The 72,089-nt window shown below is 40.7% G+C and overlaps 2 protein-coding genes across 3 annotated transcripts in view; one reads left to right on the forward strand and one right to left on the reverse strand.

The window, feature by feature from the left end:
* Nucleotides 1-6,784: 6,784 nt before the first annotated feature.
* Nucleotides 6,785-53,873, reverse strand: CYLD (CYLD lysine 63 deubiquitinase). 2 transcript variants are annotated; one of them, XM_044987580.1, is made up of 17 exons: nt 53,741-53,873; nt 43,759-44,421; nt 43,134-43,301; nt 41,235-41,340; nt 38,044-38,142; nt 36,782-36,898; nt 33,751-34,130; nt 31,439-31,604; nt 29,496-29,637; nt 28,962-29,084; nt 27,256-27,347; nt 26,213-26,279; nt 22,669-22,801; nt 21,868-21,976; nt 14,937-15,055; nt 13,529-13,745; nt 6,785-12,179 (listed from the first exon to the last, which is right to left on the reverse strand). In XM_044987580.1, exons 2-17 carry the CDS (start codon nt 44,263-44,265, stop codon nt 11,995-11,997), a joined length of 2,730 nt encoding a protein of 909 aa, XP_044843515.1. In that variant the 5' UTR covers nt 44,266-44,421; nt 53,741-53,873; the 3' UTR covers nt 6,785-11,994. The 2 variants fall into 2 exon arrangements, with proteins under 2 accessions (XP_044843515.1, XP_044843514.1); XM_044987579.1 differs by having other exon boundaries at nt 42,999-43,301.
* Nucleotides 53,874-62,186: 8,313 nt separating this feature from the next.
* SNX20 (sorting nexin 20) overlaps nt 62,187-72,089 on the forward strand; it is a 12,164-nt gene continuing 2,261 nt past the window's right edge. The window contains exons 1-3 of the mRNA XM_044987547.1: nt 62,187-62,293; nt 67,143-67,315; nt 69,011-69,162. Coding sequence (XP_044843482.1) covers nt 67,150-67,315; nt 69,011-69,162 — 318 coding nt within the window. The 5' untranslated portion in view covers nt 62,187-62,293; nt 67,143-67,149. The remainder of the gene's footprint in view (nt 62,294-67,142; nt 67,316-69,010; nt 69,163-72,089) is intronic.

Genomic DNA, 72,089 nt, shown 5'->3' on the forward strand with positions numbered 1-72,089 from the left:
AATATATTTGAAAATGTGGAAAACATCCAAAAATATTTAAATGAATGGTATTGCATTAGTGTTTAACAGTGCGATTAATTGCATGATTAATCACGATTAATTTTTTTAATGTGATTAATTGCAATACATTTTTTGAATCGCTTGACAACCCTAATGAAAACTAAAGCAGCAGCTGCAACTAGCTTCCCCTGCTTAGAATTAGCTATTTTTAAATTCTCAGAAAAAAAATTCATTTCCACATGAATTTCAAAATTAAAACAATCCAATGACTTATTTATATTCCTGAGGTTAAGGCCCTGCTATTGAGTGTAAAGTATATAACTGCTTATTCTACATCAATATGTTGTGCTAAGATGCAGATATCAAAATCTATTTGAAGAGGGGGAAAAAAGTTAGCGAGGCTCTGGTGAATGCAGCAATGCCCTTTTGCCACAAGATGGCACTTTATGCCTTCAGTCACAGGAAGGCTAACATCCTCAAACTAATGATGAGCAATGGTTTGTTTTAATACAGCAAGAGGCGTAATTAAAATACATTTGTGTTTAGACTTTCAGTGAGAAGTGTGGAAGAGAGCAGTTGGGGGTTGCTGGCTGCATCACGGAAATATTTAATCAAATTTTGCAGCGGTTTCCTTTCAAATTTTATGAGTAAGACAGAAAAAAAAAGAGACAGGGCCAGAAAGTTTTACCTGATTTTTATGTAACCCATACATCTCCTGGGTGTGTTGCTCTGTCCCATCTACTGGCACCGAGACCACTTAGAGAGAGATTAATGACTCTGCTTTACAGCCTTAGCTAACAGCCATAAAAGGCTATGGCTAAAAGGCAGTAAAGGAATATTAGCAACCGTACAGCAGCCAGCTGAGGGAGGGCTCCCTGAAGGAGTGCTGGTTCCCAGTGGAGTCATGATGCTACCTGCTGAAGCCCAGGAAACAGTGATTATACTGATTGCTAATGAAACAAGCTATGAAGTGGTTGTGAGACAAGGGCAGAAGATAGCAGACCTCTTTGAGCCTGTAACCATCATGAGACCCCAATGTGAAGCTGAAGTTCCGGTGATAGATCCTGCAAAGTTTGACTTTGGAGACTCACCTCTGTCTGTGGAGTGGAAGGATCACCTGAGGAAGCAGTTTGCAAAAGATTCAAGGTATTCTCAGTGCATGAGTGGGACATGGGATGTGCAAAAGGAGTGGACCACCACATCTGGGTACAAGAATCCCGACCTTTCAGGGAGAGATCTAGGAAGATTGCTGTCTCGGAGATGGAAGACGTGTGGCATCATCTTCAACAGCTGATCGTGAATGGTATCATTACAGAGTCCCACAGCCCATATGCCTCTCCCATTGTGGTGGTCCATAAGAAGAGCAGGAAAATCTGGATGTGTATTGACTACCACACCCTAAACAGGTGCACTGTAATTGACCAATACACCATGCCTTGGGTACAAGATGCCTTGGACTGTTTGTCGTGGAGCCAGTGGTTCTCTGTGGTGGTTCTTTGAAGTGGATACTACCAGATCCTTCTGGGAGAAAAAGGATAAGGAGACGATGGCCTTGATCTGTCCATTAGGGTTTTATCAATTTGAGTGCATGCCCCCAAAGCATTTCTGCAGCACCTGCTATGTTTCAGGGTCTTATGGAGAAAGTTGTGGGAGACATGAATTTACTGTGTTTATTTGGATGACCTGGCTGTTTTTGGAAGAACCTTGGAGGAGCATGAAGAAAGACAAAGTTCTAGATCAGTTGGAAGCCTATGGGTTGAAGTTTTCAGTTGACAAATGCCAGTTCTGAAGAACCTCGGTGAAGTATGTGAGTCACATTGTGTCTCAAGAGAATGTGAGTACTGATCCTGACAAAAATAGATGCCCTCACTACATGGCCACGTCTGAGTAATTACAGAGCACTCAAGACCTTTCTTGGATTTAGTGGCTACTACCACAGATTTGTAAAGAGCTATGCTACCATTGTAAAACCCCTGAAAGATCTTACCCGGGGGTACCAGTCCAGCAAGAACAAATCTAAGACCAAGAATAAGGGGAGGTCCCCAAAGCCTCCCGAGCAGAAACACAATGGCCCCTTAGAACCATTTGGACCACGGTGGGATGAGAGTTGTGAAAGGGCTTTTTTGGGAAATCATTAATTGCCTAACTCATGCTCCAGTCCTAGTCTTTGCTGACCCAAGCAAGCCGTTTATCCTGCATACTGATACCAGTTGGGAGGATTTGGGAGCAGTCCTGTACCAGGAAGTAGAAGACAACTGTAAACCTGTAGCCTTTGCCAACCACGGGCTATCTGATAGTGAACCTCACTATCCTATCCACAAGCTGGAGTTCTTGACCTTGAAATGGGCCATCACTGAGAAATTTCGAGACTATTGTATAGTGCTCAGTTTCAAGTGTGGACAGACAACAATCCACTGACTTATGGGTTATCAAGTGCTAGGCTGGATGCTACAGGGCAGAGATGAGTGGCTGCCTTGGCGAGCTAGGAGTTCAATATTCAGTACCAATCAGGGAGAAGCAATGTAGGTGCAGATGCATTATCCTGGCATCTGCAGGCATTGGAAGTTGCTGTGATACCTATGGACAGAGTGAGAGCTATTTGCCGTGTGAGTCGTCGAGAGCTAGAGGCCCATGAGAGCTTTTGTGAGTGTGTTGCAGACACTCTGGTCTGCTCCCTGGAAGCGTGCTATCAGCCTTGGTGAATTATATTGTGTTGGACTAATCTCTCCATTGCCCATGCTCAATGCATCTGCCTGGCAAGAAGCCCAGCTGTAAGATATTGAAATTTGTGATACACTACTTTTCAAAAGGGATGGGCAAAGCCCCCTGTCATTATCCCACCTAACCCTGAGAGTAAACTACTATTGAGAGAATGGAACAAACTAAAACTGATTCAAGGGGTGCTTCACTGAATTATCACTGACCCTTTACAAAAGCAACAACTGCAACTAGTGCTACCAAAAGAGTACAGAGCCCTGGCCCCGAGGGCCCTGCATGATGACTTTGGACATTTAGGAACGGAGAGGACCCTGGAACTTATTCATAGTAGGTTCTATTGGCTCCATCTGGCAGAAGGGTTACATTTACTATCAATCTAGTTCCCTTAGGGGCAGTAGCGTGTCATCATTTTACACCAATGAGAATCATGGCTATTACAAAGCAACTGTTTAGAGACCTAGACATATATTCAGATGGTCATGCAAATAAGCTGTAGCTGGCCTTTTCCAGAATTGGTGAAACAGGCACACTGAACAGCTCCTAGTGTAAACACTGGACATTACTGAAGTGGAACAGTACCTTAGAAAGCAAAGGTTATACTAGGTGAGCCACTCCAAACAGTGCAATCTAAGCGCGCGCGCGTGTGTGTGTGTGTGTGTGTGTGTGTGTGTGAGTGAGAGAGAGAGAGAGAGAGAGAGAACGAGCCAAATTCATTTGACAACAGTTCTATTTACTTTCTTTTCAGAGGAGAAGGGGGATGCCGGAGGATGGTGGTGTTCATGCTAGGATCCCTTGCACATATCAGCTCAGGGAGAGAAGTTTACAAACGCAGCCACGGAAAGAGCAAAAGCCTGGGCCTGAGGAGTATTAAGGAGTTATTCAGGGTGAATTAACAATTTTAGCTACATTTGAAAGACCGTGCATCCAAATACCCCTGATTTTGGGAGAGGAGAAGAGGAAGAGGTGGATGGGCAGAATCCAAATCTACTTCTGAATGTCACAGGGGGTCTACCTACCATTTAGACCCATACACCTCTGAAGACTGAGGGAATTCAAAACCCAGATATTAAGGTGGAGACTCAAATATTAGCCTAGTTTTGGCTTGTAGATAAGAGGATGGTCAGGTGCAGTTAACACTGGACTGAGATGTGAATTCAATTTCTGCTAGGGCTGTCTATTAATCAGTTAACTGACGTGATTAACTCAAAAATTAAATCACAATCACAGGTTTAATTGCATTGTTAAATAGAATACCAACTGAAATTTATTAAATATTGTGGATGCTTTTTCTATATTTTCAAGTATATTGATTTCAATTACAACACAGAATACAAAGTGTACAGTACTCACTTTATATTAGTTTGGATTACAAATATTTGCACAGTAAAAAACAAAAGAAATAGTGACAGGTTTCAGAGTAGCAGCCGTGTTAGTCTGTATCCGCAAAAAGAACAGAAGTACTTGTGGCACCTTAAAGACTAACAAATTTATTTTAGCATGAGCTTTCGTGAGCTGCAGCTCACTTCTTCGGTTGCATCCGAAGAAGTGAGCTGCAGCTCACGAAAGCTCATGCTAAAATAAATTTGTTAGTCTTTAAGGTGCCACAAGTACTCCTGTTCTTTTTAAAAGAAATAGTATATTTCAATTCAAATCTGGTATTGGAAACTTGTGTGTTTTGTCAGCTCTGAAGTGAATATGTTCTTAAATCAAACATACTGCGTCATCATCCTAGACTAGTATAACACAAAATATATGGCAGAATGTAGGTAAAATCATGGAGCAGGAGATACACAATTCTCCTCTAAGGAGTTCAGTCACAAATTTAATTAACAATTTTTTACAACAAGCATCATCAGCATGGACGCATGTCCTCTGGAATGGTGGTTGAAGCAGAAAGGGGCATATGAATCTTTAGCACATCTGGCACGTACATACCTTGCAACGCCAGCTACAATAGTGTCATGTGAACGCCTGTTCTCATTTTCAGGTGACATTGTAAACAAGAGGCAGGCAGCATTATCTCCTGCAAATGTAAACAAACTTGTTTGGCTGAGTGATTGGCTGAACAAGAAGTAGGACTGGGTGGCCTTGTAGGCTCTAAAGTTTAACATTGTTTTAGTTTTGAATGAAAATTTTTTTTTTTACATAATTCTACATTTTTAAATTCAACTTTCATGATAAAGAGATTACACTACAGTACTTGTATTAGGTGAATTGGAATATACTTTTTTTTTTAAACAGCGCATTTGTAATAAAAAATAAATATAAAGTGGTTTTGCTATGCCAGCACAATGTCTTCTGTCAGCAGCTCTGTTGGGTAGACAAGCCGTTAGAAAACCATTGTACCAAATGCCATAGAGTTAGCTATAGCCAAGTATAGAACAGGGAATTCCCCCTTCTTTTTCTTGTCTACAGGTAGCTTAGCATATTGTAATTTTTACCCAGTAAGTTCTACCACTAATCTTTAGACAGTAGCTTGCAATTAGTTTGAGTTATAATTCAAATTATATTTATTGGTTGTGATTGGACCAGATTCTCTTCAGCAATCCAGCCCTTTGTGCTTCTGGCACGGATGACTAGGGCATAGCTGATGGAGAGGGCGACAGGTTTCGCAGATTACTAGCAGACAATTGGGGTTGTCTGTGGCAACAGTCTTATTTCAAGTCTACAGCTAGGATTAAACCGATACTATGACCAAGTACTTAAATCAGGACACTACTGTGAAGGTCGGAGTCATTGGAGAGATTTAAATCTTTTTCCTCATCCCTGGCACCTGTGATTTTGCTACTGCAAATTAAGCAAATTCAGTGTTTTCCTCCAGCAAATACTTGCAGACAGAACTCCCTAGATTACAAATTTTCAAGACTAAGAAAAATAAAGAAAGGCTTCTTAAATACAAGTTTTGTAAATGAGCTAAACCTAGTAATCTTAAAGAATGTGTCAGTTTCAGATACTTACAAATTACAAATCCAAGTCCAGTTTTAAACACCCAAAAGCACGTCAGAGTTAAACTCCTGTTGCCAAACACCACAGAGGACAATAGTTCAGGATCAGGTTTTTCAGCTGTTACAAGTCAGTGTCTTCTTGTGAGACAAGATATCGGAAATATGCAGCCCAGTTTCCAGTAGTCTGTCATTTTTTATAAAAGCAGCAAAAAGTCCTGTGGCACCTTATAGACTAACAGACATTTTGGAGCATGCATCCGACGAAGTGGGTATTTACACACGAAAGCTCATGCTCCAAAACATCTGTTAGTCTATAAGGTGCCACAGGACTCTTTGCTGCTTTTACAGATCCAGACTAACACGGCTACCCCTCTGATACTAGTCATTTTTATATGTCTCAACTTTTGGCAAAACTACTTGGTTCAATGTAGGCAGAGGTACTCTGGTACTATGTGTGGGGGCTGTTCTGAATACATTTGTAGTGGTGATTGTGAAGTCCTAGACTATAATTATTTTTTAGAAAAGTCATGTTCTTACACAAATGAGAGTGGCTCTCAGCTAACAGGAATTAAACAAAATTCACATTGTAGCAATATTATACTTATATGGAGAGGTTACTCACCTTGTATTAACTATTGTTTTTTGAGATGTGTTATTCCTAATGTGTCCCAATGTCAGGTTTCACATGCACTCATCCACCTCCTGTCAGCTAATTTCTTCCTAGCAGCATCCTTGTGCTTTTCCTTCCAGGCACAAGAGGCAGTTTTGGAAGTGATATTAAACCTCATGCTTAAGGACAAGCCAATCTGTAACTAATAGAAGTTAGGAAGAAGTTTTCCCTAGGGGAAGCTAAGTCCACATTCATCTACTGTAGGATTTCTTGCACTTTCTATTGTCACATTGGGTACTAGGGACTGCCCAAGACAGAATATAGTACTAGATGGGACCCCTGATGTGATCAGATATAGCAATTCCTGTTTCCTGTGCGAAATTCAGTTAGGAGCCCCCTCAGAGAGATTATAGAAAGTCCATAAAAAATAAACTAGTTCACACCATGAATTCAACATTTCTATTTCCAACATACCCAGATGACCTATAAGCCTCTGAAGAAAGGAGAGCCATAAGAATGTTAAGTTTAATAATAAATATTAATACAGAAATAGCATATAGTACAGTCCTTTCCGGTAGCGATTCATTCTTCTCTAAAGTTATTGAAAAGTATTAAGGCTAAATCAGGGCAACCTGATATGACTATTGTTTTCCCTGACTAACCTCCCTTGGAGACAATCTTTGTAAATTTAAAGAACTATGTGTGCACAAAAACTTGAGATGTTTATTTAACAAAATACCAAAAATAGAGCAAATGCAAAAACATGCTTCATTACAATGGCAGAACAATTGACTCAAACCTTAAAACTTAAAACAGGCAGCCTTAATAAAGGTAAAGCTTAATTCAACCTTCTTGCCAACTCAATCTTCCATTGTGGTTTACTACTATGAAGCAGACTATCATCAAGGACTGAGGTGACAAGCTCATCCATTCCAAAGGAGTGTAAGTGCATAATAAAAAGAAATGCATTGAACGGAAGTAACTGACTGCTTATGACCATGAATAATAATTGTTACAGCTACAGTTCCTTAAAAGGAAAATTCTCACCCCATATAATAAAAAACACAGAATTACATTTTTAAGGGCACAGTATCAGAACAAACATCAAATACATTAGAAATTCATTGCACAGAAAACGACAAGTCACTGAAAAGACTTCAACTGAACATAGGTCTTCTTACATTTTTCTTCCATCACCTCCAAACTGAAAAACCAGAAGTAGCTGTGTGTATGCACAAATCTATACTGCTTGTGCATTGATTTATGTGCAAGACAATTGTTTTAGTGACCTCTCTCTGACCTCACAACCCCAGCCTAAGTGTATGACAATTGGTGTGACTTGCTCATGTTTCCATTGACTCCGATACTTAATTTCCAAGTTTGTTCATTGAACTAAAATGAATATATAGGTGTGTTATGTGCTGTATTTAGAAGTTAAGATTCATGATGGTGAACCACATTATTTTCACATCAATTTTAGTTGTTTAAAGCCTTCCTTAACCACACTTGCAGAAGCAAAACCTTAGTTTAAATAATAAAATCCTATCCTCCAAAGTAAACAATTATTTTAGGAGAAGATACACCATTGTAATAAAGTGCCTGAGACCTGAAAGGGAGATTTTCAAAATAATAAAAAGGATGATAAACATCCAATTCCCACTGAATGTCAGGGAGTTGGGCAACTAATTGCCCTCTGGTGACTTAAAAAAAAAGGAGCCCCCAAATGCTTGTTGGCATTGTATAAAACAGTGGCAACTGCTTAAAAATGCCATCTTTCTGTGAGCTCCCTCTCCAGGAAATAATGGAGTATAAAAAAAAAGTGTCATTTATTCCCTACAGAATCCCAATTTCCTTCATTTTTTAGTTTCCTCATAAATAAGATGAGGTAACTGCCTAGGATTTACATCACTCTGGTAAATATCATGTACATTGTTTAAAAGTTATTCTTTGTAGCTTAAACTTCTCCTCTCATTGAAGTCAGTTTTATATATTTGCATAATGCTTTCAGTAAAGAGAACCAGAATGGTCAACTTCCATACGCTTTAAAACACACTGTACTATGTCAGAATATGTATGTGTTTCTCAAATCTGATGCAAAACTATGTCATAGAATAATACAGAGATTGAGATTAGAAAAATAGCTTTTTTCCTCAAAAGTGTTTCCAAACTACAACAAGCATCTCTCCCACCTATTAACTCAAGACTGGACTATGAACTATAGTGAACCACCACAGTAACATACAATCCCCAAAGTGGTGAGTAGTTCATAATTAACCAACAAATGTATACTGCATAACCTGTATATTAAAACAATATTAGACAATCACCAAAAAAGCAACATACTGACATTACATCAATTCTTTATACAAATTCTCCAAGTATAACAGTGAAAAAAGTATTTATATTTGAAATCACTCTCTTTGGAAAGAAGTTCAGCGATTTGAGAGGGAGAAGCCAAGAGGCCTTTTATACTTGCCCTTATAATTCACATTGGTCAGTAGGCATTTCTGTTATCTGAAACATTAGGGTCAGTGGAAATACTCAGCTCTGATTGAGAGAGAGCTTAGAAAATCAATCAGTTTATTAAAATACTTTCAGCTAAAATGACCACACAAGCCTGCCACTGTTTTTGTTTGGAAATATTAAGTAATTTTCTTAAAGAGTCAATTTGAATAGAAAAAAAAAATCAAGAAGTTGTTTTGAAACTCTTGAAACACTGATTTTTTTTCTGACTGACAATTCCACACATTCAATACATATTTGCAAAATATTTTGGTCAACCCCAATCTGCATTTTTCCAACTGAAAATTTCCCCCCAGCTCTTCCCACCACTGTGATGGTCATTTGAAAAACTAGAGATAGCCTTTCCAGTATCTTGCCTGTTGACATGGTAGGAACAGATAAGTTTTTCCTACAATTTTTCAAAGCAGAACATGGTACTCTATCAGTATATTAAAAAAGCCCCACAAATAGATATTGGGATTGGGGGGTGGGGGGAATGTCAGGTGACAAGGAGATGCTGAAGGTTTCATTCTTCTCACACCAAAATTTTTTGTGGAAACTACAGAAAATAACTCCAGCTGGAAAGGATATGTGCCATGTCAGCAGTTTAAAAAAAACAAAACAACCCAAAACATACCCAACTGCCTCTTCCTTACAGAAGTAAAGTAACCTCAAAGCAGGATCATCATCCACCTCTTCACCTAGAAAAAGCTACCCAAAATCCCTAAGGCTATTTCTTGTTGGAAAGGAAAAACAAATGTGTGCATCACCATAATCGTAAAATTTGAGAGATGCACTCAGATATCAGGCTGATGAGGGCCATAGAAATCAAGGACAATATTAAAAAAAACAACTAACTTTACAGTTAGTGGACTTGGCTATTTCTAAGCAGAAGTTTCTTCCCGTTTTGTTCTTCAAACGTTCCTGCCTTTCCCCTATATGCACTTCAAATAAGTCTGAGATTCTCAGGTGTTAGGAGGCTGCTCATGTTTTCCCTGGAGCTGGCTGAATATCAGACTTATTAACAGAACAAATGAAAGAAATGCATACGAGTCTAGCACATGGCTTGAAAAATCCACTCATCACTGCTGAGCTGAAAGCCATTGCTAGTGTGAGGGCCTAAACAATTTCTGTTAAATTTAACCTTTTGTTTAAAGTAAATTATCACTAGCCTTTGTGCTTAAGATACATTCAGTTCCATTACTAGGTTAAGTCAATGCAGTGTTGACTTTCTTAGTCTGTAGAAAGATAACGTGTGTATGCGCGCGCATGCGTGTACACTCTTTCTCCAGTAGTTTTGCGGCCACCACAAATGAACAGTTTCATGGTGGTTAGTTTCACGGCCACCCAGAGTTCTAATCAGGAGGCAGGCCCTGGAGTTGCACAAAGAACTAACCACCTACCTGAGGCAGCAAAGACTATGAAAAAAAGACCTGTTTCCTCCTCAGATCTCTCAAGCCAGGAGGCTCTTGGACTGACAGTCTCTTCCCCTCCTCAACAATCAGGCAGCTCTAGAGAATGAGGAGATTAAGTTCTCTCCCTATGTTCCCATTAGCTATGATCTGGAATTAATACCAATTTTTCCCCTGCATCTCACTAACTCCAACCATTTCCTTATCCAACCCCTAACTTTGGTACCTACCTGTAGCTGGCAGCTTTTAGTCTGCCAGCTACTCCAATGCAATTCTCAAATCTTGCCCTAGCATGCATCTAACAATCAGACAAAACAGCCAGAGAAATATTCTACATTTTCTGGCACAGAAGTGCAAAACTAAGTTTTTACAATATTCTGAAGGCAAAGTCTTTTGGAATTAGGTTTTTTTATTTGTTTTGTTTTAAATGATAGTGTGTTTATCTGTTCTTCATCCTTTCTACACAGAGTAGATCCCAGAGAGGCAGTTACTCATGTAAAACAGCTCCTAAAAATCTGAAAATATGTGCTACAACCCACAATAATGCAGTTTATGACCTATAATTTCTACATCCAAATTTTGCTGTACACATGACATTTCTAAACATTTTTAAAAATAGTTTAGACAGAAGTAGCTGAAAGGCCATTAATACAGTAGAAGTCCATTGCAAATAAGAATCAACTTCCAAGTCACAAAATATCAATAATACTTTAGTGATTTTTTTTAAACGAGTGTAATTTATTGTTTGTTCTTACGTACCAGGTATCAAGTAGAATGTTTAAAATGCTAGTTTTTAAATTTATAATTTTATCTTTCCTGATGTTTATATTTTTAACATTAACGATCCCAAACAATGAAAAATTTAGACCTATTACATATAGCAGCTCAGTATGTTGTAGGATAGTCAAAGTGTCAACTTCGTTTTACTAAGGACTACGGAGTCTACTTTATTAACACTCCCTGAGGCAATAAGCCACATCGTTTAGCTTGCCATCCAAACATTTGTATATATTTAATTTTATGTTCCACAAAAAATATATATAGTAATAAAGACTCTTCCATCTGTTAGTTTATGTATCTACGGTTATGCTTGGACAGTATTGCCCCAGTTTCTGAAGAAAAGTATCACATACGAAAAGAAGGTATGTTTGACTTTCCCAAATAAAACAGGAATAAAAAACTCAAGGAATAGAGCAGTTTTGAGATTATGGGTGTTGTGAAGACCTGAAATTCTATAGAAGTAGACATGCATGATATCAGTAGACCGCTAAGGGTTAACAAGACCACAGAAGTAAATTGTAATGATCAGTTTAAAATCAGCCAATCTTATTAAAACCAAAATTATTCCTTCCTGAAGGCAACTGTTGCTACAGAAGAAAAGAAAAAAAAAAAAGAAAGAAAATCATCCTTGGTCCACAGAAATACACTGAGCAAGTACACAGCGTGTGTTTACATTTTCAATGGACTAAGGAGGATTTTCCTGTTACAATTCAGCTTCTCATTTCAAAAATCAACATATTATCAATGCACTTAACTTAAAGCTTTAGTTTTTAGCAACTTCATTTAGACTTTGTTTATAAAACAAACACACACGCACACTTCCTAGAGTGCAAAATGCTTATTAAATATTTCAACAGAACTCTACATGTAGTTTTTAAAACATTCATCTTTTTGCTCTAGCAGTCAGCTTTCCCCCTATAATAGCATCCATTGCCGGCAACGGTTGCATCAAAACTGACTAAGGTGTATAGTGAATGCAACAGTAGAAATCTGCATACAGTTTTTTCTCCTTTCCAGAGTATAAAGTTCATTTGTACAAGCTCATGGTTGGGCTCTGATACATGCACATGTAAGCATCACAAAGTAGTCTTCGTGCGCATCCTTGAATTTTTCTGCAGTCCAGTGAATGTAGTTCTTCTAGAGACATTTTTAGGTACTCTCCAACTTCTGGGCATGGTGTAACTTGTGGAATGTTAAAACCATTCTGGCCTCCTTTTGTGGGGGAAGCAAGGAGAGCAACAGGATTAGGCTACTACCTTAAACATCCCTACTTCCTCTTTAATGCGTACATCTTTGAAACACATCTTGGAATCACAGAATATCAGGTTTGAAGGGGGTCATCTAGTCCAACTCCCACTCAAATCAGGGCCAATCCCCAGACAGATTTTTCCCCAGATCCCTAAATGGCTCCCTCAAGGATTGAACTCACAACCCTGGGTTTAGCAGGCCAATACTCAAACCACTGAGCTATCCCTCCCCCACAAAATGGAGATGTCTCAAATCCAAAGCTGTCACTGTGGGCTACTACATGGTGAACTTCTGTAGTAAGTAAGTATTAACACCCCCAATGATTGCAACTGCCACAACAGGCTTTTGTAACCCTATGGGAACCATTTGTAAGCTTATGGGAACCTCATGAACAAATATAAATTATTTTGGTCTTAACTGTTTAAATGAAACATGATTAGTGAATATTAGTACCCCATAGCTAGCATGAGGACTTGACAATGTGTCAGTCAAATAGCATTGCTGTACTACACAAAGCCATTATCACCCCAATCTTAACTACTTGCCTAACTAATGGGGTGCTATCAGGTGTGCTGAAGCATTCAATAGGAAAGTGCAGTTATAGTCAGAAAAATTACATCTTAATCAACAGATCTGCAGTGAGCACCAGTCAGATTTGTGTATTTTATTGGACTTTTACTTTTGCAACTTTTTATTCCTGCTAGCACCGCAGAACCAATACAGCTATAGGAGAGAGAGCTGGAGTCTACTGTGGCTTGCATATCATCATCGGAGCTGCTTATAAACATTCTGCAGTTGGCATTGTATTAACTATCATAATGTGCAAGCCGCAAAAAATACAACTGTTCCCCTTAGTCAAATGCCTGTGGTATCTATTACTATAAGCTTTTCTAAGGCACTAGCCACAAGTACTGTATGTACTGTCCACCTCAATTCACCAGTGTTAATTCAGAGACTGTCAATTATAATGACCTACTGCTACCAAACCAGAGGGCACTGATTTTGCAATATAGAGATTTTAATTTCTATAATGCCAAAGACAGCTACTGTTTGAATTGTTCAAGCCTGAGATTTTGGAGTAGTGAGAATGACAGTTGCACACTGCGTAATTAAATAGCTACATTCCAGTGGACTTAAACTAAACAAAAAACAGATTTCTGTGTCTTGGCATTTAAAAATAAATTACTTTTCAAACCTCATGACATATAAAAAGGTATGTGTTCTGGTACTCGAAAACGTTTATAGTCACAGTATTTAAGAGCTAACATTATTTAATGTGACAGTCGAACAGAAAAAATTAAGTAAAAATATACCATCCCGATCTGCCATGCTGTCAAAGAAGAGCCAGGCGGAGTCATCCTTCCCATATTTAACAAAAGCTACATAATGGCTTGTTTCTATGCAGAGAACAGCAAATAACTCCATCTTCTGGCAAGGGATACATCCATGTCTCCAATCCCAGTCTGGTAGATCTTTAGGAAGTGACACTGGATTGAATTTATGACTCTGTCTCTTGGGATGTAGGTGAACCTAAAATTAGATCAATATTTCAGAAAGAGAAAAACAAACACACACACACACACACCAACACACTTGGGGGGCAGACCCGCGAAAACAACGCAGAAATTGGGCTTATTTTTGGCGTAATTGTCTTATGAGTTGCTTATTGGCTAATTTCTGGCTTGTAACTTCTTGCTTGTTTGGCTTGTAGCTTTTTTTTTTAAATCGTCTCCCAGCAAGCAGGAGCTGGGGGGAGGGGAGAGAGTCAGGGGCGCAGCACAGTCCCAGACTGCACACTGCAGGGATCTAGTCACATAGAGAGTGTTGGGGTTCTTAGGGATTGGCCTGTTTTGGCCTTGTTCTGAAATGGGATTAGCTTGATTTTTGTCCTATTGTGAGTGTCGGGGTGCTTATTTACCACGTGAAAGTCGGCAACTGTGTTGGGGGGGAGGGACTCTTTTTAAAAGGCTGTGTGGATTTTAGTATTTTTAAAAGGGCAGACTGACAGCACTAGAGAATGAAATATTACTTAACCAAAGAACAGGTCTGACATGGACAACAGCAGTGCAAGTTCCCCTATACCAAATGTAGCTCCAACCTGCCATGGAGAAGCCCACTCTAGAGATGAGAGGAGTTCAGTCTCCAAACCTATTCAAGTCTTTGTGCCCCTCCTCGCCCAGACTTACAAAAATAATCATCACTATTGACACCTTTATTGGAAATGGACATCTGCCCACTGGGAACCAAATCAACACCATAATAATTTAACTTGTCAAACAGTAACTAGACAGTCAAACAGTAACAGTAACCAGACTCAGTCACTACTAACCGGAACTGAATTTGAACCAGCAACACAGGAAATGAGAAGCATTATTTTTCTGCTTTTACTATTAGGTGCTCTCCTGTTGACCAAAGTTAAAGGATTCCAAACCCCTGTAAACTGGAATTACTGCATTCTTCTCACTGGTTCACAACGTTGGACTATGTAGTTGCCAAAGGCTACTAAAAATGCTGCTCAGTAGATTAGTCAAGGGTGTGTTAATGAATTAAATCAAGAGTCTTATCTTGTTAATGAGGACTGCACCTTCATGTCGTGCCCAATTGCCAATATCCCTGCTTCCATATGTCAGTCTGTGCCTTCTGATACTATTATACTACACCAAGTTGCGAGTACATACTGGTTAAAGGACCATAGAATTAAAAAAAAAAAAGTACACTTACTTGTGTGTTGCAGGTTTTACAAAACTGCTTGATTTTTCCAGCAGAAATGTCAGTATCTTCATAACATTCTCTGCATTCATACATTGCAAGTCCTCCACATATACGGCACTGCCTAGGAGCTACATTATGGTAAAAAAAAAAAATGCTTTGTCTCAGATTTTTGTACAAAAGATCCAAAAATATAACCTACATTAAGCCAGTTAACATCACTGCCGCCAATTAAAAAAGACAAAAATAAAAATAAAGTCCATCATTATTTTCTGTGGTCTTAACTTTTGCTCTTTTACTAGTCTACAGCTGGGGAGGGAGGGCAAGAGAGACACACATACACTTAAGTGCTAAGCCTTAACCTCAGAAATACAGCTGATGTAGAAAGTGTTTCAGTACTGGTTTACTGGATGTAACAGCACACATGCTTTTTTTTTTTTTTTAAAGCATACTCCACACGTTATTCCTGCTCTCTATCAAAAAAGTATTTTCTTAATCTAGTGAGTGTTACACTTGTTAAAATGGCTTAGCATTTAAGCAGAACCTAAGTAAAGAACCACAAACAAACCCTTAACTCAACTAATTGAAAAGCCATGGTGGGTCATCTAAAGCCACATTCCGGAAGAATAGAACTTAATAAAAAGTAGCTAGTGTTAGATATTTGAAGTAATTTCAAGCAATTTTAAACTAGAGATTTACCTACAGGTATTGTATTGAAACAGATAAGTAGGTATTATATAGGTTTTTGTTCAAGAGGTGACTAGCAGTCCCAGAAATTAAGGTCATCCCAGCCTTTCCAATATAAAACACTACATCACAAATTACAGCTAAAAATACTAACATTTCCTGGTTTTTTTTCCTTTTCCTCTTTTCAATTACATAAAAAATTGAAAATATTTTTTACTTTTGTCTAATAAAAAATTGAACTGATTTTTGGCCCAGTTTGGTGAACAGACGCCAGCAAGGCAAGCTACAGAAAGAGAAGACTGAGGGCTAGTCTACGCTAGAAGCACTACATCAGTGCAGTTGCACTGATGCAGCTGGGCTGCTATACTGCGTTTGGTGAAGATGCTCCATGCTGATGGGAGAGAGCTCTCTGATTGGCATAATTACTCCACCTCCACGAGAGGAGGAAGAGCACCTGCCGCCGACATAGCACCGGTGTGGACAGCGCTTAGATCACTATTAACTTGCATTGCTTGGCGGGGGGACGGGGTCTTTTTCATACCCCTGAGTGATGTAAGTTAAACAGACTTGAGTGTTAGCGTAGACCTGCCCTAGGTGTTTTAGGCACTACTCTGGTGGAGCTGGAGCACCGGCAGGTGAAACTCGACTGTCACTGGCTGTTCAAAGTCTTTCATTTAGCTGATCTCAGAGCTACTTGCCTCTAGATGACCACTATTCGCCCACAATTCTGATACGCATCATACTTGTGCTGTAACACCTCTTACAGCTGCTAACATCTAATTATTCCTTAGAACTAGACAAATTCTAATGAAACACTATTCACACATGACCTGACAATGACTAGAATTAAGATTTAATTCTATCCCTGAAGTATTTTTAAAAAAAAGAGAGAAAGAGAGGGGAAAGGAGTAATCCAGACACAAATCTACATTCTACAATGTCTTCAAGATGGAGCTTTGAATTATTGTGAAGAGGAGCGATTACTCACTGGAGCTCTTTGAGATGTGCCCCCCTGTGGGTGCTCCATTCCAGGTACGCCAGCATCCTGCATCTTTGAGCTGACATTTTGGTAGTAATGCCCCTTTTCCCGTGCTTGTGACCCACACATCCTTGTGCCCCACACCAAGGTTATATAGAGCTGCGCAAACTGCCCTCAGTTCCTTCTCCACTGCAAAGTCCCACTAGGGCAGGGGTGGACAAACTTTTTAGCCCGAGAGCCACATCTGGGTATGGAAATTGTATGGCGGATCATGAATGTTTACGAAATTGGGGGTTGGAATGCAGAAGGGGTGAGAGCTCCAACTGGGGGTGTGGGCTCTGGGGTGGGGCCAGAGATGAGAGGTTCAGGGTACAGGAGGTGGAGCAGAGGGGTTCGGAGTATGTGAGGGGCTCTAGGCAGAGGCAGGGGGTTGGGGTGTGGGAGGGGGTATGGGCTCTGGGATAGAGGTGCAGGTTCCAGGGTGGGGCCAGAAATCAGGGTTTTGGTGCGGGAAGGGGCTCTGGGCTGGGGCATTTGAAATGCAGGAGGGTGCTCTGGGCTGGGGGGGGGTGGGCTCTGGGGTGGGGCTGGGGATGAGGGGTTTGGGGTGCAGGAGGGTGGCTCCAGGCTGGGAGCGAGAGGTTCGGAGGATGGGAGGGGGAAATCAGGGCTGGGGAAGGGGGTTGGGATGCAAGAGAAGGTCAGGAGTGCAGGCTCCAGGTGGCGCTTACCTCAAGCAGCTCCCGGAAGCAGCAGTATGCTCCCCCTCCGTCTCCTTATGTGGAGGTGCAGTGGAGGACCAGTCAGCAATGTGTGCTGTCCCGTCTGCAGGCGCCGCCCCCTGCACCTCCCACTGGCCGTGGTTCCCAGCCAATGGGAGCTGCAGAGCCAGTGCTTGGGGCGGGGACAGCATGTAGAGTAGGAGCTTTGGGGGGGGGGGGGGAAGCAGGGAACAGTCATGCTGCAGCTTCCGGGAGCCGCACAGAGCAGGGCAAGCCCCCGGCCCTGCTCCCCGGTGGGAGCTTGAGGGCCAGATTAAAAGGTCTGATGGGCCGGATGCAGCCCATAGTTTGCCCAACCCTGCACTATACTAAATCTCCTCTTATTAACAGAAGCATAAATTTCTAAAGGACTCAAGAACCATTCTGCAACCCTTGAACTGTGGAAAAATATAACTGTCGGGTCTGCAAAGAATGTGCGACCATCAAAGGGAAAGTCTTCAATGTCATCTGGACCTCTCTCTTGGGAAGCCGCACAGCTGTAGCCAACATGCTCTTCCATAACCAATGCAGTGGATATAAACCATGCTGATGTATCAGCACTATCAAAAGGAGGCCTGGAGTGATGTCTTTGCCAGCAGTTGACCCTCATGAACAATTTAAGACCCCTGTACAAGATGTTCCTCTGGCAAGTGCTCAATAAACTAATTAAATCTGTTATAATTCAAATAGTCGTATTTGACCAGGCGTGCCTGATGGTTTGCTATTCTGAAATTTCGCTGAAGAATAAAATTTGTGACAAAAGATCTAGTTTCTTGTAGTTCTTACTGTACAGGGTGTACTTTGAGCTATGCTGTCTGCCTTGTTCATGAACATCCTTCACTACTAGGGAATTCAGAGCTGGGTAAGAAAATAGAAACTCTGATTCCTTTGCAGGGATCTAATATTTTATCTGCCCTCTTACAGGTAGATGGTGTGGAAGCTAGGATTTGCCAAACAGCGTTAGTGGGCTCCATAACAGTTTCATTGACCAGAATGGCAATCCTTATAGATGTCAAAGTATTCAAAATATCTAGGAGTTTATGATGGAGTTCCTGCATCTTTAAGTGAATCCGAAATGTGTCTGTGATTCAATTCAGCAATTCTTGGAACTGCCTGAAGTCATACGCCATAGGAGGTGGTGGAAACATTACGGCTGCATCAGGTAATGAGGCAGAAATTTTAGTGAGAGGAGTCATCTCCTTATCTGCCCTAGCTTCCTGCTCCTTGAAGGTCTCTTCCTGACATAGGTGGTTTTGGAAAATGGGCTCTTTTCTTCCCCTTCCTATGGTGTGACAATTTCATTGTAAATTGTTGACAATAGAATGCACACAAGTCCCAGAAAGGCGAATGAGGAGGGAGAAATGGCATAGGTAGAGGTATTCATCTGTGTTCCAGTCATGTGGGTGTCACTTGAGGTCTATCCTCTTGTATTATGTCAATGTAGGAGAGAGAGCAATATGTCCCACAATAAACAGGGGATCCCTGCATGGATATTTGGGAATCTGAAGAATCCTCTTCCATACACTTCGCGGGGGGAATAGTTGTTCAGCCTGTTCAAGTATAGGAAGGTGACTATGGAACTGTAGATAACAGAGGAGTCAGTGACCAAGTCTTGATGCTGACACCCCCCCAACCCCCAACTTGTTAACAGAGGAGACTCTGGCTCCAAAGATATTAGCAAGTCCTTAGGATACCTAAATTCGTGTGATATCAATGTTATCAAAGAAGGGATCAAGAAGAACTTGTGGAAGATGGCTTCAGTATCAATGCATCTGGTACCAAACATTTGGCATAGGAGTGAGTTGACTTCAATTCCATTGGTACCATAGGTGGACAACAATATTTGGTACTATTGATTTTCATGCTACCAGTAGCCAGGGACTTAGAACTTTCACCAGTGTCTCTGCCATTCTGGGTATGCGAACCCAAACCCAGTATTGAGTCTGCCTTAGAAGACTGACGCCTCTTCACCTTTTCAGTACCGGCATCACTCAGAGCCTGCATTGAACTCCGCTTGGGACTTGAGGTCTCTGTCAATTTCTGTGTCAGTGACTAAGGGCAGGTCTATCCTACAGCAGGGATCAACGCTCTGAGATTGATCCACTGGCAGTCGACTTAGCGGGTCTAGTAAAGACCTGCAAAATTGACTGGAGAGTGATTTGCAGTCAATCCCCGTACTCTACTCCCAACGAGAAGAGTAAGGTAAATCAACAGGAAATTTTCTCCCGTCAACCCCTGGCAGCATAGCCCCTGTAGTAACTTGAGCTAAGGTACATTGACTCCAGCCACGTTATTCACGTAGCTGGAGTTGCGTAGCATAGGTTGACTTACCGCGATAGTGTAGACATAGCCTGAGATTTTCTTGGGGATTTACTCCCATCTCCTTTTGCTTATAAGCAAATGTTGAGCCTACCGCTATAGAGGACTTTGGTACCAAGGTACAGTCTACCTCTCTACGGGTCTCCTGTGACCAATATCTTGATGTGCACAGGGCACTAGTGGTACTGGAAGGTCTATGTACAGGGGACTCCTCAGCCCCTTTATCTGAAGCTGGTCATAAAGCTTTATCCATCATCAGAAGTTTGAACTTGATTTCCCTATTTTTTCAGAATCTGCTCTTGAAGGATCTGTATCTCCCAAACAGCAGAGGCTCTGGGAATATCAACCCCAGAAGGGATATTGCATCACAAAGGAGGCACCTTTTGAATCCTGGAGAGTCTGGCACTCTTAACTGCCATCTAACTATATATAGTGATACATTTTAAAAAAATGTATTTTTACAAAGAGAAAAAAGGGAACTGTTCCAACAACTATGCACATTATAAGGTAACAAACTACAGTCAAACCTTGCAATAACACGCCCTGCCATAATGCAAAAATCACATATAACGCGATCATAAGTTGGCTCCCCTTTAAGGCCTAATACCAGCGGTCCCCAACGCCATGGCGCCCGCCGGGACATTGATGTGCCCCCGCCTAGTGCCCAGCAGGGGAGAGAAGCTGCGGCCCCGCGCCTGCCGGGGACAGAGAGCACCGGTGCCCGCAGCCTCGGAGTTCTCTGTCCCCGGCAGGCATGGGGCCATGGCTTCTCTCCTCTACTGGGCACTAGGCGGCGCACATCAATGGACCGCGTTGGGGACCACTGACAAACTGACCAGCTTGAAACCCCGCTATACCGTGACCCTGCATTTATTGCAATGGAATTTTTTGGATCCCAAACATCGCGTTATAGCAGGGTTTCACTGTATATGCTAACTAAAGAATACTATAGCAAACAGGCACACAGACTCCATCTCTGGCCAAAGGTGGTTGAGAAGAAACTGAGGATATTTCACCCACGCTGCTCCCTATAACTCCAGCGCAGGGCACAATAATTCATAGGGCACATGTATGGGCCAAATGGGCACTGCTACCAAAAATCTCTACTCAAAAGGCACAGACACACCTGAAGTGGAGCACCCACAGGGTGCGACTATACCAAAAGGAGGACAGGAAACACCTGATATGGTTTTAATCGAGCCACAACTTTATCATCAGATGTCTGGGAGTACCCGGCAGATAAAAGCATACAGTGCAGGTAACTATGTTCATTCAATAACTACTCCGGGGGCTTCTGCCAACCCTCTCCCTTCTTTTCCTAGCCCCAGCCAACCCATTACTGGGTCTTTTCCATCCACCTCCCTCCTCCTTCGTAAGGTGGGCTATAAAAAGTGGGGGTTGGCTCCCTGCTGAGCCATTCATAGGAGCCCCAAACCCATCCCCCCTATTCTGTTCCATTAACTAAAAAACACTTCCTTTTTAAGTCCTTTTACTAGGCCATTTATCCAATCACTCTACACCTTCCCTATGGACTACCTGAACTGGACATCTGAGCCACACTTACATAAGTTGCAACATGTAGGTTAACTCCTTTCAGTCCACACCATAACCAAAGCCTTCCTTGAAACTGCTGTGGGGAAAGCAAACCCCTTCTCACCCCCACCCCCAGGCCAATTTGGTAGTGAGGGATCCCCCCCCACCACCACCCAAGCCCCCTAAAGGAGAGGCTAGCATGGCACCCACAGCAGGTCCTGACCAAACTTGATATTTTGCTACCTCAAGGGGAGGGAGGGAGGATGGGTGGGTGTGGCCTTGCCTTCTCGGCAGAAAAAGAGCTTGCCCTCTTTCACCCCTCTCCACCCTTCTGGTCCCAGGGGTGGAGTCATCGCCACAACACTGATCCACACCTCCTTTTGCAGCAGCTTCTGACCTCTCGTCCCACACCCTACCCGTAAAGCACTGTTCCCTTTCCCTTGGCAAGCCAGACAATAGTTGCCCCACTTAAAGGTAGGGTGTCGGGACACTGCTCAAAGAAAAAAAAAAGTTTATTGGTTATGATAGTTTCCCTAAGTATGAGTTGATCAAAAGTTCATTCCAAGCTCAGTCTATTTTGCAGACTTCTAAATTTTTAATATAGTCTTGCATATGGCTACCAGGCTACTTACTTTTACTATACCTAGCAACAGTTTATACTTACTGTCTTCAAGTAAGTCTGTTATATTTAATTCCAGAGATGGAAATATTTTGTTGAACATTTTGAAGTCTTTTCCAAATCGAGGCATTTGAATAATCAGACATGAGGGTGCCTACCAAAAATCCCAAAATAGAATGCAATTTAGATCTTCAAAATATACATCTATTTTATAATTTTCACCTAATATTATATTTGTTTATAGTTGCTAAATCATATTAATGTTTTAAAGCTAATAGGCCACATGCCTATATATCATTAACCAAAATAACAAATGAAACAAAAATAATTTAATGTTTACAAATATATCTCTAATCTCATAAAAATTCTAAAAACATAAGACGAAAGGATGCTAACCTAATTCTTTATGTGCAGTAGGTACTGGCCGTGTTTAAATGGTATATTAAAACATATACTAATGCCCTTTCCCTGAACAGCCAGTCTCTGCACAATTTTAACATATGCAGAGATCAAAGCTTATTCCTCTGTAAAATTAAATGATTAACAAAGGAAAATTAACTTTTTAAAAATGTCAAAAACTTTGTTTTTAAATATACCAAAAACATTAGCCTTATTTCCAACCACTTTGGTCAAATGACAGAGACACACTAAACCATCTCAAAGAGATTTTATAAAAAGGTAATATCAAGCATTTTTTCTACCAGTATTAGTAGACCACTCTTCTCATAAATATTGAATGTTTACCCAGTGATTAAGATACCACAAAATATACATTTCTCCTTTTTTATAAACAGAATATTTTCCACTGTGTAAAAGGTCAAATCTGTATAAACAACTGTCACCAACCTCTGCAAACTTCAGGCTGCTGTTGATAAAAGACCATTCCAATAATTGCTGAATTGTCGGGACTCCAACTTTCTCATTTTTCTCCATAAAAATTTGATAGAAGTAACAGTCTTGTACCTTTTGACCTGCTGATCTAAGAATACAGATAAAATAGATCTTCAAAATAAGTGGAATTTTTTAAACAATGGTTAACATACTTACATATAGCCAGTAGGCTAAAGGAAACACAAATAAACTATAAAAAAAGCTACAGTAAACACAAAGTAAAAAACTATTAAGATTAAGCAAGGAATATGGAAGTTTTTCTGACTGCTCTTTGGCAGAGAGTCAGAAGGAACTGCGTGGAGGTTGAAGTTACAGGGTCTTTTATGCCCTTGAGAGAGGTAGTGCGTGAGGCATGCAAGACTCACAAATGACCCATAATAGATACTGCTGGAAAAAACATTCTGAACTCCTACACATACAATGCATGTGGACCATGAGTGGGATCCACACATACAAATACTTGAAGAAAACCATTTCACACCATTCCCTTTACTTTTAAGTGTATTTTCATTTTTATAACAACTTTATAATGCTAGGCACTTTTCAGGTTGCCACAAATAAAAGCTTGAAGGGACATGGTCAAGTAGTAGATAAGCACAGGTAGAGTTGAGGAAAAGGGTATTTTTTTTTTTTATAAAAAACATTTAAAGGAATAGAAATATTTTGATTAATGTTTTAAAAATGCAGCCCTATGCATTGTTGGAAACACCAACAGAAACACTTCCAAATGCATGACTATCAGAAAACGAGATTCACCAAGACAATTTTCACTCTAAAAGCTGAGTGAAGGTTCAAGTAGTAAGATAGCAGAAAGACTGAAAAATTACATCATAAGTCATATCATACCCTCCTGCAGTAAGTCTGCAAAAGGACCTTAGTAAATTAAATCTTCACGTTGGAAAGACTGACTAACGCTCCCATCAGGGAAAAGAGGTATGTGAGAGTCCATCATTGGCCTCTAACCCCACAGATCACAGGGAAAGGACATTATAGAGGAGCTACTTCACCACACTGCTGGACTTTCTGCCTAGCCGGCATGTATTCCTGAGGACACACTGTCATTAAACTTCTTTGACTGTGCAATAACTGCCACCTTAGAGCACAGATCAATGCTGTAATAAGCAGCATTAATTTCTGCCTGGATATAAGGGAGGATCCTCAGAGCACAAAACTCAAAATTGCTGTTATCCAGCCTTGCCCTACCCCTTACACAAACAGCCTTAGTGTTCCATCTTTATGGAACAGGGAGAAAAGGCATCTGTGAGGTGCTCCAGAAAAGATAAGTAAGAGGCAGTCATAAAGCAGAGGCACTCTTCCTCACTTTCATTTAATGCTCCAGCCCACCCATCTACTTGTGTGTGTGTGTGGGGGGGGGGGGGAAAATACTGACCTCGAGATTATTAAAATGCAATACATGCTAAAGTCTGTCACTAAGAACTCTGATAAAGAGTATCTCCTCTGGAAGCATGATTTTTATCTCTTCAGTATCCCTTTAAGAAAGCACAGCATTGGGAATCCTTCAGCTTAAAGCATTCTTAACATTTTGTTCAACTATAAAACTATACTACATCTATTTTAATTTGAATATCCAAAATTCCCAAAAACTGTTACATCTGGAACATCCACAATTTCTAGAGATTGATTAGGCAAATTATCACAGTTTCACAGTGCTGAAATACTGCAATATAGTGGGCCAGGATATTGCAAGTTATATTCTGAAAATATTCTCCATATGAACTCAGTTTTTCCTTATTTTTTTTGAGAGAAGAGGAGAGACAAAAGCCCATGAATCTGGGCTAGGGTAGAAAGAGGAGGAAAGTAGAGAGTGTACCAGCCCCACAGCAGGCTTCCGCTATCTTTTCCCACAACTTGCTCCGAAGGAGAGGGCTAGGAGCTGACCACAATAGGTTTAGTAATCTCAACTCAAATCTGCAGGGCAATTCAGGGAAGTTTACTGCAGAGCCTGTGGGGAGCAAGGGATTCCCAGTGAAAGAAGCCCTTGGGAAATTCCTGGCAACAAGGCTGCTGCAAGAGATGTATTGTCAAGGGGCCACAGAAAGGCAAGGGCTAGGCAACAGCATGGAAGCAGTAGGCCTCCACGTAATAGACCTTACTTCCATTGCAAGCCCAAAGACATGCAGATTTAGGGGGCTAAATCTCTGCCAATCCTATGTGGGTATGGAGGTGAATAAACCCCAACATCCTATTCCCAAAGAATGAATATAAAACTCCATGAGTTAGGTTTGCAGAGTTCTTCCTCCTGCCTTAGAAAGAATAACTTGCATAGGGGAGAATGAAGCCTTACAATTTTATAAATAATTATTTTTAATAAGGACTGCATGTGTTTAATTTTAAAAGAACTAAGAAATCAAAATCTTTATGCCTCCTCCAAAGCAAATAATAATATTTTTCCTGAAAAGCCAAAATATTTTATGTCAGATTCTACTGCTTAAGATTGCTTCAAAAAGTTGTTCCAAAAGTAACTGGCTACACACCGAGGGCTAGATTCAGAATTGCTCTATGGGCCCTGTTGGTTAGCTATGCTGGTACAAAGGGGCCAGAAAAGTCAGCCACATAAGGCCAACGAACAGGGGGAGGAGACCTTTACACCATCCCCCAGGAAGCAAAAACCTTGACACAAAGGGCTTTTAGAAGCAAGCCAGAGGCAGCAGCAGGCACAGCCAAAGTAGTAATATGCTTTGCTGATACCCCCCTGTAGTGAGACGCAAGCTGGGCCCCTCTGGTTTCTGCCCCTGCTTCCCTTGCAAATCAGCCAGGAACACCTCAGGTTGATGCAAACACCAGTGCTCTTTATTTATAGCTGTTTCACACTGCCACCTTACTATACATCTATGTACAGGTTTTTCACAGCCAAACTTTGCCAGCAGCAGACCAGAGGGCCCAGGCCCAGCCCCACCCCGTACATGGCCTTTCTCCTTCTATGGCTACCTTTTATAGCCCCTGGCTAATTAGGCTGGCAGCTGTTTCTCGTTGCCAGGCAGGCACAGGGCTCTTCAACCAGCCCCAAGCTATCCCCCTTGATTGGGGCTGGAGTGGCAAGGGGCTGATTAAGCCCTCCTTACGCAGCACCCTGTCACATCCCCAACGAGGCTTGAGGCAATGTTAGCAAGAGGCATAACTTAGACCATCCCTAGGGGTATATCCATACTACCTGCCAGATCGGTGGGTAGGGATCGATCTATCGCGTCTTGTCTAGATGCGATAAACCGATCCCTGAACACACTCCCGTCAACTCCGGAACTCCACCAGGTAGAGAGGCGGAAGCGGAGTCGATGGGGAAGCTGCGGCCGTCGATCCCGTGCTGTGAGGACGGGAGGTAAGTCGAAATAAGTTACGTCGACTTCAGCTATGCTTTCCCCCCCAGTATAGACAACCTTTCTTCAACTCCTGCACTGACCCTAGCATCATTGCCAGGATAAATCTGGCTGTAAGAGTTCAACACATACATTTTTATTGCTTAGTCAAAAGAGCATTTTACCTTATTTTTAACAGTGGCTCTACTCTTAAAATATGATGAAATAAAATATTCAAGAATTCTTCTGGATCTGGACAAAAATAAAAGTAATAGCAGCATGTTAAAGCACATACAATCTCCAAGACTGTTTTTAAAATAAAATTAAGCAACTTTATTCTAATTGGAACAAAAAACCATTCCAATTTTAGTAGCACAGTAGTTATGTCAACTTATCAACTGCCATATTTGGGAGCACACAATCCTAAACTTTATCTACTAAGCACCAAACAGAACTATAAACAGATGAAGGCTAAACTCTGGATAACAAGGCTTACAGATTAACAAAGCTATCCTACTCCAAAGGGAATTATTTGACCCTGTGAAATTTTATCCTGAGAAGAGGGAAAAAAGCAGAGGAAATAGAAAAGTACGTACAGTATCTGCTAATCGATGCAAGAAATATCTACAGTGGATATTTTTACCATTTTTACTTTGTTGGAGGGTCACAGCCTCCAATTTAATATTGATCAGACGGACAGACATCTGCTATCCAGATCTCAATATCAAAGAAAGAGCGGTGGTGTTTTCTTCTAACTCCTAATTGAAGGGATTATTAATTTGCTTCTAGCAGTACCTGCAAAGTACATGCTACTTTCCCAACAAAAAAGAAGGAAGTTAGCTGAGTAGTTGAGCAGTGACTGGTCACAGCTTGGTAATAAAAGATTGACTATAAAATATATTTAAAAACAAAACACAACAAACCCAATTATTCTCAAACCTGTAAGTAAAGGTCAGCTAGTTTCCCCATTAGCATCACAACATAGGTGAATCTTCAGGAAAGATCTGAATGGGGAAAGGGGAAGGGCCTTATGGATGAGCTCAAGGTCATTCCATGAGGAAGGTAAATTCTTCAATCCCCATCCCTAATCAAAGCTTTGATACTACAGTGATGGGTGCTACAGAAAAATATTTGTATATCTTAACGTATACTATGTAATGAATATATGTTTTCAGTCCCTTCTTATAGCAAGAACTACATATCTAGAAGCAAAAACCTCTACAATTACCTTTTTCCTCAGAAGTGAATCCTGATGCAGCTTCAACTTTTTCAAGTATTTTCCTCAATTTCATTATTTTCGTGGCGCACACATATCCGTAACTACATTAAGAAATTGGTTTAATAAACTATTAGCCAAACCTTTTCATCAAGTCAGTAGAAGAGAGACTTAATAACCAGAGGCTAGAATACAGACTATTTGCTCAAAAAAACCCTTTATTTCCTTTACTGATTTTTATAGTATCTGGCATTCCCCGTACAAACCTAAATGCCAGACCTCTTGTATTCTGCAGCACAATGAACGAAGTTCTTTGTCATGGTCTAGGTTTTTGTGACAGAGCGCTGCTGAATTCTGAGGTGCACTGACATATTTGTGATAGCTTCAAGTAATTTCAGAGTTTTATTAAACATGAAACTAATCCTCCTTGTGTTAATTATCTGAATACTAAATGTTACCCAAATTTTAGTTTTGGAATAGTTGTCAATGTAACTTGCACTATCCCACCATATTCAGTTTTCAGTGTACCATCAAATTTTATAATGACAGTACGCAACAGCATTGCGGAAACTGTTCCAATTAAGAGTATTTCACTTTTTCCTGAATGCTAAAAACTGTGTTTGACACATGGAGGTGGCTGAAGTTTTGTGAATTAGGGAGGAGATGTGTCTCCTCTTTCTATATTGTGGGAAGGTGTAGTGAAAAGCCTTGAAATGTTGGGGGTAGGAGGGAGACAAAAAAACAAACAGCTGTTAATTTTCTGTGCCAGCAATCATTTGATATTTCTTTGGCTGGAGATAGATTCTGCAATCCATTCTATGGCCCTGGAATTACAGAATACACCAGTGGTGTGCATGTCCTCACTTCTAAGAGGTTCAAAATCCAGCATTTTTCTTCAAAGGAAGAAAGCTAAAATCTTTACAAATAAGCTATTAATGGTAAAACTAAAGTATAGCTTTAGAACTATAACCATTACTAATTAATTATGTTTTCATAGAACCTAGTGGTCTTTTTTTGAATTAAAGAGGAATAATTTATAATCCCCACTGCATATTGCTATATGTCATACTGTAACATTTCCTTTGTTCTATGAGCCTCAAAACTTCTCGTCTCTACTCATCATTACCTTTGAATTTCTCTTAATATAATTTGCTAAGTGATTTCAGTGTACGATATGCCCACAAAGCAGAATTTTCTGAAACTTTTTAAAAGCAGTTGTGATTGTTACTAATGACTAATAAGAGAAGAGTCAGTCTGAATCACACAATCCTAAACAGAAGAGAAACTGAGGCACAACAACTGTTTTTCATGCCATAAGTATCAAGATGTTGGGTTGTTCTAACTACCCATGTCTGTCCAAGTCACCACTGGTGCTTATTACCACTTAATGTTTGTGCCAACATACATGATTTATCTAAAGCTAGAGACATATTTGTTTCTAGTTCTAGGAAATGGAAATGCCGATACGACTATGCCTTCTTACGTTTTTTGTAAGATCTACAGATTAGATTAAAACCAATTAGATTAAAAAAAAATAAATTTTAAAAAAAATCACCAGAGCTGTTTGTCCTCACCGCCTTACAATAGCAGTCCTCAGGAAGGAACTTTTCATTCCCGTGACATGGTATTGCACAGGTGGCTAGGTATTTATAAAATTTATACTAGACTGGAGACTCATTGGCTAGTTCTGGTACAATGTTTTCTACACATCTACTTACATCCGCAGAGGGTTTACAATCTCTGTCCTTAGCAGCTCTTGAGTTTCACTATAATATTCTACATCATTCTTTTCTTTAGGTCTAAGTAAAACAGTGTCCAAAACAGAGCTAAAAGAAAACAGGCTGAAAGAGGAAAAAAAAATTATTTTCATTCTGTAAAATGCTGAGGAGCATAGCTAAGTCTCAGAACAAACCAATGAAGACCAGAGGAGGAAGTAAAGAACAAATCAAGCAAAAATAAATGTAGAAGAATTCAAATTAAACATTTCATGTTAGGAAGTTATTTAACCCGCTTAGTGAAAATCACAATGCACACTCAGGAGCCAATCCAGTCCTCATGGACCAATTCAATTGAAAATAATGTTATGCCACAGTAGGCATTACATATACAATATGTCACTGTTAGTTGCACAGCAAGAATGCAAAACATTCAATACAAATTAGTAATCAGCTACTCTATTCCATTTGTAACATTTCTCCCTCTCACCCACATCTTTGGATTCAGTTGCACAAATTAAAAAAAAAAAAGCTTACCAGAATAGGGTGGAGTCTAAGTAACAGGAATTGTAATGACCCTGGATACCTTTCTTCTTTCCAATCATGGTCTCTAAACCGTCTTTTTCTGTTTTTGGAGGAGTGTTTTCTTCTACCACTTCACTTAAGTATCCTCCAAAGGCTGAAAATATTTTTTTACAAGTCACTTAAAAGCTTCAAAATTTCACCTCCATCAAGATTTTCTTAAAGTGCTTTGTAGACAACATATTGCTTACCGTATATTCCGGCGTATAAGGCGATGGGGCGTATAAGACGACCCCCTAATTTTTTCATTAAAAAATTAGTTTTGCCATATACTTGCCGTATAAGACGACCCCCCCCTTCTGCGGGGGGAAGTCAGAGGGCTCTGCGCTGCCCGCCGCGGTGGACAGCCCAGAGCCTTTTAAATCCCAGCCGCGGCTAGGATTTAAAAGGCTCTGGGCTCCCCGCCGCAGCGGGCAGCCCAGAGCCCTCTGACTCCCGGCCGCGGCTGGGGTGTAAAAGGCTCTGCGCTGCCTGCTGCGGCGGGGAGCCCAGAGCCTTTTAAATCCTAGCCGCGGCGGGAAGTCAGAGGGCTCTGCGCTGCCCGCTGCGGCGGGGAGCCCAGAGCCTTTTAAATCCTAGCCGCGGTCGGGAGTTTATACCCGGCGTATAAGACGACCCCCGATTTTTGGGGGTTGTTTTTTAGCCCAAAAACCTGTCTTATACGCCGGAAAATACGGTACATTGAAACCATTCTTTCCCTATACTAGAAAGGGAGACAAGGTTGGTGATGTAACATTCTATTGAACCAATTTGTGTTGGTGGAAGGTAAAAGCTTTCGAGCGACAGAGCTGCTCTTCAGGTCTGGGAAGGAAGCAGAGCAGCATTTATTCTACTATTTACTCTCAGTGAGTGAGAAACATTCTGCAGCGATGGTGCACAAGTCCTTAAAGCCTCACTGATGTCTCATTACCACACTCGGGTTGGGCCTACTACACTGGAATAGAGTTTCACCTAGTGAGCATAAATGAATTTCTCCCTCATTTTTACATGTTTTATTTAAATCGTCTTAAAAGTATAAATGTTTAGAAACTCTATTTCTCTTTGTTCTATGAGCCTCAAAACTTCGTCTCTACGAAGTTTGAATCTAGCACAAGATCAAGACAGTCTTAATATTCTGCATCCAGAGAATATGCCTCCAATATGTAAACAGGCACTCTTTTCCATTTTAATAAATTGTTAGTATTAACATGCTGATTTTTCCCCCTCTCAAAATGAGCCATATCGAAGGAGAATGGAGGCGGGCTTACAGTATTTGAAACTGAGATCATATATTGCTGGAGTCGCAAATGTAATTGGCTTAACCTGCACCAAGAGAGATTTAGGAAAAACGTTCTAGCTATAGAGAGAGCTAAGCACCGAAACAGGCTTCGGCTTCCAACAGAGGTTATGGAATCCCCATAATTTAAAGTTTTTAAGAACAGATTAGACAAACACTTGTCAGGGTGTCCTGCCTCAGCACAGGGGACTGGACTAAATAACCTCTCGACATCCTTTCCAACTCTACATTTCTATAAAACTCTCAGCAAGATTGCTGCTGCCATCAGTAAAGAAAGAAATGCCAAGTGTAATTAAAAACTTCAATTTCCAATACATTTCATAATTTACACACTGATCTTTGTCACATGATATACAAGACTGCAATGATAAGAAAAAACTTCTACTACTTTTAAGAAAGTTGACCATTTTCTTGCTTTAAAGTCATTGACAGAATAATTCACAGAAAAATGTTAAATTATGTTCTGTGCATAGTACTCTCACCATTGACTAATCAGATTAAGTAATGCTTGTACAGCCTTTTAAATGCTACGTATTTCTAGCTGACTACTGCATGAAGAACCAAAATCAGAAACAATGTTACTTCCACATTAGTAAATAATTGAGAAGGACACATTCAATACCTAGAGAGTTGCAGCGTTCAATCTGGTTGGGAACAGGCTGCAGTGATGCAAACCTAGAATCTGGCCTGCAGCTCTTGAGTTTAACAAAGAGAGCCTTTTTGGGGGCACAGGTGAAGTATCTAGTTCCTTTAAATGTTCCATCCGTACAGCTTGCGCATTCATCTTCCTGAAAATGAAACAGAGGGGGTTTACCACTTTTTTTTTAAATTGAAAAAGGTGCATGCAGAACTACTGTCCTAGAACTCCAATTCCTAGGATTCTGGTGATTTAGGTGTTTGACAAGATATCTATGATAAAGACACCTCTACTCAAGTTTTCCACTCTGCGATGCAAGATTGATTTAGGGCTACAAGTTGGTATATATGGCTTCAGTTCATGAGTGATTTATTTTTAGTTTAGTGATAAGAGCGGCAAAGCCACATTTCTCTGCCCTTTAACCCCTCTGCAATCAGATAAGTTTATGGTATTCTCTATGTGGATTTTTTCTCCACCATAAATAATTATCATTTGAATTTTTTCATTGTAGGCTGGGAGGAAATGTCCAGTGCAGCCTCTGTAACAGTGTGAGCATGAAGGAAGTCCGAATGTTTGCAGTATAATTATAACAGGGAACAAAAGGATTAAGACTGGAAGATAGCTATTTCAAGGATGCTGTCAAAGGTATTAATGGATATTAAACAGAGGTTAGACCTATTGCAGAAGTGTATGTGCAAGTCCAAGGGCCAAGTTTAGCCCATGGAGTCATAAAACAGCCTGCAGATCATCTGTGACTGAAAATATTGGATAAAGGACAAAGCTAATCAGCTGCAGTGGTTTTTTTTGGTGACAACTCAAAATGCACCCACGTACTCATCTGCCTCTAAGAGACAGAACATGTTTACCATATGTATACTGCTATGATTTTGATGTATACTTGTGTAAAATAGAAAACTATTCTTAAGAGGCATCATATTACATGCACAGAAAATAATTTAGTTGCTGCACAGTCACAACCAGGTCTATGAATACCATAAAAATATCAAAAACATAACACAAATCTGCATAATTTTGCTGCAACTGTGGCTTTATTTGAAATTTGTGTAATTAGCCTTGTAAGTAGAACTGGTTAGGAATTTTCTGGCAAAATGGTTTGTCAATGACCATGCTGATTCATCAAAATTGAAAAGGGGGGGGACAAAACAAAAAAAACCCCACCTTTCTCAGGAACTGTTGTCAGGAAAGGTTTTTTGGGACACTCAAATGGGACGTGAAAGACTCATGGACTGGAACCTGGGCTCCCACATCCCAGCAAATGTTCTAATCACTTAGCTATAGTGTCTCTCTCTCTCTAGCCCAATAATTATTCTTTATATGAAGTGAAGCTGCTTCAGCGCACGCACGCGCGCACACACACACACACACACACACACCACACACACCACACACACCACACACACCACACACACCACACACACAGAAAGAAAAACCCACCCCAAAACAGCCAGTTGCCTTGTGGTTAGAGCATTCTTCATCTGGCAGAGCAAGGATTTGACCTTGGGTCTCCCATATACTAGGTGAATGCCAGTCCCTGGTGGTTAGGGCTCTTCTTGGGTGGGTGTGTCTCTCTTTTCTCTCCCTTCCTCCCCACTCCTTCCCACCAAGAAAAATATTTGGAAAGTCTCAGTTTTGTTCCAGTGCAGAACAGGACTTGGAAAGCCATTTCCTGCTCTGCTCTACCTGTAAGTATGATTTAAATCCACTGCTAAATTCAAGTCTCTGAATAGAACTATAGCTACCGTGGAACTATGGTGGCAATCTTTCTGTTAATATTCTACCATCTCACAACAGCCTTCACATTCTGAAGACTATTACAGACAATATTTTATGTAGGTTGTATTCCCTGTCTTTTTAAACAGAAAATGATGGAAGTCCAGTAATTCACAAGTTCTGATGCAGCAGCCTATATAAACTAAGAAACAAATAAAAGGAATTCCAGACTCTTCTACACTACAGAAATGTCTAACTAAAAGAACACAGTGGTTGCTCACTGAGCAGGCTACAACCGTTTTATCTGTAGTACAGAACAGGCCCCAACCATCTCATAACTTGGTGATGAAACAAGGCTTTAATGGAGCTATAAAATGATTAAATCCTATTCACAAATTTAAACTATACTGCACTCAGATCATGTGACAACTGTATTTCAGCCAAGCCAAATTACTTTTGTAGAGTACATGGGCTCTGGTCTTCAACTACAAAACTATTATTTAAATTGCAAGATAGACAGCAAATAAAACTGTAAACAGTAAAATTGTGCAGTTTGTATTATTTACCAGTTCCAATCCAGCCAATACGTCATTTACGCCTGGTGGCTGACCAATCCAGCGGATTACTCCATAGAAAGGAGGATTCTCTTTAACTTCAGCCAGTGAACCTGCTTCAAGACCATGCAAGTTATTGACAGGCATTACTGTTGATGGACTTTCCTGGGTGGCGGGAGTGTTCAAATCCCCAATAACTGATTGAACAGACAGAGAGAGGGGACTATGTCCAATAGTACCATTAGTATTAGATGTTTTTGTCAGGCTAAAAGGTAGAGAGTGAAATCTATTTTCGTTAGATAAACAGTTTGTTGGAGGCGGCTGTAGTGGTGGTGAAGAATGACCGAATCCAGAAGATGAGTCGGCAAGTGATTTTGCAAGGTCTTCAGCAACTGTTAAGAAAGAAACAAACAAGGGACAAATTAAGTAGCTCGCTCTTTCTTCCCAAAGAAAGGCTTTATAGGTCAAAAACAAATGTCTTAATGTAGCTGTGGATGGGAAATGTTGAGCCCAGTTATGACTGGTCACTGTGCAGGTGCACCAGAAGGTATTCCCTACCACTGCAAGCAGAAACTAGTCACAAATTGTAGATATACCAGGAATCACTGCCTTCAAACACTACTGGAAGTATGAGACATCCAGGTGAGTAGGTAGGGCTAGACCTGTACTCACTTCCACAGCAATCAACACAACTGGCTGGGCATAGAGCAGGGAACATGTCATGTTGTGCTACTGTATTTGGTGCTTTAAGCGCACTTTCCCAGTATGCCAAAAAGCTCCAAGAATTGTGTGTCCCAGATGCATGTCTTCTGCTGGGGAAGAGTGTCTATCCCCCTTCCTCCTGTATGAGCTAGTACTCAAAATTACAGAAAACTTTGCTGAAGGCCTAAATTATTTCATTTAAAATGAAAAGGGCAGCTAATATGCTATTATGCCTGTGGCGCAACAATTCCTGACATCACAAAGCATTGTTCCTTTTGCCCCTCGATTTTTTCTGTATTTATATTCAAGTTTGCCAAACTATGTAAATTAGTTTATAACTTCACCTCTCTCCCTAATGGACAATAATCCATTTCACAAAGTTATCACTCTAAATTAGACATAATATTTGCAGTGTTTGCTGAGGAGATTCCACAGCACAATGCAGCAAAGAGCACAGATCTTCTAGGTCAGGGTAGGGTACATTAGCAAGCAACTATAGGAAGGCTTAGCCTGAAGATAAATAAAGAATATAATTTTCTTACACTGCCAATCTTTATAGTTGTGTCCAGGTGTCAGAAATTTAAAGAAATATGCTATGGGGAATAGCCAAAGCCAAAAAAATACCCAGTTGTCTTAATACACACGTCAGCAGGAATCATGGAATGACTTGATAGCTGACAGTTAGTAACTAGTGTAGTATGCTTCACATTTGCTTGTGATTAACTATAGGTTATAAATATCTGCTCTGGGACATCACTTATCCCCTGGGCATAGCATAAGAGTACATTTTGGTTCACGCAGAGACAGGATCTGTCATCTAGTGCTCATACAGGATAAAGTAACTGACTTGCTACCTGAAAAAACGTAAATAAATCATGAGCAATTCAGTGCTAGATAAATGAGGTCACAAGCAGATGTACTAGTACGATACTATTTATAAGCATCTTACATCTTGCCTCAACTTCCTAGCTGGTCTACAATTCACAGCTGGCATTTATAGAGCAAGTAGCAACTTAGCCTTTTCTTGTCAGCCTAACTGTTGTGACAATATTTAAAAATTCCAAAAAACAAAATTAACTCCTTCATGCTTGTTACTTTCCAGGAAATGATAAGTTCTTATTCACTTTAAATCAGAGGAATCATCTCTCAAATAAACCGATTTTACACTGAAGTAATGCATTTATTATTTACTAGGCAGCCAGGAATGATCGTAACTCAGTTTCATTTTTAACAGTTTATGGACTTCAGTGCCCGTTACTGCTGTATGTGCTTTCATTGTAAACCCATGTTTTCAGCAGTTCCCCTCCCCAGTTTCAGCCGTAAGAACTCCTTGCCAGATGAAACACATCTGTTATGACCCTAGAAGCAATTTCTGGGGATAGTATAAACTTCTCCGTCTTCTGTTAGCTAAGAGCAAAAACAGTCAAGATTTACTGATTCTACATGTTTTAGGTATTTCCTTAAAATCAAGTCTGCAGTTTCAAGAATAAACTTTAAAAGATACAAAAATGCTTGTATCATTTTTGTTTTATCAAACAAGTAGCTGATTTTGTTGTAAATCTGAATAACTGGTGTCCTGAATATGACAAAATATTATGATCCACTTAAAACTGGAGACTTCAGAAGGAGAAGTCAGATAAAACTCCTTTATGTACCAGAAGGAGGTTTGAAAGTATCATCCACATTCAGAGATGTGCCTCAACAATATTATGTGTACAACCAGTCCCCACTTACATACAATGAGTTTGTCACAGACCTGCCTACAACAGAGCTGAAAAGCTACCATCTTCAAGCTAAGATTAAGTGTATATAATACCTCTAAGGCAGTAGTGGGCAACCTGCAGCCTCTCAGGGTGATCTGCTGGCAGGGCGGCAGACAGATTGTTTACATTTGCATGGCCGCCTGCAGCTCCTCGTGGCTGCAGTTCGCTGTTCCTGGCCAATGAGAGCTACAGGAAGCAACGCGGGCCGCAGGAACATGCTGGCTGCTGCTTCCCGCAGCTCCCATTGGCTGGGAAAGGCAAACTGCGGCCACTGGGAGCTATGGGCGGCTGTACCTGTGGACCGTCAATGTTAAACTCTTTTGCAGCCCACCAGCGGATTACCCTGACGGGCCGGGTGCAGCCCGTGAGCCGCAGGTTGTCCACCACTGTTTAAAGGGGCACTCACCAATGTTTTGGCATGATCAACACACTCATTAACACAGAACATCTATTTCAAAACATTTTAATTCCTCCCCCCAGTAACACTCACTTTCCACTGTGCTAATGACCATATTTAAAGTATAGACTTATGTGAAACAGCATGCATTTGTATAAAAGGGTAACTTATCCCTCATTACCTTCGTCAATGTACCATGTGTTTTTTGATTTAGTTTGTGGTTGAGAATCAACTGAGGAGCCATTTAATGTATAAAAAAATTCGGATCTGTTTCTATTTCCAGGCTCGGAGGTAGATCCTGGAAGAAATAGCATGTTTTATTAAAAATACAGAATTTTATTAATAAAAATCCTGCTTTGTGCTCATTTCATTACATATCTTGTACAAGGGCAATCCTGCCTCCCACTTTCCAGGGGAAGCGAGCACTCCTGCAGCAAAGACAACATAGATCAAAGCCTGCACTGAGGTAACATAGCTCCTATTTAATTGTCCAAGCTGAAATTTTATATTATATATAACTAGTTACCCTTTAAAATAAAAACTATTCAATTAACTAGTTCAGAGCAGATGAGCAAACTAAGGTCCAATTCCACACTGAACTCCATGCAGGAAGATCCCTGTGTCCACACAGAGTTACACTGATCTCAATGGACATCCACTTAATGTACAACTGGAGCCGGGGAGTGGGAGTGGGGTTATTTTTTTGCAAAATACTCACTTTGTGGATGGTAATTTATAACTAGCCTCGGCAAAAAAACTGATTTTTTTAAAAAACTACTATAATTTTGACGGCTAATATAAATGTTTATTTTTAAGCATTTTAATTTAAATTTTTACAGTTGTGCAAAATTATGGAGATGGTTCAGATTTATTTAATGAAAGCAGACATTGTGTTTTAACAAATGTTAAAGCTTTATAATTTTTGTTTTAACAATGTTAATGTGTCAAAATATACATAGTAAATATTCTTAACCAAATTAATAAGTTCTCAAGTTGCATTTTTCTTCCTTTGCCTATCTGCAATCTCCAATCATCAATAGGTGGTCTGTTTTTTATTGTGGGGGTGGTGGGGTGAGAAATTGTCGTTTACCAACATTTACCAAAAAGTCTAAACTTTCCAAACCTATTTACAACCAACCAATTGAACCGCAAGGAAAACCGAAAAACACATTCAGCTTTGTATTCTGCTTCCATGCAATATATTTTTTGCATTTCCCTATAAGTGTTTTTTCCTATGGACATTTTCATGGAAACAGATTTTCTGCTATTTCTCACCTGAAGTCTTTATTATGATTTCACAAAGGACTGACTTTGAGTGTCAAGGAAGAGCAGATGAACAAAAAAATATATATAAATAAAAAGCTCCCTTTTCATACAAACATCCCTAAAAATAAAGTAAGATGGACTATGTTTTTAAGAAGAAGTAAAATTACTCTCAAGTACCTGTGAGCTTTTGCTTACTATGATTGAATAAGCTTTTGTCACCACCACCTCTTGAGGCAAAGGTAAGTTTGGGAGCTCTCCTCTCCTGTGATGCAGTCTCTAGAATAGGCATAGAGGTAGAATTTTAGTTTTTTCATATAGGTGCAAGCATAACAAAGGCAAAAAATAAGTAAGTATAAAACCTTTAAAACCATAGTACAATAAAGCACAATAATGTCCCTCTACTACCACTATGAAGAATCAGTAAAATAAAATATTCCATCAACATTTCTCTTATTAAAAAACTAAGGCCAAAGATTTCAAGCCTGGGTATACAAGGTCAGAGTCTTAACAGATGGCCCAATTTTCAAGAATACTGGCACATATAGCTCCCATTGATTTAAATGGTATCTGTCGGTGACCATCACCTTACAGAAGGGGGAGTTGGGTGAGGGGAAAATCAGACTGATCTCATGATGAGTTACCCAAGTATGACTTCAGCCTAAACTTAGATACCCAGATTTGAAAGTTTTGGCCTATCAGTTCTCCGAAAAATTGGAAGGGATTTTGAGGCGGGTACCTGAAAGTATCCCCCACTTAGTTTTTGAAGTGGGCCGGATTTCAAGTCAATGGTACCTTTTCAAAAAGAGCATTTACAAATGTTCCACATAAATAAATAGAGTCTTGAGGAAGCAGATCTACAATTTTTTTTTTTTGTTTGTTTTTTAATATCAGGCCTTTTATAATGACTACATCTTGGAATAAATCTGATGTTATGATGAAGGTGTAAGAAATGCTTTAATTTCATTGTGAGGGGTTCCCCCCCCCCCATTTCATTAGCTATATTTTATGTACTGTTCCATGAGACATCCTTTAACATTTCAGTCAAGCAACAAGATAAAAAACTTGCATTTGGTGACATGCCAATTTTATTTTTACTGCAAGAAATTGAAGCATGAAGAACCAAAATGTATTTCAGAACTATCCATGAGATTTTTCATGAGTTTATGAATGAGATTAAGAAATAGTTCACTGCTACTGGAAAATCTATAATGTACACTGCAAAATGAAACAATAATAGAACCTTGCAAGAAGGCAATATAGAAGACACAAGACCCCCAAACAGGCATAACTTTAAATGAACTTATGCCACAATCTAGCTGCCCCAAAGTTATATTAATTATACATGTGTTAAATTAAGACAAAGCGCAGCCTGTCTCATATTCTGCATGTGGTCAAAAACACAATTATTAATTGCAAGACAATGAAGAACTCTTCCTTCCCTCACCATCACGTATAAGATGATCTTTCCCCCCCACTTTACAGAAAGAATTGACAAAAAGTTAAGAGAATTTAAAAAACAGGTCATGCAACAATTTAAATATAATGCTGGTTGCATTGCCTCCTATTTTATGCACAATAAGCTAAACGTAGTTCTTTTAAAACAACAAGTTATCATGCAAGCAGAAAAATTATTTCTTCTGCGTGACATCAGAAGATTTGGAACATGCAACATATCTTTTAAAGAGTTCAAATGAAAAAATCCTCATGTTTCTGAATCAGTATAGTGGTTCATTTGCATTTTAGCAGCATAACCCCTTAAGAGTAGTACATTTAACACACTTCAGTGACTTCTGCTGGAGTATATTAGCTTATCTCTGCCCAGCAATCCAAAACAACATCCCCTGAAGATACTTGGGATTTTTTTGGAAAATTTACCATTTTAACATGATAAAGTGCATAGTGCCTCTTAAGTTCCATCAACTTACCATGACACAGTTGACAATAAAACTGTATTTAAAACATAAAAAGCCTATAGTCATTCCTTCTGAACTGTTAAGCCTCCAAGTCACCAAGGCATTTAAACATATGCTTAACTTTAAGCATGCAAGTAACTCCATTAAAATAAACTAGACTACACACCTGCTTAAAGATAGGCGGTCATATGCTGAAAAAGCTTGCTGTATTTGGGCATTACACAGCAACTTAGCAAAACTGAGCAGCACAAAACCTAATTTTTGGATGACTAAAAGGTATACTCAGTTGTATTTAAGTAAAAAGACCACAAATTATTGCTGTACTTTGAAGTCTACATTTTAAAAGCAGAAAAACTAGATTCACTGAGTTCAGATTTTGTTATATTAAAATTCCTATTCAAAAGAATAAATAGGAATGCCACTAGTGGAAACAACTAAGTAAGACCTGCAATTTTGAATACTTATGATTTTTATCAAAAATTGCTGCAATAAACATTCTTTACTGATAATATGTGAGAGTCATTAAGAAACCCATTTTCTGGAGGAGAAACAAAACCGAATCTCGTGCACCCCATGTACTGCAAACTAAACAAATGAGTAGATGTACATAAATGCTTCCATGAGTGGCATTATGTGCCATTTCACACCACTTCTCAGTATGAATGTACTCCTGAAGAAAGGTTAATAGTTAGTGTGGGGAGAAGGTTGTAGTTACAGACCACAGCTGTGTAATTCCGCAACTATGCTAGATCCCACCCCCAAAAAATATTTTTTATAAATATATATATAATTACTACTAAAGGTAACAAATTTTAGTTAGGTGGTTACATATTCTAGCTCAGGATTTTGATTATCACAGAGCACAGTATTTTGACCAGAGCTAGAAAAAAAAATCACAATTTGAAAACTGAGGTTTAGTACACCATTTGTGAAGTATCCACACAAAAGGGTTGCAGTTATGATAGGTTAGTTCGTTGAACTGATGTGAACAACAAACTGCATGCATTCCACACAGTTTTAACTTGGATTTTTCAGAAATGATTGCTATAGGTATCTGCTATTTGCCTTGTGTGATACTGGTAAATCACATAGTATTATTTGCATTCTACTGGATGACCTAAGCTTCATTCACACAAGAAATACTTTCTTGTTCCAGATCTTCACAAATTGCTCACCACAAGCTGATGGATGATTAATAAGAATCTTTTCAAGAATGGGTGCACTGCCACCACCAGTACTCAAATATTTATCCACAGTATTCATAACACTCTTTCCCATCAAAACTCCTCTCCACTTGAATGTTTACTGCATAAACAGAAGGGGTTGCAGATATCAGGAAAGCTAATCAGTGGGCTATATTTAAAAATGTTAATGAACTTATTTTGCAATTAATTATATACTTTGCACTATTTATATATTAACTAGCCAAGTGTTTTTCAATTCCACAAAACATACCTGGGATAACATCATTGATATGCAAGAGAAGTGTACTTTCTACACTTGCAAAACTGCAGAGTTGTATTCCATTGTATCTTCCATCCCAGTTCCCAATAGGATTATCCTAAAAATAAAAAATTTACATCTCAAAGTATTATCCAAAAGAAGTATTTACAGAATTTTAAGAAAACCACACACATTTGTGGGTTTAGATGCAGGTTTGGCCATATGTGGCACAAGTGGAAAAATGCAAGGTTCGAAAAATAAATTCTTGCTTGGCAACAAAATTTTGAGTACAGAATTTTTTTAAAAATCCATAGTACACTGTAACAGGGTGCTGGCCAGGAGGTCCTAAGCCAGCCGTTAGCCCAGCTCCAATTAAGAAGCATTAATTGGGGCTGGCTGAGTTTGCCATGCCTAACTGATAGAAGGGAAGAACCTAACAACCTTATTAGCCAAGGGGCAATATAAGGCTTGCAGGAAGGAAGTGAGGGTGGGAGAAAGGAAAGGAAGGAGCCAAGGGCTATGCGTCCCTGCTTGCTGGAGAAGCTAGCTGTCCCCCAGGTTGCTGGTTTGGAGTGGTCTGTAAATAGAAGACAATGGGAGCTGACACTGTAAATAAAAGACATTGGTGATTGCACCCAGAAGAAGTCTCTGGCTGATTTGTGGGTGCAGGAGTCCCATAGAGCAAGGGTGAAAAGGAGGCCCTCGTTACATACACCATTCTCAGAATCCATAAATGTTGGCAATAGATAATGTTCCGCTACAATATTTTAACATGCAAAAGACATGTGATCAGTAATAAAATTAACAGAAGTGCCCTAAAGATGATAATTAAAATTTTTAAAAAACTATTCTTGATTTAATACTGGTCATCAATACAGAAATGCCACAACTGACGCAATTCTTCATGCAGTGGCACAATAGGTTTTTGCACTATGGAAGACTCATGCTTCTTTTATTAAGAGTTAAAATATTCCACTTATTTATTACATGCATGGGCTTAAAAATAAAAAAAATTACTTCTTCCAGTGTACCTCACAAATATTTCCCGTTTGCATGAATGTGCTATCTGCTAAGCTCTCTTTCTGTACTAATAATTAGGTTAGCTAACCAGCACTGGGGTTGTTCAAACTGCTACTGCAATCAGGAAAGGAAGCATAGGCCAAAACATTTTGCAGGTTCCATCAAAAGCATGGGTATTGTTTATTTTAAGTAAATTTTTCAGAAATTGCTAAAAGTTCAAAAAAAAAAACCACACAAGATGAACATGACAACGAAATTTAGAGAAAAGATTTAGGGTTTTATAGGTAGGTAAAGTATTATTCTTCAAAACCTCAGTCTTCTTCCAAATTCAGATGAAAAAAATACTGTGATGCAGACAAACTGGTTATACCAAAATAAAATCCAAAGCAAAAAAAGGAAAAAGTAATTCAGTGCATTTCTCCTAAAAGCAAAATAAATGTAAAAATCATACTCACAAGCCAAACCATTAGTTCAATAATACCAAGCCTCACATGATATCTACGAAAGCAAGTAACTCAGTAGAGGCAACTTAAAATCAGACTATTCTGCCTAAAAACTGTTGAGTCAAATACTATATTGTTACCTCATGCCAAAATAGCTGCTGAATGCCATCTTTATATATCGGTGTTGATTTCTCACTTTCATGTCATCAGCCTCTATCGAAGTAACTTATAGATACCTGTTTATCTTCTAATTGCGTGTACTTTCACTAACACACACATGCAAAAGTTATTAAAAAAAATCAGATTTTCTTACCATGTCCACTCCAACAACGTATCCTAAACTTTCGTTTCCTGGTAAGACATCACAGAATATAACTGTCCCATACTCTATACCTTCTCCTATCTTCAGAGAAACCCTGGAGTTGATCTCCAAAGGCGGAAGTTCTACCTGCATCGTGTCAACTGGAGCTGCATAATCACTCTCCAGTTCATTGTCATCATCTTCCACCAACTCTAGTTTGTCCAAGGCAACAAAAACTCCACAATCCTCATCGCATCTGAAAAACTGTTTTCCTTGGTACTGTCCATCAGTAAAGCCTTGGCCACGACCTTCTTCCTGGATTTTGGAAAGAGAAACCAAAATATTAAAAATACTAATATTTTTGTAGGGATTATAATGCATCATTTTGGAGAAATTCCAATAAACAATTAGGACTTGATTCAGCAAGATATTTTCGCAGGTGAGTAACTAAAAGCACCTGAGCAGTCATATTGGTTTAAGCACCAGGGCTATTCATATGCTTAAAAAAGTTAGCTATGTGCTTAATTACTTAGCTGAATTGGAGCCTCGTTTAATAAAAATAATAAAAAGCCACCCATAAGTTGTCCTTGCTGCCATCTTACTTTAATGTACTAGAAGTAGCAAAGCTGAAAATAGATGCTTTGTATAATTCTGTATTCAATTTTAAATAATTGCAGAGCATCCAGACCTTCTGGATGGAAGTTCAATTTGTAAAAAATGGCAATGGGACAGTTTGTTTGAGCTCATGTATCAAGCATGCAAAAAAACTTACCAGTAGTTCTACTCCAAAAAATATCCCGGATAATAATCTGTCTTGTAACAAGGGTCCCCGGAAGCGAACAACTCCAGGAAATTTATCATCTCCCGACCTCAGCTGTACTCTCACAGGTGAACCAACATCTATGTGCAGGCCTTTACTTAATCGGCTTTTGCTTTTAAACAGGCTGTATCTTTCCTCACAGTTGGTAATAGCCAAAAGCAACTCAGCTAGTTTCTCATTTATTTCTATTACATCTTTCTCATCCACAAACAGGACTGGATGCGGCTGTTCCAGAACCTTTAAACAAATCTGCATTTTCTTGCCTTTAGAAGGGATATTTCTGCCGTGTCCCACAGAAGAACGATCTTGAATAAACTGGCTTAGGCTACCCTTGGGTACTTTCAAAAGCTTTTGATTTTGTTTGTCTAAAACACTGCATTCCTGGAGAAGCAAATAAAAGATACGCTCTTCCCAATAGGATGAACTGGCTTTTTCTTGACTCCATAAGCCTGAATTCATTGTGATGAAAACTTTATAAATAAGCACTTATATTCAGGAAAGATGATTTGGTGACATAATCGTACAGCAGTTACAAAGGAAAATTCCTAGAGGATCCAACATTTGTTTAACGATTCTGTGTCAACGTTGTCAAGGGCTAAATCCAGAACAGAAAGCCTAGGATAAACAAAAATAAACATAACGTAACATTAAGTTTAAGAGAATCACAGTTAAAATTAAGCACAATAGGAATTCATTTTAAAATGCAAACATTTTTCAAATACAGTAAAACAAAAGTAGCTGGGTGATGTTAAGGTAACTTAAAAACAGACATATTTTTGCAGAACAAGCTTGTGATTCTATTCCAGTTACCCTTCTCTAGTGTTTTGAATAAAGGAACTACAAAATTAAAATTCAATGACATGCAACAACCACATAAGTTAAAAGGAAAAGGAGGAGTCTTTAATTTTAAGTGACCAGAAAAAGGCTAAACCAAATTATAGTGAGTGAGCTTCTGAGAAGACTCTCTCCACAACAAATGATCCTTTACGCATTTTAGTGACTGTCCATTTCTGATACAGCAAAAGTATTTCTGTGTTATATTAAGTACGCTACTGAACATGTATACAACTTTTTCTGAACCTACCACGTTTAGAAATTTGTAAAGTATTACTATGTAATGCTATTTCCGAGACACAAAGCTAAGTAGTATTTTCATGAAATGAACAAAACCAGAATTTGAGAAGTACAATTTGTGAAGGATACTATGTCTAATACAATTTTTTTTAATCAAAGCTAATGTTTATGAACTAGATCAATTTAGTATTCAACAGTGTATCGTCTTAATTTAAATATAATGTTAAAAAAATATATCAGACAACACCCTATGGGATGGAATGAAACTGACTACAGAGAAAGGTTACAGAAACATACCTTACTTTTTATTGTACAACCATGTTTTTGGGTTCTCAAGATCAACACTTGAACAACAAATCTGAGGATCATGAGGACTAACCAACAGGTAGATCATACTTTTCCGTAACAAATATCTAGAAAAGGCCATCCTGGTGCCCAAAATTGCACTGTACTATTGTTTAGTGATCCAGAATGAAATATTTATCTTGGTAGTATCTCATTTCCCATGCCAGCAGAACAGAGGCATCCCTCTCAGATAAAGGGGTTGGAAGGGCAATATGGGAGTAATTCATCCATTTATTGTGGCTGATTTAGATGCAAAGCAATCCTCTGAAAGAGACCTATTTCTTGCTTATAGTTAGGGAAGCCTACTATAGTACAGCCCCCATATAAGAAGGGGTGCACTTGCTAGAAGAACTGTTTTGCTGTCATATTAGGCACACAAAAAAGTATTTTAGGGGAACGAGGGAACAAATTCAACCTATCTTGAAGACACACGGTTTAAGATTCAATTTCCTGTGATGCACAAAAGAAGTAGGAGTACTGAAGAGAAGGTGTCTTACAACAATGAAGACTTACAGTGGAAGGAAGGTCAGGTCTTCTCCAAGAAGCAAGAACCTGAAAGTTTAGTTAAGTTATTTGAGCTAGCTCGCTAATGAATAGCTAATGAAATGTGAGAAACACAAGAGATGTTTTATAATAGGATCTGCCATAATAAGACACCACATCAGACAGAACTCACTGCAATACTTATTTTTTAAACAGACAATATCTGATTCTATCCATTCTATTTAAAAGCTATCCTTAAAATGTAGTAAATGTAATGAAACATTTAACTTTTTTGCTTATATTTTAACAATGTAGAAGTGCCAGAGAGAACAGGCTTGAAAGAAGAGGTCATCTCATTTAAATACTGTGGTAAACTGGAATCCATAGGATGTATAAATTAAACTTTAATAAGTAATGTTCCAAAACACTTAACTGCAGATTATCTATCAGGAGATTAAGTAAAAGAGCTATCTACAAATTGTACTATACTACCTAGATTATTTAAAGGAAAAAAAAACTCATCTGAAATACATCACAATTTATTTATATTCAGAAAGTAAAAGTTACCACATAGGCTAAATATATATTCTCCAGCTGAAATTTTTTGATGTCTATAACTTTGCTGGATTTTAGTTAGCCGATGAATATTTCACTGATGATTTACTAATCTACCTTCTTATTCTGGTGATTTTGTTGTTGTTCACATCTTTTCTCCTATTGCATTCAGCCAGGCTCTCCCCCAATCTATTAATATTCCTGTCATTCAATTTGATCCCAAATTTGGAATCTATCTAGAAGCCAATGAAGTGGCTATAGCTATTCATTTGTAACTAACACTCATGCTGATTTTCCCCCCCAAACCTTTTTTTCATGCTTCAGAACAAACCAAAAGTTATGCTATGACATAGTAGTAGAGGGTTAATGGAAACATCTAAAGCAACCAAACAAACATTTTCTAATCACTAGGCTTTCACAGATTTCCGCACTGAAAAACAATACCTTCTTCTGATGCTCTTTTACAATAATACAGCCATTCAGCTACTGAATACACTTTTTGTTTCATCTTTATTAATAGGGCACATGAATATCAATGTCATTAACATTCTGTATCACTGCAGCAACTGGTAGCACCAATGCATTTAAAAGTCTTTTTGCATTTCCAGAATAAGTCACATAGTTGAAGTACAACATCTGGGCAGTTTCAGATCTCATTGAGCTGAAATCTGGTAGAGGTTGTCAATCTGTTTTCAAATTAAAATAGAAATACACTATTTATTCTTTTTTTTTTTTTTAAATTAGCCAATGTGAAAATAGAATCAATAGTCTATTTGCTGTTTTTCTTGCCAAACACCAGTAACTTTTTTATTGAAGCTGATCAAGAACTGACAGGATACACTAATAGAGTTTGCACATGTGACACATTAGATCAAGTACAAATTACTACAAGTAACCCCAGACACGAAAATCTGAAATTTGATGTATTCATAGTTAATGTCATAACTTATTTCTATGCACTGATGCCACACAAATTTTTATTTGCAACTCAGAGAGTCAGAAGCCCCATTCTTCATCATTCTATCTTACGTCCTGACCCTGCAAAGACTAAAGCACATGCTTAACTTTCCAAACTGAGTGACTGCACTGAAGTCAACGAGCTACCCACATTGTGTAAAGTTAACCACAAACATCAGTTGTTGCAGGATTGGGGCCTTAACCATTTCAAATATGTATCTAAAACTTATACTTCATTTAAATATGAAAACACATGAAAAAGAAAATGTGTAAACAGAAATTTATAAAGCAGTCTGCACAAAAATTTTGAAGGAAAGATGAATCTCTATTTAATTAGGGTTCCTTTGTAACTATTACATGAACTATAGCTTGCTAACTGGGCCAGGTCTACGATGTTATAATCTGATTTAATCAAAAACATTTAATTAAACTAGAAATGTGTAACAGTTTTAATTAGATTATATAATGGTATCCTTAATACAGTCTATGGTCAGTCACTCAGCATTTACAAAGCCTTACAAAGTTCTATTCACTATACCAAGCAATTTTTTTTTTAATTATTAAATGGCAAAAAAACCTTAATTAGTTCAAAGTAGTATACCCGCTGATGGCTTGTGCCTATCCAGAACAGAGTTCTGCAAATCTCAAACTTCTGAAAACCAGGAAATACAGAGTTAAGCTAAACACCCACTCAATATTAACTCAGTCTCACTGGGGCTGGCAAGAGCCACTGGGATTTGTCTGCATGCACTCCAGTTGCATTCAGTGTTTTAGGTATATCAATACTGAATGGAGACAGTAGATGGGACAGGTTGGTAGATCTGTTTGTGATATGAGAAACATCACAGCTCTGGCTGTGATACGAGGAGATGTCAGTCTGAGTCCCTCAATGCCTGTGATCAAAGGAAAGAGGTGTCTGGGTACTCTGAGATTCCACTCTGCATCATTTCAATACAGAATTGTGTAGGTTATGTCAACAGCAGGGCACTGATGGTTTCTTGCTATGAGTAAGGCTAAGATTTTTCCACAGTAATTTTTAGTAAAAAGTCAGGGACCGGTCACAGGTGGTAAGCAAAAATTCACAGGGTCCCCCCACACTGCCCACGGCAACTTGGAGCCACGGAGGGTGAGGGGAGCCATGGCGGCTGGGACTGAAGTGGAAAATGTCACAGAGATCTCTGGAAATCACAGATTCTGTGACTTCCGTGACCTCCATGACAAAAATCTTAGCCTTAGCTATGAGTAGGGCCCTACAAAATTCATGGTCCATTTTGGTCAATTTAACGGTCCAAGGATTTTAAAAATTGCAAATTTCATGATTTCAGCTATTTAAATCTGAAATTTTATGGTGTTGTCATGGTAGAGATTCTGACTCAAAAAGGAGTTGAGGGGAGGGGTTGTAAGGTTATTGGGGAGGAGAGTTGCAATACTTCTACCTTACTTCTTCATTCAGAGCTGGGCAGCTGCAGAGCAGCAGCTGTTGGCCAGGAGCCCAGCTCTGAAGGCAGAGCCACTGCCAGCAGCAGCACAGAAGTAAGGATGGCATGGTATGGTATTGCCACCCATACTTCTGCGCTGCTGCCTGCAGAGCTGGGCCCTCAGTCAGCAGCTGCCGCTCTCTGGCTGCCCAGCTCTAAAAGCAGCAGCGCAGAGGTAAGAGTAGCAAGATATGAGATTTCCACCCTTACTTTTGTGCTGTTGCTGATGGGTTGCTGTCTTTAGAGCTGGGCACCTGGCCAACAGCCGCCGCTATCTGGCCACCCAGCTCTAAAGGCAGCACAGAAGTAAGGGTGGCAATACTATGACCCCCCTGAAATAACCTTGCAACCCCCCTGCAACTCTCTTTTGGGTCAGGTCCCCTAATTTGAGAAACACTGGTCTCCCCCATGAAATCTGAATAGTATAGAGTAAAAGCACACCAAAGGCCAGATTTCACGTGGGGAGAGACCAGATTTCACAGTCCGTGATGCATTTTTCATGGCCGTGAATTTGGTAGGGCCCTAGCTATGAGTATTGTCAGTACTGAAAGCAGTCTGTGGATTTAATGATAGGTAGGAGAAAGCATAAGTTTAGGTGATATCCTGTGTGCAAAGAAGAAGAGTTTATAAAACTGTGAGAAGTTGTAATCTATGAGGGGAGTACGCTCAGTGTTGTAAGTGTTAGACAGGTGCCGGTAGTGCCTGTGCATTGCAATGAAAAGGCAGATTTCAAGCATGTGTGTTATGGGTGTTTTGGGGCATCACTTGAGAAGGGCAGAGTTAAGGCTAAGCAGACATTTACCTTAACTCTCTATTTCCTGTATTTCTGTTTCCAAGAGCTTGACTTTGCTGAACTTGACATTCTGAAAGGTCATGAGTTATCTCTGGGCAACCTTAACTCCGAGTTAAAGTTTTTGCCATTTAATTTCCTTCTGTGGTTTTTTTGTTTGGTGTTATTGGTTTGGGGTTTTGTTTTTTTTTTGTTTTAAAAGAGAGAGAGAGATGTTAGCTGGTAGGAGACTGTGGTCATTTAGACAACTGTGGTTCTCACCTAGCTTTACAGTGGATGTACTACTGAAGTACCTAGCTTTTATATAGTGCTTTTCATCAGTAGTGCTCAAAGAACTTTAAATTGTTATCCCCATTTTGCAGCTCACATGGCAGAGCAAGGAGAGGGGCTCAGCAGACCAAGGGCAGCAAGGTCCCCCTGATCCCAGACCACACAGCACAGGTAGGACTCACCCAGATTCCAGCACAACCATGGTAGGGTATAATTTTGGGCCAACAGGCTCACCCACCCCTATACCTCCAACTTTCTATACAAACCCTCTCATCCTCTCGCCTCTCACTCCACCAATCCCTATTTCGCCCATTGTACTTAAGCCCCAACCCTCTCTTCCTTTTCTTACCACCCATTGCCATTTATCCCTCTCTCCATAACATTCCCATCCTCCAAAGTAGATTCAAACCTCTCCCCCCGACTCCCCATTGACTCTTCCATCCCAATCACCCTCCCCTCAAAGCAAGCATTCACATGTATAATTTATTTTCTTTTCAAACACAGTTGAAGTGTTCTCTGAATTCTCTCTCTCAAACCCTACCTACACCTTGGTGGCTTTACCCCAATGTTTACACAGCTCACTCTCAGATTTCTGACAAGGATCAGTGGGTTTCAAACTTACAAGCTGCTAGAATCTGTGAACTTTATGAAATACTGAATTTTTTCCAGGGGGTTGGGGCTGTATCTCAGGAATCCCTTACTCAAATTAACCCGTATTTGCATCACAAACCCTGTCCTACGCTCCCATGAGACAATGCAAATTTCAAGACAGTCCCTGTAAGCATGCTGATGCACAACTATAATTATATGAAATCAGAAGGAGGATAGAGGAAAAGGACTCTACATATCCATCTGCAGCATGGCAGGCCTAGAGAGGTATGAAGTGACCTATTCATCTCAATGAGATGTTCTCAGCTGAAAGACCATACCCCCACCCCCGATATAAATACAGCCTGAAACAATAACTCCATTGTGAACTACTCCATTCACGTCAGTGGGTGTCTCATCCCCCTTCCTCAGTGCTAGAGAGCCTGTAATATGCATCCAATACATCCATTCTCAAATTCTCACCCCGTCTCAGCAGTGTGTTCTTAATGCATGCGCTAAGCGTACCTGTTCTAAGCTCCCGAATCAGAGGGGAAGGGCTTTCCCAAATCTTGGCTCATATGCAGGGGGCGAAATAGGGAAGTGGGCTCAGATCCTCCTAGAGAGACAAAGCCCTCTAAGATCCCAGATTACATAAAGAAGGGTAGGGAGAGGGGCTCGGACATTTTCAGAAGGGCACAGAACTCCAGATATCACATGGGGATGGGCAGATGGGGAGGGGGCATTAGATTCCCATAGAAGCATACAGGGAGCCCCACCCCCCCCCCGGCACAAATACAGGCGCAGAGGCGGCTCTATGTATTTTGCCGCCCCAAGCACGGCAGTCAGGCAGCTTTCTACGGTGAGCCTGCGGGAGGTCCACCGGTAATGCGGATTCGGCATACCCACCGCCAAATTACCGCCAAAACCGCGGGACCGGTGGACCTCCCACAGGCACGCCGCCAAAAGCCACCTGCCTGCCGCCCTCACAGCGACCAGAAGGCTGCTCCCCGCGGCTTGCCGCCCCAGGCATGCGCTGGTGCCACCCTGTATAGGGGGCAGGGACTCAGACACCCCCAGAAGGGCAAGTACCCCATATCTGGCTCACATGAAGGGGTATACGAGGATGGGGTGCTCAGATCTGGCACAAACACAAAGGTAGGGGAAGAGGCTCAGACCTCCTCTCCCCTAAGATAGGCTGCCTCCCACAGATTCCAGCGATCACATGAGAGGGAAATGTAGGGCTGACAGGTGCCGCTGCCCCTATTCTCCCCCACCCTGGAACTTATTCCCATGTGTTCCTTCCCATTGTCCATTCCTCCCCTCCCACTCCCTATCACTGACCCACACCTAACCCTCTCCTACCTACCTATCCCCATAATTGATCCTCTCCTTCCTTGCACCCCAAGCCCCTCTCTCCCTTTTGCAATCCACTCTTCCACACACATCCCATGAGCATTTGCATGTGTAATTTACTACACTGCACAGCAGTGCGGTGATGAATATTAAGCCCTGTGTATGACAGTATGTAACATACTTAAGAACTTTTTCTGTCCATCTAGGTTCTCATGCCATGGCCATCTTTGTGATATCTAAGCCTATCTTAGTACCAAAATGGGCTGAGGGGTAAGAGAGAAAACATCTTCTGAACAGGAGCAAAGACCTAACAGGAGCAAGTGACTGAAACTTTGTAAGCGTAACTAAGAGGGTGAAACTTTGCACATGTTTAAGCCACTGTAGTTAGCCCAGTCAGAAGTTCCCTAAATTCCTCTCCCCCCACCTCGCCCTCTGAGTCACTAGCATATACTGTTACAGAGAATCATCTCACTGAGAAAAAGGTTTGTTCTGAAATTTGAGAACTTTGTTTCTGCCTTGGGATAGCATTAGTTGGAGTAAGCAGTGTGGTCTCCTATCAGGTTTCAGCATGAATATACACAAGTATATTGCCTTGATGCAGACTATAGAACAAGTGGGGAAAACTGGATCAACCTGTTTCAAATTGTCTCTTGTAAATTCCTGAGTTTAAATGTCATGTTTTGAATAACCCCATGTACAGGGCAAACAACCAAGACTGTCAGTCTGAAAAATGTTTTAAGTGGAAGAACCCACAGGAGTTGAGTGGGCAAATGTAATAGCATCCAAGGGAGGCCAAAGCTGCATGTTTGCAGTACTAAATAAAAATAAAAAAAATGTGCATTTTAAAGAATGCTTAGTTGCTAAGTGAAAACGTACATCTTAACACAGACCAATGGATTATTGGAGCTTTTACATGTATTTTTACTATTTGGATTTTACTACTTTACTTTTTTTAAAACAAAAAGCACTACACTGTAGCTGTTTGGTATAATGTGTACATGGACTTGATTTGGGGATGACTCTTGTACATCAGTATGTGCCATTTGTCTCTAAATCAGAGAGATTGTGCATTGTGTTCATATTTTGAGATGAAAGATGAAAACACTATTTTCAGTCAGATTTAATGTTCTTGCTTTATAAGTTAATATATACTTCTCTATACTTGTTAAGAATGTTTATTTTCTGAGCAGCATAAGAATGCTTAAACATTTCCTTGCTTTTAAATGCTTACTTTTTTTAAACAGATTTTTATTTTACATTAGCCTAGACTTTTTTCTTATTTTTTTGTGCACATGTGTAAATGAAGATACAGTTTAAACTTTTAAATAAAACGGGATGACTGGTGACCAGATTATTACATTAAACCTGGGAGCTGCACTGGCCAAAATCAGTGCCGCCTGCACAGACAGCCCTTATCTATTTCAGTGTGCACCTGACAAAATGCAGGGATCACTATATTGCTAAATCCTTACGCCTACAATCAGAGCTGACAGTGTGAACCTCTTACCCAACTGACTTCAATGTTCTGCATGAGCTACCAGAGCCAGCTGCAGGATCCGGGCCTACCTCAGGTATGCAGCACAGCACAACACAACCCAGCCTGCCTGCCTACCTTCAAGCTGCACGTTGGTGAAAAAGGCGAAACAAAGCAACTCACTGGGAGAGGCCCTAACAGAGGAAAGGTCGCGCACACACGCGCGCAGAACTAGAACCCAAGTCCCACTACGCTGCTCTATAGCCAACCTCTAACCTCCTAGGCCAGCTGAGGCGACTCAGCCGCACTGTGCTTTACGCGCCCGGGACGAAGGGGGCTGAGAGCGCGCACCCTGTGCCGGTCCGTCGGCAGCCCTCCGAGCGCGGCCCCCCCGTGTGTGGGGGGGAGGGGGGAAGAACACACGTATCGTCGCTGCACATACAGACCGGCACGGTCCGCAGCCCCCGCCGATTTCCAGGGGGGACCAGCCCCAGCCCCGGCCCCACGGCCCGGGCAGCGGGAGGCAGCCCCGAAACGCGGCGCGACGGCCCCGGGCCCCTCACTCACCTCTTCATCCTCGGCCCAGCGAGCCACCGCGTTGCTGCTGCTGCTGCCCAGGCGGCCCCTCCTGACAGGCCCGGAGCCGCCGGCGCGGGGACTTTCCCAGCCCGCTCACACCCCCGCGGGGCTCATCGGAGCGACGCAGCCCGTAGTCAGCACAGGAGCCAGGCGGCCCGGCCCGTGAAACCTACCCTGCTACGCACACAGCGCCGCCCCCTGCCAGCTGCCGGAGCCAACCACAAGGCCCGGAGCCGGCCACCCTCCCTCCTATTGGCCCGACACACACAGAGCCTGCGCCTACGCGGGGATTTCCACTCCACCATGCTTGGCAGAGCCGCAGATGAAGGCGGGAACTGACGTGTGGGAGGAGTCAAACCGATGGGTTTCATTGGCTAAATCCTTTAATCCCGGCCGGCCTGCAGATTGGCTACAGAGAGGGGGTGGAGGGAACGTAAGAGGAGCGGAGGAACGCTTCGGTTTGATTGGTTGAAGCGCCTGAGTCGCTCTCTAGCGATTGGTAGAGTTTAACCAGGTGCAGGTTAAATCAGGAGCCGGCTGTAGCCCCCCCCTAAGGGGGAAGGGCAGTGAGCAGGGGGCGGGAGGGGCTCAGGTGCTCAGACCCATCCGTGCTCCTCAGGCAGTGAGCCCAGCCCTGGGGTCTGCCCTGACGCCCGCCCAGCAGCACCTCCCTTCCCTGGGACCTGAGGCTGCACCGGTCTCTGTGGCATTGTCAGGCAAAAGAAATGGGCCCCCAGGATTTAATGTGACCCTGTAACTGTCCCCCGTGTTGAACAATGTTTGGCGTACAGAGGGCTCAGGCAGCTTAGGGCCATGGCAAACCTTTACATGTTGTATTAAAGATGGGGGGCAGTTAAAGTATTTGAAATGTAAAGTATCAAATAGGGCTTTCATTTTAACACCCTTGTTCCCTTTCCTTGAGCTAGAGAGGTGTCTTTTTGTTTGAAGAAAGAACACACACACACACACACACACACACCCCTTGTTGGACAGTCTCTTAGATGGTAAAACCATGGGCAGCCCATGAACCACCAGCTGGAGGAGGCTAGTCCCCAGCTTTGCCCCTTCCACTCAAGACTCTGCCTCTTCTGTGCCTCCCGTCCCCCCGCCACAGCCACCAGCCACCACCCTAGGCTAGCCCTGGAGCTAGGGTGACCAGACAACAAGTGTGAAAAATTAGGACAGGAGGCGGGGGGTAATAGGATCCTATATAAGAAAAGACCCCAAAATCGGGACTGTCCCTATAAAATCAGGACATCTGGTCACCCTACCTGGAGCTCAGGGAGGACAAGTGGCATGGCTCCAGCCTGAGACAGGGCCACTGCACAGGGGGACTGGAGCTGCCCGCGAGGGGGGAGGGTGTGAGTAGGGCCACCATTGGCTGTTTGGGGAGGCATAGCATCCCCCAGCCTATGGTACCTGCCACCCATGGGAAAAACCCGTCATATGAAAGAGGAATGAAAAGTACAGCAAGGATAGAAAATGCTGGCTTTCTTTCCACAGTCTTTTAAGGACCCCAAAAGGGAGTGATGGGAAGAATAGCCAATCCTCTTATTTTATCTACTACTTAGACCTAATTTCCAATACACCAGTTTTGGTCCCACATTTTTCTTATCAGGCACAATCTTTGAATTTTATCAGTAGGGCTTTTTGCTTGTACTAATCAATCTATCTCCCTTTTGCATCTTTTACCATCATCATTATAGGTTATTGTGGCACTTTATGAACGGTCATTCATTTTTCACAGTTGAGCTTATAATTTAGGAAAATTTGTAGGCCCAATTATCACAATGTCCCCTAGATGTGCACACTGAGCCCATGTGCCCTTGGCAACAGCAACCTCTGCACCGGGGCCCTGAGACATGCAGCAACGCCATGTAAACCCACAAACCACTACACAGGGCTGCTTAGCTCTACAAGGACCCCACATGCATCCGTACACACTGCTAATAACCTGAGACGCCTCCATCAGATATCCAATAACCTGATGTACCCTTGCATTCATGCCTAAATGAACATGACACTCGCAAACTCACTCTCCCCTTAGATATGCATGACATAATGTGCCCCTAAGCACGGCCAGCCCCAGGCTTCTTAATATGATACCACCAGCATTGCCAACACTAAGTGTTAAAAAAATCATGAGATTGGCTTAACAATAATAGCTGTTTTGTTTTGGATTTTTTTAAAACACAACATAGTTTGGAGATTATTTTATATTTTTGGTTTTTTTTTATATTTCTGGATTTTTTTTTAATTCAGAGATTCTCACTAAATTACAGGAACTTGAGGATTGAAGAGAAACACCAAATATTGCAATATAGATATGCAGTGAGCTGTAGCTGTGCAGATAACCTGCAGTGACCTTTCTTGTACAAGTACATACTCACCCTTTAGATGTATAATGACCTGACATGTCTGTCCAAATCATGGTCAATTAGATATGGAATAGCCCATCATGCCTATATATTCACCCTCCCACAGATGTGCATTTACTCAGCATGCCCAAAGTCTGACACCCCACACCTTAAATGTGTACTGAACTTGTGTGCAGTGCACATATGGCTCAATCAGTGATGCAGATACAATCATTAACTGTTAGATGTGCAAATACCCAATTTGATTACCATACTTCTTTAAATGTGAAAGCATCCAATTCCACATAAAATAAACAGTAAGTGCAAATCTAATATATTTCTGTATGGTTACCTGATATCCATGCATGCTGCTGCATCAGACATTCACTTACGTCATTTGCACATTCACAGACCAGTTACACTGCATTTATCCAAATCGGGGATGGTGCGCATTTAGATGAAAAATGTTCAATTACACCTTGATAGAAGAGGATGGAAGTTTATTTTTATTAATTAACTAGATTGTTGCAATGCACAAAATATCAGTTGCTACATGAGTTTTATGTAGTAGGAGAAAGGGTGTTCTGTTAAATCATTTGTTATCCTTGTGAAGAATCCAATTAATATTGTATGCTAGATTGCCTGCAGTCAGCATAACTGGGGATTTAAGGGCCTGAATCGAAGATCATTGAAATCATTGGAAAGACTCCTGTTGAATTCAGTGGGCTTTGAATTGGCCCTGACAAAATATTTTGGCAGGATAACACTTTAATTATACAGCATATGTGTGGTCAATACATTATTTGGCACCTGTACATTAGTTAAATAAATCCACTTGATATCTTGTAATTTTTTCTTCTAGTAAGTAAATTCACAGCCACTCCTGCATCAACTTTTCCCCAATCTATAGCATTGTCAGTCAGAACTCATAGGGTAATTATTTTAAATAGTGCTTCATGGGATACTCAGTAATGAAGACTTTATGGCAAAGATACTTACACACATCTTTGTGAGAACATTAAACGTCCTCTGATCTTAATATCCAGTTTAAAAATGCTTCAGACTCTTAGGAAAGTAGTATTATAAAATCAGATTACTATATACATGACTGCATTAAAATGCAAACTTACCAGCTGCTTAACTTTTTATTTATGTATATGTGTATAAGCAAATATTTTCTCTCATTCATTATTTATTTTCAGTTTCTGGACCATGGCATTTATTTTTAGGCAAATTTATGGTTCATCTTTTAGCCATATAAGTTTGTTTTTAACTGGTGACTTAAATAATTGTTTTATTTTAAGTCATATAAAACATTTGCCCTCTCTGAAGCTTGTGCTTCCCGCAATGAGCTCCCAATAAGCATAGAAAGCTGTGAAAAAATAGTATGAGATCATGTAATTAAAGACTGTATCATAATGCACATGCAGAACGAGTCCAAATTAAGATCTCACAGGCAACCTTACATGTTGTATTTCCTAATTTTTCAGAGCTTGACTTTGCATCCTTAATGTTCTTTTAATGTAGTTTTTTTAATGTAATTTAGTAATTGTTGCAACGCGGCATTATTTTAAACAATCCTTGGGGCTGTCCTGGTTTACACAGGGTACTTACTGTTCTGGTCTCCAGAGGTCTCCAGAACCCAGTAGATGCAAAGTTAGCAAACAAGCAACAAAAAGCTCAGCTGCAGCCAGAATCAGGGCTCGAGAATATACTGGTAACTGTGGTAAGAGTTCTGAACTGAAAAATGCCCACCTTTCGGTAAAATGGAGAGAGGGCACAAGTAAGGACCCACTGTTATTGTGATGATGTCTGAGATGGACTCGATTCAGTCTGAATGTCAGAATCCAAGTTGAGTTGGGTTGACTGCTTGTAGGGTGACCAGATGTCCTGATTTTATAGGGACAGTCTCGATTTTTGGGTATTTTTCTTATATAGGCTCCTATTACCCACCACGCTCATCCCGATTTTTTACACTTGCTGTCTGGTCACCCTAACTGCTTGTAAGGAAAAATATGTTTTCCTTACAAATGGATTACATTAGTTATGTAATTTGTGAGACACAATGAATATGCAATCTCAGCACAGTATCATTTTACACAGTCACTTTTTAGAGTAAAATTGCATTTTAAAGTCATATTTACTTTATCAAAAATAGACAGTGCTGAAAAAATAATAAGATTTGTGCACTACATTTCCTTCATTTTGCAAGCTGAAAGCACATAATAACACCAAGTTATACTCTGTTAATGCTCAAGATGGCTATCTATACAAAGCAGCAGCATTTTCCTTCATTATTAGGGCTCCCTTTGTGATGCTATAGAATGCATCATATGTCCATTATAAATCCTATTATCCCAAATTTCATGGGGTTTATAACTTGCCAATAAATACATTATACTGGGAATTTGGCATATAAATCTTAATGTGAGAATATCTTAATCAATCACATTTGAAAATAAAATTGGATTGTTTGTTAAAGTTATAAGAATGAAATATCTAAAATATGAGGAGTGATTGCATCTCCTCTCTGTACTTCAGTAATTCAAAAACAAATTGAATATTTTGAAAATAAATTTGTAGTCCACCTGATCCTTTCAGGTATTTTGGGAGGAAAATGACTACATTATTTCATTCAGTAAATCTACTTTCTGTATATAGAATAGCCTCACTACTCAAGCTAAATTTAATGACTTCTGTCACATGGATTTAAAGATCATGAATTTTAGCTATACTTTTATGAAAAAAAATTACAGAAGGAACAAGGTGCCTGACTGTTATTTTACAGACCATTAAGGCCCCTTTATATCGCTCTGGCAGTGTAAGTGGGCCTTAAAGTGAGTACATTATTAAATTAATCCCACCTGAAGGGCCCTGCCTTCATTTTAACATTGACACAAGAACACTTTCCATAAAGGTGTGTAAATACATTTCATTAATCACATTCTTGATCAAAGGAAGCCGATTACACTGTTTCTTTTACAATAGTGACTGAGAATAAACAAATCTGTTTCAAATTAAACAATATTATACATTTAAACATTATACAAATTAATATGAAGTAGTTTTTTGTGCTGTACTGGCACTGTAGTTTGACACACACTTTTCACAATTTCATCAATGTACAGCAGCTGAACTTTTCTGTTTAATCAGATATCCCGCTGCATTAAAAAAAATAAAAATAAAAGGCAGATTTCTGGTGGAAACATGTAAGGTGACAGTACCCACTATTTAGATATCAGTAATGTGATTTTAAAAAGGGCTTCAGATAAATGTGTTAGGCATTTCTGCCTCATCTTGATTTTTCTGTCACTCAGTGTCTAACGAATCATGATGTTGATATACAAGGATTAGTTGCACAGTTTGAGCCATAAAAGGAAAAAAAGCAATGGGCATATCAGGACACTCGAAGTCATGTTTGCTAAGAAAGGAAATAGAGTACCGTTTGGTAACACAAATATCACAGCCACAAATTGACTGAGACGTGGGCGTGGCTCCAGTAAACAGGATAATTAGCATGTTGGTATCCTCAAAATATTAGCACAATGTTAACTTGCTATGCTCATTACAGGAAGATAAGGTTTTCAGAAAACTAGTGTGTTCACAAAAGCTCCTTGTCTGAGACTTGCCTTAGACAAGCTGGTACCCACTGCACTGTGTATTCTATATTTAAATATTTTTATCTGTTTGAATCTGAATGGACAAATGTAGTCAGATGGCCAAATAAGATTTTTGTTATTACTATCCCAAGTGGACAATAGCAAAATATGGAACAGATTTTTTAACAGAGAAGGCAATTTTCAATTGAAACAACTTACCAAGGGTTGGGATGGATTCTCCATCACTAGAAAGTTTAAATCAAGACTAGATTTTTTCTAAATCTTTAATTCAAACAGGATTCGTTCAGGATTAATTCAGGGAAGTCCCGTGGCCTGTGTTACACAAGAGGTCAGACTACATGACCGCAGTGGTCCTTTGGGCCTTATAATCTATTAATATATGACTAATACAATCTGTGATGTGCACATCGTTGAATACAGCAGCCAACATAGCAACTGATACCTCCAAGCCTCCCTCACTGGAACTGTCAGGTTTTTCTCCCTAAAATGAAAACCACATTCCTACCAGCAAGCTAACCTGCATGATGTAGTCCTGACATCTCCCAGGAACGCTATTTTTATGTGCTGAAGTCCAGGGCCGCCCAGAGGGGGGGGCAAAAGGGGCAATTTGCCCCGGGCCCCGGGCTCCGCAGGGGCCCCCAAGAGAACAGCGGAGGCTCCCGCCTCCGCCCCTCTCCTGGAGCCTCAGCGCTTGATGTCTCCGGCGGAGCCCCTAAGCCCCGCCCTGCTCAGAGCCGCGTGGTGAGGGGGCGGGGCTGGGAGCTCCGCTCCCTCCGCTCGGCGTGGAGCTCCCAGCCCCGCCCCTCACCACGCGGCTCTGAGCGGGGCGGAGCTCAGGCCCCGCCGGGGACACGCTGCCGCTGTTCCGGCGAGGCGCTGAGACTCCGGGCGAGGAGGGAGCCGGGGGTAAGAGGCTGGGGCCGGGGGGAAGCGGGACCTGCCGCCGAAGCGCAGCCCGGTCTTCGACGGCGGGGGCCCCTTCCGTTCCGGGACCCGCCGCCGAAGTGCCCCAAAGACCCGCGGTGGGTCCCGCTTCGGCAGTAATTCGGCGGCGGGGGGCTCCCGCCGCTGGTCTTCGGGGCATTTCGGCGGCGGGTCCCGGAATGGAAGGGCCCCCCGCCGCCGAAGACCCCGGGCCCCCGGAATCCTCTGGGCGGCCCTGCTGAAGTCATATGGACATAGGACTATAAACATACCATTTGTCCAATTATACAATATAACTATTATTTCTATATCCCTAGGTACACATGTATCATCTTTTACTAGTGTGCACTAATGTGTATATGGTGGATAAATGAAGTGAATGGAAGTATTTCATACAAAATGCATGATGAATGAGCCAGTGCATGTGAATCCAGGCATCAATCACTACTAACTTTCCATAATTTTTAAGTAGTCAGCTAAATTCACCTTTTAGAAAATCTTTTCTTCCCTCAGAATGTGTGCTACCACTACTAAAATTGCACTATTGTTGTGCATGTGAAAATCATAACCAATTTTTCACCAGAACACTCAAACGTACTATTCATTACAGGTTACAAGAATATATATATTTTTTACAATAAGAAAAGGTTCCCCACCCCCGCCACTGTCCTTGTACTCCCAAACAGCTAAATTTTTTGCTTAAACTTTAAAAAAAAATCACATTCAGGCAGAACCTGCATAATACACTTTTGTGCTCTTAAATCCATTTTTCATGCGTCATTTGATTATTTAAATGAAACTGGGGATATAAGGAGACATATATTATTACATTTTTATTCTGTTGATATTCAGAGTTTCATTGATATGCTTACTTTATTGTTAATTTTATGACATTGCTAATTATCATTTTGACAGGTTTTAGTAATCAAGTCAATGTTTGAAAAATTATTTTGATAGTCAGTGAACAATGCTGGTAATAACAATGTGTTTATATTTCTGCAGGGTATTTAATTAGGTTCCTTCTTTTGAAATAACTGAGCATATAGGTCTTAAAACACTGAAAGAGATTCTTTGCCACTTTCCTTTAGCAAGACCAAAGACCCTTGAGAACCATAAAATAATATGGCTACACATAAACAGGCAGATTTAACATTTGAAATTCTCATATAGCTATATATTATCATCATGAGTGAAATCCTGTCTCCATTGAAGTCAAGGATTTCACCCATGATTGTCTGTTCACAATGTAAGCAAATCATACATCTAACTTTAAAAAGAACTGGACTTGTGACAGAAACCAAGATAATCCAAGTTAAAGCTGGCATTGTCTGTAACTTGCAGTGTTGTTTAAAAAAAAAAGTATCACAATGGAAACGGGATTAGGTTTATCCTGCTTGTAAACTATATGAAAAACGCCTCAAGGCAGATAGCCACTTTCATTTTGAAGTAACCACCCACTAAAGCAACAAACCAACTGGATGAGGAAGTCAGATTTAAGCAAGACTTCCTCCTTCCTTTTTGAAAAAATAAAGAACTTGTCTGCTACAAGACAACAGACATGTTTTTCTGTGTTTTGAAAATAAAGATCAAGGCTTGCGTTGCAATCTCATCACCCTTGAAAACTCTTCAGAAGCTCAAAGGTCAGCATTTTGTGTGTTATATTTTGTAATATTAATAAGCATTCAGTTAAATAACTTTGAATGGTATTTTTCAGTATAAATATTACCATGAAACAGCCTTTTTAAAGCAACAGACTGTCTTTGTGAATGGTAGTGCAGATTTCACTTTATTGTGCTTTTAGATTTTAAGGTAAATAGTAGTTTAATGATTAATTTAAATAGTTTAGATTAATTTTTGTATGTTACAATGACAGAATATTCCTTCATATGTATATATGTAGTACTTACTTTTGAACACGATGAACAATGAAGTTTGGGCCTATTTCATCACCATAATGGCACCTTTAGAACCATTGTATTAATGGGTATGTCAATATTTCCATTATACAAGTTTGTTTTCAGAGGTTTATATCTTGAACATAAATATCACTCCAATGTATCTCATCATATAAACTTGCAACTCAGGAGGAAAATCTAGTTTAAATTTGGTCAGCCATTTTTAGTTTACAGGTGTTTAAGGTAAATTTTATAATTTAATCTGCTTTTTTGATATTCTTATTGTCACATTCCCAATTTTAAAAAGTAAGGTTTTTGAAGTATATAGTCTATAAAATGAACTTGTTTCTCTGGGATTTCAATGTAATACATCAAATTGGTTGACTAACTGAACATTAAATAACTGGCTACAATGAGCAGTGGTTGACAAAGACTGAAAGAGCAGTGAAAACATTCATAAAAACATAAGAATGGCCATACTGATCAGACCATTGATCCACCTAGCCCAATATTCTGTCTTCCAACAGTGGCCAATGCCAGGTGCTTCAGAGGAAATGAACAGAATAGGCAGTTATCAAGTGATGCGTCCCCTGTCATCCAGTCCCAGCTTTTAGCAATCAAAGGCTAGGGACACTCAGAGCGTGAGGTTGCATCCCTGCCCATCTTGGGTAATAGCCATTGATGGATCTATCCTTCATGAATTTAGTTATTTTTTGAACCCTGTTATAGTTTTGGCCTTCACAACATCCCCTGGCAAGGAGTTCCACAGGTTGATTGTGCATTGTATGAAGAAGAACTTGCTTTTGTTTGTTTTAAACCTGCTGTCTATTGATTTAATTGGGTGAGTCCTGGTTCTTGTGTTATGTGAAGGGGTAAATAACTTTTCTATATTCACTTTCTCCACACCATTCATGACTTTATAGTCCTCTATCATATCCCCTCTTAGTCGTCTCTTTTCCAAGCTGAAAAGTCACAGACTTTTTAATCTCTCCTCATAGGGAAGCTGCTCCACACCCTTAATCATTTTTGTTGCCCTTCTCTGTACCTTTTCCAATTCTAATATATCTTTTTTGAGATGGGATGTTGAGAACTTCACGCAGCGTTCAAGGTGTGGACATACCATGGATTTATGTAGTGGCATTATGATATTTCTGTCTTTCCTTTCCTACTGGTTTCTAACATTCAGTTAGCTTTTTTGATTGCCGCTGCACACTGAGCAGATGTTTTCAGTGTACTATCCACAATGACTCCAAGATCTCTTTCTTGAGTGGTAACAGCTAATTTAGACTCCATCATTTTGTATGTATAGTTGGGATTATGTTTTCCAATGTGCGTTACTTTGCATTTATCAACATTGAATTTCATCTGCCATTTTGTTGCCCAGTCACCCACTTTTGTGAGATCTCTTTGTAACTTTCTCAGTTTGCTTTGGACTTGACTATATTGAGTAATTTTGTGTCATCTGCAGATTGTCACCTCACTGCTTATCCCTTTTTTCAAATCATTTATGAATATCTTGAACAGCACTGGTCCTCATACAGAACCCTGGGGGACACCACTATTTACCTCTCTCCATTCTGAAAACTGGCCATTTATTCCTACCCTTTGTTTTCTGTGTTTTAACCAGTTACTGATCCATGAGAGTACCTTCCCTCTTATCTGTTTACTTTGGTTAACAGCCTTTGGTGAGGGACCTCATCAAAGGTTTTCTGAAAATCCAAGCATAGTATATCCCCCAATCATCCTTGTCCATGTTTGTTGACCCCCTCAAAGAATTCTAATAGATTGGTGAGGCATGATTTTCCTTGACAAAAGCTGTGTTGACTGTTCCCCAACAAATCATGTTCATCTATGTGTCTGATAATTCTGTTCTTTACTATACTTTCAAACAGTTTGCCCAGTACTGAAGTCAGGCTTACCAACCTGTAATTGCCAGGATCCCCTCTAGAGACTTTTTAAAAAGTTGGTGTCAGATTAGCTATCCTCCAGTCATCTGGTACAGAAGCTGATTTAAATGATAGGTTACATACTACAGTTAGTAGTTCTGCAATTTCATATTTTAACTTTAGAACTCTTGGGTGAATACCACCTGGTGCTGGTGACTTACTACTGTTTAATGTATATGGTTTATTCCAAAGTCTCCTCTGTTAACATCTCAATCTGGGACAGTTCCTCAGATTTATCACTTAAAAAGAATGGCTTCATTGTGGGAATATCCCTTACGCCCTCTGCTGTGAAGACCAATGCAAAGAATTAATTTAGCTTCTCCACAATGGCCTTATCTTCCTTGGGTGCTCCTTTAGCACTTCAATCATCCAGTGCCCCACTGGTTGTTTAACAGGCTTCCTGCTTCTGATGTACTTAAAAAACATTTGCTGTTAGTTTTTGAGTCTTTGGCTAGTTGCTCTTCAAATTCTTTTTGACCTGTCTAATTATACTTTTACACTTGACTTGCCAGAGTTTATGCTCCTTTCTTTTTTTCTCAGTAGGATTTTACTTACAGCTTTTAAAAGATGCCTTTTTGCCTCTAACCACTTCTTTTATACTTTGTTATTTAGCGCTGCTGGCACTTTTTTGGCCCTCTTACTATGTTTTTTAAATTGGGGTATACATTTAATTTGAGCCTCTATTATGGTGTTTTTTTAAAAGTTTCCCTGCAGCTTGCAGGTATTTCACTTTTGTGACTGCACCTCTCACTGCATCAGGGGCTTGATCCAAAACCTTTTGAAGCCAATGGACTTTGAATCAGGCAGGGCCGCCCAGAGGATTCAGGGGGCCTGGGGCAAAGCGGGGGAGCTGCGGCTCTTGTACTCATCTGGTGGCGGACCGGGTCTTCGGTGGCATTTTGGCGGCGGGGGGCCCTTCAGTCGATCCGTGTCTTCAGCAGCACTGAAGGGTCCCCCGCCGCCGAAATGCTACTGAAGACCCGGACCGCCACCGGGCCAGGGCTCACGGGGCCCCTGTGGGGCCCGGGGCCTGGGGCAAATTGCCCCACTTGCCCCCCCCCTCTGGGCAGCCCTGGAATCAGGTCCCTGCCAAGGAGAAAGGGAGAGTTTTGTGGAATGCTGCTTCCCCAAGCCAGGGAGCAGAGGCAGCTCTCCCTCAGCACTTTCAGTAGAGCTGGGGAAGCTGCATTCTCCTCAATGCTGCTCCACCTTACTGTCAGGGAGGGATTAACGTAAGTGCTTTTGCAACCTTGTAAATGTCTACTGATACAATAGACTGCAAGAGAGGCCATGAAGGAATTCCCCCACCTCTAAGTACAGCACTGCGTGACTGTACCCAAAGATCCTTAAATTATGCAGAAATGAGAACCAAGCAGTCTTGACTAGCTCCCACTTCCTAAACATACTGCAGCAGTTCACTCTCAATAACATCTGTCACTAATCTTTTGTTTTACTGCAGGAATGGCAGCTGTGACTTTTTAAAGTAACCTATATTATTTGTCTTCCCTTCCTTTTTTAGCCAAACGGTGAGCAAAAAAGTTCATCTCACATAACTGATTAAACACAAATCACTGACAAAGTTGTTACACATTTTTAAAACCCTTTAATCACAATGATATTATAAATAGTTATTTATATTATAGTAGTGCCTATAGGTCCCTATTAGGGAGCTGTATTTGCCATATAGACCCTATTATAATAAGCTCTATACAAATGTATAGTTTAAAACACACACACACACACGCACACAAAAAAAGCCAAACCCCACCCCAGAGAGTTTACAAATCTAGCTTGTGACAAGACACAGCAAGTAGCTGAAACAGACAAGCAAGGGGGACAGGAGGAACATGCTGTTACATAATATATAGAAAACTTAGTAATTCACCTGCCTAGCCATTGATAGATTCGGGGGTTCATCTGCAATGCAGCAGTAGGTGTAACTTCCAGTGTGGGTGGACATTCACATAGACAGACTGAGCTAGCATGCTAAAAAACAGCTGTGTTGCTGCGGTGGCAAAGGCAGCAGCTTGGGCTAGCTGCCCAGATACCTAGGCTCTCAGATGTGATTGAATGTACTCGGGCAGCCACAGTGAGATGGTTAAATCTTGGGGGGTAAACTCTCCAGCAGTCTGGCTGTTTCCCTTAAGGGCTTCCAGAATTTGTTCCCCTCAACAACTGATCTGTGGCCAAGTCCAGAAAACTTTGAGGCACAATACAAGAGGTGAAATCCTGGCCCCAGTGAAAGCAACAGCAAACATCCCATTGACATCAGTGGATTCAAGATTTCACCTTAAATACACAAATTAGTTGGCATAAGTTCTTGCTGACAAAATGCCCATATAGGTCCCAGCACTCTTACTGGCAGCGGCAGCATTCCTTTATTGCTATCCCTTGTGGATATTTGTATACGTCTGTTTCTTTAACTTTGTGTCTAAGCACATAGGTGTTGAGGAATTAGCAGCTCTGTAAACTTCAGCCCACTGACATCAATGGGAATCTTTTCATTTATTTCAGTGGGAGTCAGATCAAGGTTCAAGCCCTAACTCAATAAAATAAACAATTATCTAGAATGGACTGTGGGAGACTTCTAAAGCTCTTAATGTGTCTGATGATGAGAAGTGCACAATTTTGTATTCCTTCTGCGACAGCTTTGCGATGGACAGAGACCAGCACCACACAGCAGAAGGAGATCAGTGGGAGCCTGTAACTGACATAACTACGTGGCCTGCAGCCGCTCAGTCGGATGAAGAACAAAATGAAACCGAAGCTGAAATTTCATTTCAAGTGAACAATGACAACCCAGAAACTGCTGCTTTCTCAGGTTAGGATCCACCATTTATTCTACTTTTTTTCATGGAGCTATCAGTGCTACATGTCTCATGAGTTACAAACAGTGCACTTGATTCACTCCTGCATTACTCCAGTTTTACATTGGCATAATTCTACTGAACTTGGAGCTACACAGGAGTAATGCAATGGCAAATCAGTCAGTCTCTCTCTCTCTCTCTCACACACACACACACACACACGCACAAGCACAAGTTTTTCTTTTCAAAAGTCTTCTTCAAAAACTTACTCCGTTTTAAACTGCACAGGAGTGATCAAAGTTAGTTACCATGGTGACTCTTAAGTGGCTTATATGAAATAAATTGGTGCTCTCCGTTTAGTTCTCACATACACCACAAAAATCTGCCAGCCCATTGCACAGAGACCAAGGAGAGAACAGGAATGAAAAGTGAATGACCACTTCTACTCCAGTGGTAGTTTCTTCAGGCCAGGGTGAAGGCACGCTGTGGTATGGTGTGTGGGGAGGTTTGCACTGAACTTGTACAATGACTAAGAACTCCAATGCTGTTAACTGTGCAAATACATGTGTTGGTAATTTTTTAAAGGAATGGATTTTATTTAAAAGAAAACTGTCAATTCATGTTTCTTTCTGTAATGCTATCATGAACAGCACACCTTTCTTAAAACCATATACATTTAGGAAAGACTGGGTCAAACCCTGAGGAAGAGAAACTCATTTTAATGGTATTTAAATGATTTCAGTGATGCAAAGTCCCGATATGCCATATGAAACAGCAGTTGTAGTGATGTGCCACATTATCCACATTGCTGTGCCATAGTTCGCCTGAACAAAATTATCAGGGCTGGATTCCAAAGACAGAGAAGTATCCTTCATTGCTAAAATCTAGTCCCAATTTCCCTGTAAGTTAACTTCCTAGCCTCTTATACCCCATTTTTACATTTACAACAAATGATATTCTGGCTTTGGTTATGACCTGTGGTCTAGATTGTAGCCTGGCCCATGTGTACACAAAAAGGAGTTGGGGCAGTAACTCCCTTTTTGCTCCTGCACTGGCTACCTGGAGCCAATAGAAAGTGCAGAGTATGGATGGAGTCTTGGCTTCACCCCATCCTAGTCATCAACCCAGAGCACATGAGCAGGTGCAGGGGGTTTCAGAATTTGCTGCAGATATGAGCCATCCATATACTACCCCTTCCCTTTCTCCCCCACCCTCCACTGCCCCAGCATAAGGAAACAGGAGGACAGTGTGATTCAGAGGCACGTGAGAGTCATGACCTCCCTGTGGCTACTCCTGGGAGAGTGCATCCTGTTCACCTATAGTGAACTCACAACCTAGCTCTACAATATGCTTGTAGGATATTTTTTTCACCATGTTTTTTTCAGGCAAAGTAGTTGTCAACAGGATTTTACTAACAAGCTTTACTAACAAGCCTTCATATTTTACAATGGACTAGATGAGTTTAATTTTGTGTAATCAGTTTATTTTCTTTCAAATTTCAGAGCAACGGTGTTCACAATTAGATGACCTAAAGCTGTTCCTATTAGCTGTGAACTATCTTATTTTATCAGTCTTAAAGGTAGTGATGTACACATTATTCATGCAATATAGTATCAGAAATTCAGTTCTCCACTTTCCTGGTAAATGTACATGGATTTTCTTCCCAGATGCACTGGCTACAACATGAGATATTAAATATATTGTTTTAGGTACCAGTAACTCCCCAAGTCCCAGCTCGTCAATGACAACTAAGCAGCTTCAGGACTACTGGAGGAATGAGAAACGCCATTGTAGACAAGTCAAACTCCTTTTTGAAATCCCATCAACCAGAATTGTAGAACAATACTTATCTAAATATGTGGTAAGCTAACAAATGAATATGTAACATAATTTAATTCACTCTGCAGATGTCTGCACAGCATCGGTTGTCACTCAGGACCAGATTTTGCAACTAGAGTGACCAGGTGTCCGGCTTTCGACCGAACGCCCGGTCAAAAAGGGATCCTGGCGGCTCCGATCAGCACCGCCAACTGGGCCGTTAAAAATCCAGTTGGCAGTGCTGCGCCACTAAGGCAGGCTAGTCCCTACCTGTCCTGGCACTGCGCTGCGGGGGGGGGGGTGGAGCATGGGGCTCTGCGTGCTGCCCCCACCCTGAGCACTTGCTCCGCACTCCTATTGGCCAGTTCCCTGCGGGTGAGAGCACCGCATGGAGCTTCCTGACAGGCAGGCAGCCTGCCTTAGCCCCCACACTGCGCCGCTGCCCAGGAGCCACCCGAGGTAAGCCCACACCCCAATCCCGAGCCCCAACCCCTGCCCCAGCCCTGAGCCCCCCCCAAACCCAGAGCACCCTCCTGCACCCAAAACCTTTCATCCCTAGTCTCACCCCAGAGCCCACCCCCCTACACACCGCAACACCCTGCCCCAGCCCTGAGCCCCCTCCCACACCCTGAAACCCTCATCCCCGTCCCTACCCCAGAGCCCTCACCCCTTCCTGGACCCCAACCCCTGCCTCAACCCACAGCCCCCTCACACACTCCCAATCCATCGGCCCCACCCCCCAGCCTGGAGCCCGCTACGGCACCCCAAACCCCTCGTCTCCAGCCCCACCCCGGAGCCCGCACCCCCTCCCACACCCCAACCCCCTGCCCCAGCCCAGTGAAAATGAGTGAGGGTGGGGGCGAGTGAGCCACCCAGGGAGGGGGAATGTCGTGAGTGGGGGTGGGGACACAGGGAAGGGGGAGGGGGAGCCTCGAGGAAGGGGCCGGGCTACAGTGTTTGATTTGTGCGACTAGAAAGTTGGCAACCCTGTTTGCAACCCTTGTTCCCATTGGGTAGAACCTACTCTTAGAGTAAAGTAATACTTAAAGCAAGCATGGCTGGCAGAATCTTGCCCCAAAAAAGCCCTTTAACAAGCAGTTCATAATAAAGGCTGCGCCAAGGGGGAAAAAAACACAGTAACGGGGCTAATTATGTAGGCCCTGTGTTCATTATTGTTATTTGTATGATTGTAGCACGCAGCAGCCCTAGTAATGGACCAGGATTCCATTGCGCCAGGCGCTGTACAAACAAAACAAAGAGACAGTTCCTGTCCCCAAAGAGTTTACAATGTAAGACTAAGACAAGACACACAGTAGGAAATTCATACTGCTGCAAGCACATCAAAGCTACACTGGGGTAAGCCCCACACTGTGGCAGTCTAACATACCTATAATTTGAGGTTTGCACCAGTGTAAGTACACATTTCCATATGCAGACAAACCCTAAGGCTTCAATCCTACAACTAAACCAACTTTGGACTGTATCCTCTTGCACACACAGTCCTGCAGTAGAGTCATTTAAAAAAAAAAAAAGTATGAGGGCGAGGGACAGGGACAAGAGTAAGTGAAAAGGACATTTCCTGACACTGTGCGATTGTGATTATGCATTTCCACTGTTGTGACATCTCAGATCTATTTATCAACATTAAGGGGGAAAACTCCCCTATTGATCATATCTAAAAAACCCATGTTTTTATTAATCACATTTTTCCAATTAGTGTAAAAAATTTGCTCTTTCATCTAACATTTGAATGTCAAGAGGGGAAAACCAATACAATGGGCCAGAAATTCTTACTCATTGTGCTGAGCTCTCAGGAGACCTGGATTCTATTCCCAACTCTGCCACAGACCTGCTGGATGATTGTGGGCGAGTTACTCCGTGCCTCAGTTTCCCCAGCAGTGAAACTGGAATGATGCTATTTACCTCCTCTGTAAAGTGAGGTAAATAGATGAAAAGTGCTGAGAACTATGTACTGTATTATTATTACTCACACTGGTGTATTGATCCCAGTGGGACTCCTCTTGGAATAAGGTGCTATTTAGCATGTGAGTAAAGGTTTCAGAGTCTGGCCTAGTATGATCTTATATTTTCAAAGGAGATTCACATGCTATACATGTTCTAGTTAGGTTCTGTTACCCTTCCTTGCACAGGTTGAACAATATCTGACTTCCTGAATAGTCCCACTGATTTCAATAAAAGTGCTCAAGGAATAAAGGTACCACGTAGTGCGTGTGAGGGTGGTAGAACTTAGCTCCAAGATCAATAACAACTTAAAGCTATTTCACCTTAAAAAAATTGCTGAGCAAATTTGAATAATGTCTTTAGTAGAGGAAATCACCTCTTTTGCTCATGGACATTCCACAAACCAGGGAAAAGGTTGGGGGAGGGGGATGAAGGGATAAGGGATAAATTCATCTAACAGATTGTTTGTTGTGAATTATTCACTCAGCTGCCCTTGGTAGTCAGATTTCTTAAATCATAGTTTTACCTTCTATGCAATTTTCTTGCTCTCTTGCAATGTTGTTAGGAATCTGCATAACCAGTAGGTACTTTATTATCATCAGGGAGCAGGGCAGAGTATCGGAAAATGTCACAGTGTTAATGAATGAAGAGAGATCAGAGCAGTGGCACCTCAGCTTTAGGAAGCTACTGAGAAGCTTGCTAAAATGATGATTTATCAGGCTTAAAATCAAAGGATGGAGAATGTCTTTTATAACAGAATGAGGGAATTTCTTATGGTAGTATTGGTTTGTAACATTTAATGCCCATTTCCACAAAGGAGCAGTTTGACTTAAGCAAACTGTGGGCCTAAATCCATTTAATTCACTGGGAACAGGATGAGATTGTAAGTGAGTAACATCTTGACCCAATCCAAAACCCATTCAGGTCCACGGGCTGTCTCCTCAGCTGGTGTAATTGACATAGCCCAACTGACTTCAATGGAAGTACATTGATTTATACAGGGCGAGG

The sequence above is a fragment of the Mauremys mutica genome, chromosome 14 (genome assembly GCF_020497125.1).
Source record: "Mauremys mutica isolate MM-2020 ecotype Southern chromosome 14, ASM2049712v1, whole genome shotgun sequence".
Taxonomy (NCBI): Eukaryota; Metazoa; Chordata; order Testudines; family Geoemydidae; genus Mauremys; species Mauremys mutica.

Excerpts from the sequence above, each read along its gene's own strand:
- CYLD (XM_044987579.1), bottom strand. The coding sequence starts at position 44,265 with ATGAATTCAGGCTTATGGAGTCAAGAAAAAGCCAGTTCATCCTATTGG. Across the intron at positions 26,280-27,255 it reads ATTCACTTCTGAGGAAAAAG|ATCCAGAAGAATTCTTGAAT; the intron begins GTAATTGTAGAG and ends ATTTTTGTCCAG. Across the intron at positions 12,180-13,528 it reads CAGCATGGCAGATCGGGATG|GAGGCCAGAATGGTTTTAAC; the intron begins GTATATTTTTAC and ends CCCCCACAAAAG.